The 71587-nt window shown below is 48.3% G+C and overlaps 1 protein-coding gene and 2 pseudogenes across 1 annotated transcript; 2 read left to right on the top strand and 1 right to left on the bottom strand.

Annotated features, from left to right (window-relative positions):
- The first annotated feature begins 15465 nt into the window (after window positions 1-15465).
- Window positions 15466-46296, top strand: LOC133753686 (synaptosomal-associated protein 29-like; annotated as a pseudogene).
- A 1146-nt stretch (window positions 46297-47442) lies between these two features.
- PNMA6A (PNMA family member 6A) lies at window positions 47443-49761 on the top strand. Its single transcript, XM_062184369.1, is given in 5 exon segments — window positions 47443-47564; window positions 47566-47683; window positions 47685-48111; window positions 48114-48493; window positions 49576-49761. Coding segments are annotated over 5 exon segments (1233 nt in total).
- Window positions 49762-49822: 61 nt separating this feature from the next.
- LOC133753682 (synaptosomal-associated protein 29-like) lies at window positions 49823-57738 on the bottom strand (annotated as a pseudogene).
- Between the last annotated feature and the right edge of the window lie 13849 nt (window positions 57739-71587).

The following is a 71587-nucleotide window of genomic DNA, read 5'->3' as shown; positions in this document are numbered from 1 at the left end:
CCAGAAGGTCCCGACACTGGCGAGCCCAAGAAAGAGAAAGGCAAGAGAAAGGCCAAAGAGCAAGAGGGGAAAGGCAGGCACCTCGGCAGTAGCATGCCTGACCCCCACGGTCATGGAGGAGGGTGCTGGTGCCACCCAGGACCATGGGGTTCTATCTCAGCCCCTTGGGCTACCCTGCGCTGAGCCCAGCGCTGTGTATAGAGAGGCACAGGACAGCTGCCCAACGACCCAGGCAACGTCCTCAGAGTGCTCCGTGTCCACTAAACGTACAGAGGACTCTGGAGAAGATACCTCAGAGGCAGTCTCACAAGCGGCTAGGGTGCCCTTCAAAGACCGTCTCCCAAAGCTGCGAATTGTCTTCCGTACACCAAAACGAAAAAAGAAGCTCCGGAGAGCAGCCCGTGACAAGGGGCCTCCCAAGAGCCGTGGGAAGACTGGCAAGAAAGGGGGAAAGGGACGAGTCACAGGATTCCTGACTCCCGGGGAGAAGTGCTCCAACAAAAAGCAAAAGCTGCTTGACAAAGGACCACCCAAGGTCCCTAGAAAGGCTGGCAGGAAGGAGAAAGAGGGACCAGCCACAAGCGACATGGCTCTCCAGGAGACGCGTCCCACCAAAAAGCGAAGGCTGGATGACAAAACACGTCCCGAGATCCGTGGGACATACAAGAAAGGGGAAGAGGAGCCGTCCACCAGCTCTGCAGCTCCCCGGGGGACACCCCGCATCAAGAAAGGAGGGCCGCCCCACAAACGACCACGAAAGATCCCTGGCAAGGAGGGCAGGAATGAGGAAGATGAACTAGCCACTATGTTCATGGCTCTCCACATGTCGCCCCCCACCGAAACGCAGCAGCTGGTTAACAAACCACTCTCCAAGGTCCCACGGAAGGGTGGCAGGAGAGCAGAGGAGGGAGCACCCACCACCCTCGTGACTCTCCAAGATACACAGCCCACTGAAAAGCCAAGGCTGGAAGACACAGAACCACCCAAGATCTCTGGGGAGCCCTACGGGAAAGAAGGCCCACATGCCAGCATCGTGACTCACCAGGAGTCGCCCCCCACCGAAAAGCTAAGGCTGGCTGACGAAGGACTGCCCAAGGTCCACGAGAAGTCTGACAGGAAAGGGGAGGAGGGAGCACCCAGCAGCTTCGTGGCTCCCCAGGAGATGGACTCCATTGAAAAGGCAAGGCTGGTTGACGAAGAACCGACCAGTATCCATTGCAAAACTGACAGTAAAGGGGAAGAGGAGCCATCCACAAGCTTTGCAGCTTCCCAGGAGACACCCCCCATCGAAACGGGAAGGCTCGATGACAAAAAAATGTCCATGGTCCCTCAGAAGGGTTACAGGGAAGAGGAAGAGCGACCAGACATTCGCATCATGACTCTTCAGTATACACAGTCCACTGAAAATGGAAGGCTGTTTGACAAAGGACCAACCAAGGTGCCTGAGAAACCTGACAAGAAACAGGAAGAGGGACCAGCCACAAGTACCATGGCTATCCAAGTGACACTTCCCACCCAAAAGCAAAGGTTGGAGGACAGAGTACTTCCCAAGATCCACTGGACTTGCAAGAAACGGGTAGAGGAGCCATCCACCAGCTTTCCAGCTCCCCAGGAAATGCCCCTACTTGAAACAGGAAGGCTGGAGGACAAACAACTTTGCAAGATCCCTGGCAAGGCTGGCCAGAATGAGGACGACAAACTATCCACTATGCTCATGACTCTCCACCTCTCGCCCCCCACCGAAATGCAACGGCTGCTTGACAAACCACTGTCCAATGTCCCCCAGAAGCGTGGCAGGAAAGAAGGAGAGGGACAAGCCACTATCTTCATGACTCCTCAGGAGTTGCCCCCCACAGAAAAACAAAGGTGGGTTGACAAAGGAGTTTCCAAGACCTACGGTACCTACAAGAAATGGGAAGAGGAACCATCCACCAGCTGTGCATCTCCTCAGGAGAAGCCCCTTATTGAAACAGAAATGCTGGACGACAAACGACAGAAGGGAAGGCTGGTTGACCAAGGACAGCCCAAGATCCATTCTAAGACTGACAGTAAAGGGGACGAGGGATCTTCCACGTGCTTTTTGGCTCCCCAGGAGAAGCCCCTCATCAAAACAGGAAAGGTGGTTGACAAAGGACCACCCGGGATCCCTGGAAAGGCTGCCAAGAATGAAAATGAGGGACCAGCCACTTCGAAACTCTTCAGAACTCTCCAGGATTTGCCTCCCACCAAAAAGCAAATGCCGGTTGACAAACCACTGTCTGAGATCCCTCAGAAGGGTGGCAGCAAAGGGGAAGGGGGACCAGCCACTAGCATCGTGACTCTCCAAGATACATGCCCCACTGAAAAGCAAAAGCTGGAGGACAAAGGACCACCCAAAATCCCTCAGAAACCTGGCAAGACACAAGAAGATGGAGCAGCCACAAATGTCATGGCTCTCCAAGAGACATGCCCCACCGAAAAGCATAGGCTGGTTGACAAAGGACTTCCCAAGATCCATTGGACTTACAAGAAACGGGAAGAGGGACCACCCACCAGCTTTGCAGCTCCCCAGGAGAAGCCCCTCATGGAAACAGAAAGGCTGGGCAAAAAAGGACCACCCAGTATTCCTGGGGAGACTGGCAGGAAAGACGAAGAGGGACCAGCCACCATCATTGTGACTGCCCAGGATCTGCTCTCCACCAAAAAGCAATGGCTGGTTAACAGACCACTGCCTAATATCCCTCATAAGGGTGCCAGGAAAGAGGAAGAGGGACTAGGCACTAGCATCACGGCTCTCCAAGATACACAGCCCACCCAGAAGCAAAGGCTGGTTGACAAAGGACTCCGCAAGAAACCTCAGAAGGCTGTGAAGAAAAAGGAAGAAGGACCAGCTACTAGCACGGTGACTCTCCAGGAGTCATACGTTGCTGAGAAGCCAAGGGTGGTGGAAAAATTATTTCCAAAGATCTGCTGGAAGTCCAGTGAGGAAGCAGGAGAGGGACCATCCACCAGCCTTGCGGCTCCCCAGCAGTCGCCCCTCACCGAAACTGGAGGGCTGATTGATAAAGGACCACCCAAGGTCCCTGGGATGAGTGACAGGAAAGAGGAAGAAGGACCAGCCACTGGCATCATGACTCTCCAAGAGTCACCCCGCACTGAGAACCTGAGACTGGATGTTAAAGTACTGCCCAAGATCCACTGGGCTTACAGCAAAGAAGAAGAGGAAGAATCTACCAGCCTTGCAGCTCCCCAGCAGTCGCCCCTCACCGAAACTGGAGGGCTGATTGATAAAGGACCACCCAAGGTCCCTGGGATGAGTGACAGGAAAGAGGAAGAAGGACCAGCCACTGGCATCATGACTCTCCAAGAGTCACCCCGCACTGAGAACCTGAGACTGGATGTTAAAGTACTGCCCAAGATCCACTGGGCTTACAGCAAAGAAGAAGAGGAAGAATCTACCAGCCTTGCAGCTCCCCAGCAGTCGCCCCTCACCGAAACTGGAGGGCTGATTGATAAAGGACCACCCAAGGTCCCTGGGATGAGTGACAGGAAAGAGGAAGAGGGACCAACCACTAGCACTGTGACTCTCCAGGAGTCACACATCGCTGAAAAGCAAAGGTTGGTTGAAAAATTATTTCCCAATCTCTACTGGAAGTCCGACGGGGAGGCGGGAGAGGGGCCATCCACCAGCTTTGCGGCTCCCCAGGATGTGTCCCCTGCCAAAAAGAAAAGGCTGGTTAAGAAAGGACTGTCCAAGAAGTCTGGCAGGAATGGGGGAGAGGGACCATCCACCAGCTTTGCAGCTCTCCGGGATTCGTCCCCCGCCAACAAGCAAAGGCTGGTGGACAAAGAATCGCCCAAGACCCCTAAGAAGGCTGTCAGGAAGGGAGAAAAGGGACCAGCCACAAGCACTGTGGCTGTTCAGGAGACGAGCCCCATCGAAAAGGGAGCGCTGGTGTGGTTTAAATTTCAGGAGCACCCGTACTGGCCGGCGGTGGTCAAGAGTGTCAGTGCGACAGACAAGACGGCCAGGGTGCTCCTGATTGAGGCCAGTCTGTGCCCAGAAAAGCGCGGCATTCGAGTTCCTCTTGCAAGACTGAAGCACCTGGACTGTGCAGGGAAGGACAAGTTCCTGAAGACAGCCCGGAAGGCGTACCCAGAAGGTGTGAACTGGGTCTTCTCCCTGATCACCCATTACCGAGAGCAACTCGGCCGGGGCTCTTTCGTGGGCTCTTTCCTGAGCTATTACGCCGCCGACGTCAGCTACCCTATCAGGAGAGTCATCCAAGACAGCGCACTGCACATTACCTTCCCCAAAGTGGACTACACCCTACTGGAAGCCCTGGAAGATTCTGAGGAGGAGACCGCCCTGCAGGGGATGCCATCCCACAAGAAAATTCTCCCCGACCGCATGAAGGCCGCGTGGGACCGAGACAACCAGAAGCTGGTGGATTTCATCGTGAAGAAGAAGGGGGCCGACAGCCACCTCCTGGCCATCCTGAAGGGCAAGAGGCAGTCCAGGTGGCTAAGGTCATTTCTGAATTCCCACCAGTACGTGGTGTGCGTCGAGACATACCTGGAGGACGAGGACCAGTTGGAACTCGTGACGAAACATCTACAACAAGTCTACGAGCATATAGACCAGAGGTTGCAGGCTCTGGTCAGAGACAAAGTCAAATTCGTGCTGGAAGTCCTCCTGCCAGAAGCAATCATTTGTTCCATTGCTGCCCTCGATGGCCTAGAGTACAAGGACGCAGAAAAGAAATACCTGCAAGGGCCGCCCGTACATTACCGCGAGAAGGAACTGTTTGACAAGAACACCTTAAAGAGAGTGAGAAGGAGGCTAGCCTCCACGTGTGCTGCGAGCAGTTCTCTGGGCGCGCCTGGCCCTCAGCACACAGCCTCCTCGTCATCTCAGTAATCAGGTGGAGCGCCACGTGGGCCCCTGCTCTACCGCAGGTGGACAACATGCGCAGCTGCTTTTGGATCCACTTCTAGCACTTGTGGGGCGCCACACTCATCCACCTTTGTCCTCCACACGCCCTTCACAAGCCCCTCTGCACGCGTTTGCCTTGCCGTCCACGCTCGCATGGGCAGACTCATCCAGACATTTTCCAAAGAAAAGGCCACGATTGTTCCCAGCATGTCTCTCTGACTGCAAGCAGCATTTCCAGAGAGGGTACATACTCTGATTTACACCGCAAAGCACTGAAACCGTCTGGGACACAACCACCATCTTTCAAACCCTCGTGCACCTTCTCACAGAAACATCACCTGTGTTTCTCTTGGCGTTAGGCCTAACGCCGAAATGAACGAGTGGATTCCTTCCCAAGGTAATTCCCGAGGTTTCCCTGCCATGCCTCTTTGTGCTTTGCTGTTTCTTTGATTTTTAGAAAATAGCCCTAAGCGTTGAAACTAATGACAGAAATGCCTTCCCACATCTCAGCCCCGCCCTCTGCTACCTTCTCCCGAGGCAATGCCGAGTGGCAGACATAAAGCCTATGGGGCACCGGCACGCTGTCCACGTGTGAGGGAGTAAAATCTCGGCAGGCAGGAAGCACTCCACCGCCTCACGCAGGATGGCTCACTGGGCTTACCCGAAATCCTGCCCGTGTGGTAACTCTTCTTCCACAGCTGAAGCGTGTCCCGAGCCACACAGGTTCTCGGCTGACCTCGCGACTGGTGGCAGCTAGACCCTCTTCCTACAGCTGCCTGCCCCGGAGGACGCCGGCCCCAAACCTCCCGGTCCCAGGCCCGCTACTCCGCACCTTTCAGTAGCGCCTGGCTGCCCAGGCGTGCTCCTACTCTGCTGGAAACTGCAGGAATCCCAGCACCTTGATCCGGATCCCGGATCCCCACCCTGGAATCCTCTGCCTGCCACCAACCCAGCTTTATCTCCCAGCTGACTCATTTAGCCAGCCCTGACAGCTTGCCACGGTACAAAGGCAGACCACCGAGTCATACCAGGCTGCTCGAGCAGGGGACGGCTGTGGCTTTTCGCCTAAATGCCACCCTTGTCGGGACGTCATGAAGCATGCACAATTGAAAGGGACGTTCCACGCCCCGTGGGTTCTTAGACTCACTTAAGCCAAGGCGTTTTTGACAGCAAATGTCAGAAAAGCTGGTTTGTTTTGAAAACTTGGTGCAGAAACCAACATGAAGGACTTAAGTTGAACTTTACTGTGTTTGCTGTGTGTAGTTCTTACAGGGAGCCAGCTGTTCTCGTGAAGACTGGTATCCATTCACGTGACGGTGTGGTATTGTCAGATTTGCAGAGTGTCTGTTTGCAACCACAATGAAATCCTTTTGTGTCTTAACCTAGTATATGCTCCCTTGTGCTTTAGATTGTACAACATAGATGGAGTGTCTACGAAAAAATTCACTGGCACACACACCCAAAGAAAGTATAGTTTGGGAACTAGAATGGTTGCTGTTGTCATGTTTGACTGCCTGTTCGGAATTTTCTCCTCATTCTAAATCAATTTTCTTTCATGCTTCGTTTTGGAAGAGCTCCTTCTAAGTTGTATCAGGCCGGGCTAGGGCATGTGCAGTGTGGCAGACAAAATCATATCCACTGCCACAAGTCCTGGTATCCATCTTTGGAATCTGTGCACGTTACCTCACAGAGCTGTGGGGATCTTCCAGATGTATTTCAAGACCTTGAGATGGAGCGGTTACCTTCGGTTATCCAAGTGGACCCAAAGTAGTCTCGAAGATCCTTACATAGGAAGGTATAGCTCAGAGTAATAGAAGCTGTGCTGATGAAAGCAGAGTCAGAGACTTGAAGATGCTTATACTACTGACTTAGTCATAAAGACACAAAAATGGTCCGCAGGCCAAAAAGTGCACGTAGACTGTGGAAGTTGCAAAAAACAAGGGAATGTTTGTTTTTTTTTTTTTTTCCTAGAGCCTCCAGAAAGAACATGACTCTGTTGACACTTGGATTTTAATGAGAACTTTCTTAGACTCTGACCCCTGGAACGGTTGGAGAAACAGTTTGTATTAGTAGTACACTACATTTGTGGTAATTTGTTATGGCAGCCTTAAGAAGCTAATACAACTGAAAAATGTACAGTCTCATTGCTAGGGATAGCTAATTTATGGAAGCTTGGGTGCTGATAACGGAGTTCTAATGCCAGGATGTTGTAGGAGAACTCACAGGGCACTGAGAAAGAAAGAGTCTGGCGCTGGCGTGGGCCAGGATAGGGTGTGAACCAGCTTCCCAAGAACAAAGCAAGAGTCCACAGACTAGGCTTGTTTTTTCAAATATGTATTTATTTTTTTGAAAGGCTGAGTTACAGAGAGAGAGAGAGAGAGAGAGAGAGAGAGAGAGAGAGGCAGAGGCAGAGAGAGATCTTCCATGCACTAGTTCACTCCGCTAAATGGCCGCAGTGGCTGGAACTGGGCCGATCAGGAGCAAGGAGCCTCTTCCAGGTCTCCCAAGTGGGTGCGGGGACCCATGTACTTGGGCCACCTTCTGCTTCCTTCCCAGGGGCACCAGTAGAGCGCTGGATCAGAAGTGGAGCATCTGGGACTCAAACTGCACCCACTTGGGGTGTCAGCACCGCATGCGGTGTGCTTATCCACTACTCCACCTCACTGACCCCAACTGGGTTATTTCTGAACCAAGTGCAAATCCAAGCTCCACCACTTAGTATCCATTTGACCTGGGCAAGTTGTGACACCTCTCTGAATACCGCTTTCCTTCTCTATAAAGTGGGGATGTTGGTACCTTCTAAGGTGGTCATTAGGATGAATAAAATCAAAATAATCACATATCCTTGGCTTAGTGCCTAGCACATAAAACTGACAGAAGAGCAAATATACTGATTGTTATCCCCCTGGAATTGAGATGAGGAGCCCCAGGCTGAATAGGCCCCCTCTCCTTCCCCAGATCAGATGCAGAATGAGGTCTGAGTACATGCCTTGGTGGGTGTAGGCAGGAAATATGTTTGGAGTAAGTGCCTGCAGCTTGGGGACAGCAGACCTGGCGGGAGGGCAGTTGTTGTCCATCAGTCATGTCCTTCACAGCCCTGCAAATGGAGGGGAGCATCAGACTGAGACTTCATGTTAGCGCAGGGCACCCATCTCTCTCCTAAACATCGCCGTTTATGCAGGTATTTGGTGAGGAAGCTCCTCTGCCATGTTGAGATGAGAGTGGATTTAGAGATTTCTGGAGCAGCCACAGCAAGTCCAGGGAATAGGTGTTCCCTTCTCTGTCTGAGCCAAGAGTCCAGGGAGGCCTGCACAAACGTGCAGCTCTTCTCACAGGAACTTGAAGCACAGTCTCAGTTGCTGGGGCATGGCTATAAACTCTGTTGGTCTAATGCAATCCAGATTGAAATGCGAAATTGCAGTACTAGATGATTAGATGGGTTCAGAGTCTGTTAACTCACATCACCACAGGTCCTGGGATTGTCAGTACTATGCCCCTTCAAGGTCGTTAGTGGACAGATTCCTCTCATTCTTCTGCTACCTAACTCAGTGAGTCCCCTGTGTCCTTGCTTCCTTCATGATGACAAGATGACTACTGTAGTCCTTTTGACACATGTGTGTGACAATGTCCGTATGATGAAGGAGGAACAAGAACCCTTCCACCAACACATGCCCCCATGTCTCACATTCCAGGCCTTTTATGGAGGCCAAAAAGAACATGCACATAATATATAAGACCATATTGGCCCTGAAAAATTTCAACTGCTTTTTTTTATAGGTAACTTATCTAAAGTCAGACGGCTAATGAAGTCCTTTTTATTCTGAAGATGTATTTATTTGAAAGGCAGAGTCAGAGAGAGAGAGGGAGAGAGGGAGAAGGAGAGAGAGAGAGAGAGAGAGAGAGAGAGAGAGAGAGAGAGAATGAATGATATATTCCATCTGAATGGCTACAATGGCTGGGACTGGTCCACCCTGAAGCCAGGATCCCAGAGCTTCTGGGTCACCCACATGGGTGGCAGGGTCCCAAGTACTCAGGCCATCCCCCACTGCTTTTCCAGCCACATTATCAGGGAGCTGGATCAGAAGTGTAACAGCTTGGATGCGAAGTGGCACTCATAGGATGCCAGTGTCACAAGTGGTGGCTTATCCCACTGCACCAGAACACTGGACCCCCTATTGTACTTTCTATAAAGGTTCAAACCAGTTAGTGTTGTGGTACAGCAGGTTAACCACTGCTTGCAATGCCTGCATCCCCATATGAGTGCCAATTTGAACCCTGGTTGCTCTGATTCCAACCCAGCTCTCTGATAATATACCTGGGAAAGCAGCAGTTGATGGCCCAGGTGCTTGGGCCCCTGCCACCATATGGGAGACCAGGATGGAGTTTCAGGGTCCTGGCTTCAGCCTGGGCCAGGCCCAGCTGTTGTGACCGTTTGAGTAGTGAAGCAGCAGATGAAAGATCTCTCTCTCTCTTTCTCTCTCTCTCTCTCTCTCCCCTCCCCCCCTCCCTCCCTCCCTCCCTTCCTCCTTAGTGTGAATATCTATTGATGCTAAATCTGGCTTGAAGATTAAGTGGAGGAATTATAACATTCACAGGACTTTTCTCTAGTGTGTGTCTTCTGACGCTGCATCAGGGACGTATTCTGGCTGAAGCCTTTCTCATATTTCCTACATTGATGGGATTTCTCCCCGGTGTGTGTTCTCAGACGTTCGTTCAGGTGTGAGCTGTGGCTGAAGGCTTTTCCGCATTCTTTACGTCCGTGAGGTTTCTCTCCAGTGTGAATTTCCTGATGTTCAAGAAGATGTGTACTTCAGCTAAAGGCCTTCCCACACACTTTGCATGCATTCATTTGGCTTTTCCCCCCGTGTGTGTTCCCTGATGCTGAATAAGCCCCGAGGGACCACTACAGACTTTCCCGCACTCGCCTCACTTACGTGGTTTCTCTCCTTTGTGAACAAAAAGATATCTGGAAAGGGATGAGATATCGGCGAAGGCCTTCCCACAATCGTCGCTTCAATAGGGCCTCTCTCCAGTGTGGATCCTGCAATGCTGGCTCAGGTGTGTGCTGTGGCGGAAGGCCTTCCCGCACACGAGGCACTCATAGGGCGTCCCCCCAGAGTGGACGGCATGTGCTGGGTCAGGTGCATGGTGTGGCGAAGTCACTTCTTCCCTGCATGGGTCTTCAGGGGCTGGCTAAGGGACAAGCTCTGGCTGAAGGCCTTCCCACAGGGACTGCTCTCATAGGGCTTCTCTGCAGTGTGGATCTGCTGGTGCTCAATGAGATGAGCTCTAAGTAAATGCTTTCCCACACCCATTGCACTCATACAGCTTCTTGCCCGTGTGAATGCACAGGTGCTCAAGCAAGCGTATGGCCCGGCTGACAGCTCTTCCACACTCATTGCTTCAGAAGAATTTCTCTCTGGTATGAGTGGCCTGATAGTCAATGAGCAGTGAGCTCTGGCTGAAGACCTTCTCACCCTCACTACATTTAAAGGGCTTCGCTCCTATATGAAATCTCGGCTGTCTGATCAAGGATGAGTTCTGGCTGAAGGCCTTCCCACACTCGTGGCACACATTGGGTTTCTCTCCAGTATGAGTTCTGTTGTGCTACACAAGCCCCGAAGGACCATGGCAGCCTCTCCCCCAGTCGGACATGTAGAGGATTTCTCTCCTCTGTGGATATGTGACGAGTGAGTGAGGAAGCATCTTTGAAGGCCCTCGCACACTCTTGGTGCTCGTAGGGCTTCTCGCCAGTGTGGGTCCTGCGATGCAGGCTCAGGGGTGTGTGTGGTGGAAGGCCTTCCCGCACTCGAGGCACTCGTAATGCTTCTCCCCAGCGTGGATATGCGTGTGCTGGGTCAGGTGCGTGCTCTTCGTGAAGGCCTTCCCACACTCACTGCACTCGTAAGGCAATCTGTGTGGATTCTCTGGTGCTCAATGAGCAATGAGCTCTGACTGAAGGCTTTCTCACACTCATTGTATTTAAAGGGCTTCTCTCCTGTATGAGACTTCTGATGCTTTCTAAGTGACAGCCCTGGTTGAAGGCCTTCTTACAGTCCTTGCATGTAAAAGGCTTTTCTCTAGTGTAAATCCTCTGATGCCTAACGAATGTGCAGTTGTTAGGAGAGGGCTTCCTGTGGTCATACACTGCCAAGGTGTCTTTTCCACACACAAACCCTGCTGAGTAATCCTTCAGCTCTAAACGTGGGGTCAGGCCTCCTACGTGACTGCCACAGGTAAGAAGACTCTCTCCTGTAGGAATTAACTGCTGTGAAACCAGGGTTGACTGCAGACTGAAGCTTCCCTCAAAAGCACTGCATTCATCTGGGCACAGTGTCTCTTGTGCGATACTGCTGCTTGTTCCCCATGTCTCTCTAAGTGGCCCTCACATCCCCAAGTCTCATGCAACATGGAGATCCAGTGACCATTCCCAGCCATTCTTTCTGTGGTTGATCCTTGGTATGAGCCTTCTTCAGAAACTTCCTGCTGGGAAACTGACTCCTTAGTCTCACGTCTGGCGGCCCAATCTGAAAGCAAATACAAAGGTGAGAGTGGGGCCAGGACAGTGCAATGGGAAGCATTGACTCCAGAGCATTCATGCTGGCAACAGGCAGGCAGATGGTGAGCAGGTGTCACAAGTAGTGAACGCCAAGGAGTGTCTGGCCAGGTCACAGGGCAGCTGGGAAATACAGGGACAGGCAAGGCTACAGAGAAGGGCGGAAGATGACAGGGCACAATAGAAGATGATCCCAGGCCAGCTAAAAAAATTAGATTTTGAATGGGCTGAAGAAGAAAATAGCACTGGCCAATCAAATACTATGCTAATTGGACTGTATATAGGGCAGAAAAATACTGCCCAGTTATTTTCTACTAACAAGATGAGAGGACTAGTTCAAGACCCATCCTTAGCCTTCATCTGCCTACATACCAATACATAAAGTAACGGGGACAAGACAGTTGCACTAAAACTGCTTACGTGAACAGTGTTTAGCATCAGCTGAGATTTCCACAGAGCCATACAGAAATACATTAGGGCAACAGAAGGCGCCCTAGGAATGTGTGAGTAATGGCACCATCAGAACTTACCTTGGAATTGGTAATAGTGGGGAAAGAAGACAAAGGTGATTTTATACAGTTCAAGCCATCCTACCTCCCTCTGCTCCTATCACCAGCTTCTTAGACCTTCCCTGATCCTGCCCCTACTGCCTCCTATTGCAAGGAATCTCTGTCTCTTATGAACTCCCAAACCCCTTTGTAACTCCCCCATGAAATCCTTCACTGCCTACCTCGCATTGTTTTATCCTGGAGAGTAGGAGCTGTGTTAGAGTCCCACATTACTCCACAGTACCTAGCATGTAAAGGTGCTTTTGAAATCTTTGAATGAATAAAAAAGTCTGAGGAAATGGTTGTGATCCCATAGTCAACCGATCTAAAAGCAAATCTGTCAGGAGGAATGGAAGAGTCTGCACTACAGAACCCTGACTCTGAAGATTCCAGTGAAAAGGGAGAGGGTGTGCACTTAGGGAGTAATTTTGGCTGCACTGGGGCATTCGTAAGACATGTGCAATGGAAGAAGAGAATAGCACAGGACTACTATTACATGTGGCATGTGGCTAGCTTTCTTCCTTGGCCACCACGATAGCATTCACTCCAGGAGCTCATCCCACCTCCTTGTCAGCTCCATATCACTGCCCTGCGCTGGTTTCCCTTCCTATCTCCGAGACTCAGTCCTTAGATCCTCTTGCACGAGGAGTGATCGTGCTCTATGTCATGGCATACACACACACTGACTCCTCCCAAATTTCTCCACCTTGTCTCTGAGAACTGACTCGTGTGTCCAACTGCATGTTTGACATTTCCACTTGAATGTCCAATAGACATTGTAAACTTCACATACTCAAAACCAAATTCCTATTCCTCCCACAGATTCCCTATCTCAGTTATGTGAACTTCATCCTCCCAGTTGCTCAAAGTCACTCTTGATTCTCACATGCCCCAAATCTTATCTACCAACAGATATGTCCCCTCCATTTTCAGAATACCTCTAGAATCTGGCCACCACGGACCCCCTCCATAGCTGTCCTCCTTTTCCAAGTCACCATCTCGTCTCTTCTGGATTACTGCAATAGCACTCAAACCGGTGGCCCTGCTTCTGTTGCATTGCCACCTTCTCGCTCACCACACACATACACGCACACACCAATCCTCACAGCAATCCAGATATTTTAAAATATCATGGCTGATCAGTCACTGGTCGGCTCATAACATCCCCCCCCCCCCCGGCTCGGAGAGAAAGCCCTGGCCTTTCCATTGATGCCAAAGACTTGGAACATCAGGGTACCCCGGTGGGGTCTTAAGTTCATCTCCTTCCATGTCAGCTGCACAGCCTCAGATTCACTCCTACTGGCCTCACTGCTTTGCTCTAGTGTATCAGATGCCCTCCTTCCTTAGCATATACTTACAATTCCCTATAATATGGGATTTTTTTGTTTGTTTTATTTTTCTATTTTTTATTTTTTGACAGGCAGAGTGGACAGTGAGAGAGAGAGAGAGAGACAGAGAGAAAGGTCTTCCTTTTCCGTTGGTTCACCCTCCAATGGCCGCTGCAGCTGGCGCGCTGCGGCCGGCGCACCGTGCTGATCTGAAGCCAGGAGCCAGGTGCTTATCCTGGTCTCCCATGTGGGTGCAGGGCCCAAGCACTTGGGCCATCCTCCACTGCCTTCCCAGGCCAAAGCAGAGAGCTGGGCTGGAAGAGGAGCAAGCAGGACAGAATCCGGCGCCCCGACCGGGACTAGAACCCGGTGTGCTGGCATCGCAGGCGAAGGATTAGCCTATTGAGCCACGGCACTGGCCTGTTTGTTTCATTTATTTAAAAAAATAAGATTTATTTAGTCAAAAGGCAGAATTACACACACACACACACACACAGAGGGAGAGAGAGAGAGAGAGAGAGAGAGAGAGAGAGAGAGAATCTTCTATCAGCTGGTTCAGTCCCCAATTAGCCACACTAGCTGTGGCTGTGGCTGTGGCTGTGCCAGGCTGAAGCCAGGAGCCAAGAAATCGATCCTGGTCACCCACATGGGTGACATTGGCCCAAGCACCCAAGCACTTGGGTCATATTCACTGACCCGGTGATGTTTTGGGGGCTGTGTGAGGCTCCACGGGGACTGTGCTCTGATGTTGTCCTCCTGAGTTAGTTGTGACTCAGTTTCCCAGCCTGATGTGACATTCCCTGCAGTGTTTCCAGTGTCCCTTAACTTCCCGTGTGGGCCATGGGCAGGGCCATGCCCGGCTGGTCAGGGGTTTCCTGCAGTGACTGCGTCTTGTCCTGGCGAGGGGCAGATCCTGGGGCCCTCAGGAGGGGAGAACAAGACGGGAGGACCCTGGCGTGCAGGGCAAATGAGGAACCCTGGAGGAGGGAGGCCCGGGACCCATGGCCTCCAGTGGCCGTCAGGAGTTACCCTCTGTGTCATCGTCCCTTCTCTTCAGTGGTTGTAGTGTTTCTGTTCAATAAAGCTTATTTAATGTTCCAGCTGTCTCCCCTCTGCTGTGGGCGCCTCAGGGGACCATGGGCTGTGGTGAGTGGGCAACAGTGGCCGTGTTAGCACTGGTGCACGTGCTGGGCAGCACCTGTGCCTCAGGGGCTGTGGGGTCCTCTGAGCTGGATGCAGCCAGGTGACTGCATGCTAGTGAGCATGGGTACAGGCTGGTTCCATTCCAGGTGCCCTCAGGGTGCCCCAAGGAATCACTGGGTTAGATGTTCAAAGGTGGACTGGGTACATCTGGTGGGACCCCGGATTTGACCAAGGCTTGTAGGCCTTGGAGGCTGCTGGTATGCCTCTCATGACCTGCTACCCACCACCCCTCTCCAGCACCCCCCCCCCTTTGTCTCTTATATCCCAAGGCTGTGTTTTAGAGAAGCTAGTAGCCATTCCTGGCAGCCCTGTGAAGGGCTCAGGCAGCCAGCCACACAAGTCAGTAAGGCCATGTTTGCAAATCTAGGCTGGCAGATACAGTCAGAGATGTGCCCTAAAATGGCCCAGGCCTGAGTTCAGGTGCCCTTGCCAGGCACTGCGTGTGGGACTTTTCTGGGTGGTAGTGTTTGCCCACTCACACAGTTCAGCCCACTCCTGCTGGTAGACAGCTGTCCAGCCCCAGACAATCTACTAAGCAATATTTGTGGATAGCAGGGTGTATGGTGCTGTGGGATTAATGGCAGGCCAGGCATCATTCCTCACCTACCCCCTACACATGATCATGCCTTGAGTGGAAGTGGGGGGAGGGAACACTGCAGTCACCAGCTCAGGCATCCCTTGATGGAACTACTGTTGCTCTCTCAGAGATGCCAAATGGTTATACACCTTGAAAGCCTCAAAGCCCAACAACTTTCTCAGTGTCTGGTGAAGACACAGTTCAGAGACTGCATAGCAAGAGACACAGCAGGAGGGTGCTCCAGAGCAGCAGCCCTCCCTGCAACCACAGTAGCAGCCGGCTCACCAAGATTCACCTGGGCCATCAACTAAGTCTTGTCAGCCTAGGAGGCCGAAGGCATGGCCATCATGACCCACCACCCCTCTCCAACATCCCCCTTTGCCTGTATGGTAATACGAAAATCAGTGACATAGTTGTTTATTATCATAATGAAGTATTCTGTATTATAAAAATTTGTGTATGCTATACTTTTATAGATTTGGAAGTGCAATAGGTTTGTTTAGACCAGCATCACCACAAACATGAGTGTCACATTATGTTATGATCTTAATGGCCATGACATCACTAGGCTATTTGAATTTTTCGGCTCCATCGTAATCTTGTGAGGCCACCATCATATATTTGGTCCATCCTTGGCTAAAACATACTTGTAAATGATTTATTTATTTGAAATGCAGAGTTACAGAGTGACAGAGGGAAAGAGAGAGAGAGAGAGAGAGAGAGAGAGAGAGAGAGAGAGAGAGAGGTCTTCCATCCACTGGTTCACTCCCCAGATGACCGCAATGGCCAGAGCTGGGCTGATCCAAAGCCAGGAGCCAGGACCCTTTTCTGGATCTCCCACACGGATGCAGGGGCCCAAGGACTTGGACTATCTTCTACTGCTTTCCCAGGCCATAGCAGAGAGCTGGATTGGAAGTGGAGCAGCTGGGACTTGAACTAGTGCCCAAATGGGAATTCAGCACTGCAGGCAGGGGTTTTGCCCACTATGCCACAGCGCCAGCACTGATGTTGTATAATTCTAATATCTGTGTTAGAGACCTTTCTGGTTCTTGTGATTGGTAATTTTCAATTGAAATCTAGACCTCTTCTGTATCATATGAGATCCTGTATCTTCTTGAAATCTTGTGTTGAAGAGAGGTGTGCTGTGCAGTGCTGTTCCTCCTGCTTGTTACCAGGTCAGCAGAGATGCCAGGACCGTGTTGGCGTACGTCTTCTGCGATGACGGCGCAGGAGACGAGGGTGTTTGGCCGGCCCCATGGAGGGATGGGCATGACCTCCCCAATGGGCCCGACATGCCCATGATCGGCAGCAGTACCTGCGGCAAGAGGTGTTGAACAGGGCCAAGGCCATGGCCACCAGCACCACTAGGTTCCTGTCCCTTATTTATGAGTCCTAAAAAGTCAGGATCACCTCCTCCAAAGAACTCATCCATCAGCAAGGAGTCTTAGAATGCACAGAGGATAGTGGACAAGATGGACCAAGATTTGAAGACCAGCCAGAAGCACATCAACAGCATTAAGAATGTGTCTCAGGGCCTTGTCAATTACTTCAAATCCAAGCCAGCAGAGACACCCCCTGAACAGAATGGCACCATCACCACCCAGCCCAACAGTAGATTGAAAGAGGCCATAAATACAAGTAAAGAGCAGGAGGTGGAGTACCAGGCCAGCCACCCAAACCCCAGGAAGCTGGAGGATGTCGACTCTATCCCTGGAGGGGCTGTCTCTGCTGTGAGTACTGACACTTACCCCAAGAATGCAGACCTCCAAGCCTATCACCAGAAGATCGACAGCAACCTAGATGAGCTGTCCTTAGGACGGGGCCATCTGAAGGACATAGCCCTGGGGATGCAGATGGAAACTGAGGAGCAAGACAACATTCTTGATCAGCTGACAACCAAAGTGGACAAGTTAGACATCAACATAAACAGCACAGAAAAAAAGTCTGACAACTCTGAAAGTCAAAAGAATTTCCACTCCATGGTGAGGAAGAGTGTTCCACCAATCTTCTTTTTAAACGCCCAAGAAATTTCAGTTCTTATTTTAGTATGTAATTTAATGTGTATTTGCAAATGTTATGATAGTGTGATGCCTGAGAGATTCTTGTTGCTGTGAGGAGTCGTGTGCCCTGCGTTTTCTTAGGGCTGACACCTAAGTTCTTTCAGCCAACATAAAGTGAGTATCTTGAGCCTTTGAAGACCTTGTTGGAATGAGAAGAAAAACTTGTATTTCTCATTTTCCTCAGGACGTGGAAAGATGTGGGCAGGACCTCAATCTCGTCTCACCAAGTCCTGCTTTCTTCTTTGATAGATTACTCATTCCTAGGCCTTACATGAGTCAGAATGTTCAGGGACCCTGGGAGCCAGTTTATGTTGGGGAGGGTCCTTCCCACAGTTTTATACAGGAATCATTGTGATGAGCAGGCACATACTATCTCTCTCCCACACGCACACAGGGCAAATCACTGGTGATTCTCTTAGCTCCCTGGAAAGTGGTTAGTGTTGGGTCTGTCGATTGAGTGTGTCACAGCCCTTGCTCTTGTGTTGACACAAGAGTGTGCCGTGCCCTTGGCATGCATTTTCGTAGGGAGGATTCAGATAGATCAGCACTGGTCAACCACAACACTCGGAAATAAGCAGGCAATTGGACAAGCCCCTCTTCCTCCACCTACTTCTCCTCTCCTCTCCAACCTTCCATCCCAGTTGGAAACAGATGACCCAGATGTGGATCCTGGTCTAGTTTGTGGGAATGCAGTGTCAGACAGATGTGGCTACGCACACTGGTCTTTCTCCTCCAAGCCCTCTCTCCGCATTGGCCAAGGCTCAGTGTGGCAGAATATGTATTCGGTTCCTGGGGTCTCATGACCTGCTCAGGACTGCCACCCGTTCTTCTGCACTTCTTGGTCTGCAGGGTCTTAGTTCACCCATACAAGATGGACTGGGCCCAAGGAAAGGTAATTGCACCACTTGCCCGTTTCCCAGCCTCCCGATCCCAGAAACAATCAGACGCAGCGGGGAGCCAAGTCAAGCAGGGGCTCATTTATTGCACGCAAAACAAAGCCTTTCATAGCACAAAACTGCAGGGCCATTGGGGCAGGGCATAAGGGCTAACCAGTCACTTAAAGGGTCACTTTACAGGACGATTTCTTATAGGACTAGTCGTATGTCTATACACTTGCTGTCAGTTGTTGTCCCTTCCCTTGATGTTACGCAGCCAATCAGCTTTGGTGGTAAACAACTTTGAGTTCCACCCACCTTACTTCCTCTCGGCACCATCTTTGAATCGCCTCATGTAACTAATTTCCCCACATTGGTCTTCTTGCGAGATAACTTAAATCATTACCTGGTTCCTGGCAACCAAGTTTTGAAACTGTCGCTCCACAAATGATGCTGACTTCATGTAGAAGGATTTGGCTAAAGAAAAACAAAGCCCAGACGTTATTTTAAGCAGCCTAGCTTATTCTCTCACTTTACAAAAGGAATCGTTTAGAAGCATTAATTAAAATTGATTTCTACAGTAAAATTGATTGGTCTTCAGTGAAATCATTGAAGACACCAACCCTTGTCTTTTTTTCAAAAACAAATGATTTAGAACATTTTGAAGATGGTATAGGTCAGAAACTTTCAAGTACAGTGCCTTTCACCTTAAACCGTGGCACCCACCTGTGGGACCCACACCATCTAGTGATGCTTTCCTTTGAGAGTCTGCAGCCTATAAAAAGCTGTCTGTCAGAGCAAAGGAAACCTCGGGGTGGGGGGGTTCCAGCAGTGCAGGAGTTCCCATCCCATAATACATGACGTTCCTAAAACCACTGATAGCCTCCATGGGCAAACACAGCTTCCTCTGAACAGTGATCACGCCCCCGCCTCCTCAGGGATTCCGTATCAGATGCACATGGCTTTGGCTTCCGGAGTGTGAGAACTTGATTCAAGTCCCAACTGACATTCACCGGAGGAGCTCAGCACTCCTATGCTCTTGACAACTCGTGAAAGAAAAAAAACGTTAAACACATTTCCCATCCCAGGCAGAACGAATGCACAGGGCTTTGGGAGAAAAGGCTGCTCAACAGCACGAAACCCAGAGCGCAGGGCAACCCACATGCATGATTCCACCTGCCCCAGCACCCTCTTCGGGTACATCATAAGAACTTTCTCTTTGTCATCATCAGGCACAGACTTGTGGGAATTCGTGTGATACTTCAGGGCCAAGCTTCTCTGTTCATTGCTTCTAACAGCCACTATGGACCATTCTCATCAGCCAACCGCCTCCCATCTGCAAACAGAGTTAGTGAATCCACTGACTTGAAGCCAAGTGAAATATTTTATGTAACTTGCCTGTCTTTTGCTGGCTTGATGAAGTCAATCCCCCTTCCCCACCCCTCCCACCCCCGACTTCCCTGTTTTGTTTTTTTATCCTAAGTACACAAAAAGAGAGTGTCCTCACTTTGCTAGAATTGTCTCCCTGGGTCCTCTTTTGGAGGCCTTCCAGTGCCTCATTGCTTTTTTTTGTACACTTGCTTGACTCAGTTTTGAGGCTCTGGCTAGAGGCAGGGAGACCCCCCTTCTTGAGCAGCTTGGTAAGTTCACAGTCCTACTGCTTTCGTTATAAAGGTCTCACACTCTGGAGCGCTATGTACCTGTCCTGATTGTCCTGGGCCCAGGTATCAGAAAACTGGGAGCAGCAATCTGGATCCCATGAAATTATTCAAAGTAGCCAATCCAAGGGGTCCCACATAAGCTGGCTACCCTCACCATTCTTGCCATTGGCCATGCATAAGCTGCCTCTACAGCTCCAGTTCAGTTACCTTTGCCCTAGGTGCAGTCCCTTGGGTGGCCCCATGTGGCAGCCCCCTCTCATTTGGAGCTGGAAACAACAGAGTTCTGCCCTTCATGCATGCCAGTGCCCTGCCATCAAGAGAATCTTTAAGTCTTATAAAATACTATTTTTTCTGAGAAAAGTTTCAATTCCTTTCTCTCTTAACCCCTTTGGCAGTTTCTTGCTAATACTTTCTGTGGCCGCAGCCCCAGATCTAGCACTTCATTTTCCCTCTCTGCTTGATTTTTCATGATCCTTTGTCAGGCCTGTCAGTGCAATGTGTTCTTGTCTGCTCCTGTTGGGATATTGTCATGGTGAACACAGAGGGTTTTACACTATAGCAGGTGTTCCACAAATACTTGTTGAATAAATGAGTGAATGTGTGCATGAATGGATAGGTAAATGGAAACTGGAAAAACAGCAACTGAGCTATGACATGCCAAGCTTAAAACAAAAACAAAACCACTAAAAACAAGTGTGAAAATTGTCAACAATGCAAAGCCCCAGGGACGTTTTAAGCTGTGTGTGAAACAAGTTGTCCAAACCCTACTTCAATTCAGAAAGTAGTGATAGCCACACATTTTATTTTCTCCTCTACATTTCCCTCCCCTGCACTCCCCTAACCCTGACCCTGACCCTGACCCTGTGCATGTAGGAGGGTCCACGTGATTAATTCTGGTTAGTGAGCCATTGCTGGAAATGCTGTGTGCTGTTTCATGTCCAAAGCATTTAACAGCTGATATGCTTGTTTCTTGAATCTGTGGAGGCCGTGCTTCAGAGGACCCAGATACAAGGAGTGGAGCCTTCATCAGTCTGGGTCCCTGAAGGACTCTGTGGAGCAGAGACCCCTGTTGACCTGTGGCAAACATGCAGCATGGGCAAAATGTAAGCTTTTGTGATACTAAGGTACTGGCATTGGAAGCCATCAGGTTTGCCACACCGCTGTCCTACCCTGACCAATTCCTATAGTCTGTATCATGGGGCATGTGTCACATGAAGCTGCTAATGTCTATGTTTGTAGCTTCATATAGCTATAGATAACATTGCTTATGTGGTTAGTAGAAACCATAATGGAGACTATATTTGAGTTCAGGGTGGCTTCCTTTTATTTCCTTTCTGAGGCCTTAGACAATGGTCGTTAAGAGCCCAGGCTCTGGTGTCGGGCTGCCTGCACCTCTGTTCTATCTTCTGCACTGATACTTTCCCTCTTTAGGCCTCCTTACTGTGTCTGTATGTTGAGAATGATTCTGGGGTCTAGGTTCAGTGGCTGGAGAATCAAAACATGTACCTTGGACACCTGGAGAAAGATAGGAGGCAAAGGCCCTCCTGGGTTTGGTACTCATTATTCCTTGAAGTTCTCCTCCCTTCCTTTCTACAAATACCAGCCTATGAATATCTTGCCCATCTTTCCTTGTTGAAGCCATTCTCATCTACTTTCTCCTCTCTACACTAAGTCACTGAGGATTTTGGTTTCCAATCTCTGGCAAACATTTTGTAAAATACAATAAATAGATTGCAGCAGTGACAGATTGACATAAAAGTCTCTAAATGCTTGCTTTCTGTTTCTTCCATATTCTCTCTAAACTCTCCAAGAATTTCATCCTGGCTTTAACCATGAGCTCTAGTGATGATTTCCGAATCTCAACCTCTACCTTATACCTGTCTCCTAAGCTTTAGAACCAAATGTCTAGGACAGCAGAATTTCCATGGGCACCCTCTTTTCAATATTCTAAAAGCAAGCATTATTTCCTTTATTACCCTTGAAATCCCCTCTAAAAAGTAAGCACCCCAACTCTACTTTTCTTCTGCATATTTTGCAAATGAGTATCTTCACTGCTGGTATCCCTTCAAGTTTAATTTAAGGCAACAGAATACATAACAGGTGTCACACTACATCCAATCGTCTCTCAAACATATACAGGTTGCCGCTTATAAAACTGATTCAGAATAAACAAAGACAAAAATTGAATGGCTCAGAGCTGGTGCTGTGGTGTAGTAGGTTAGGCTCAGCCCGGGGTGCCAGCATCCCATATGGACACTGGTTCGCATTCAGGCTGCTCCACTTCTGATCCAGCTACCTGCTAATGGCCTGGGAAATCAGTGGAATGTGGCCCAAGTCCTTGGGTCCCTGTACCCACGTGGGAGACCCAGAAGAAGCTCCAGGCTCCTGACTTAGGATCAGCCCAGCTCTGGCCATTGCAGCCATTGGGGAGTGAACCAGTGGATGGAAGTCGCCTTTCTCTCTGTCTTTCCCTCTTTGTATCTGTAACTCTGCCTCTCAAATAAAATAAATAAATCTTTTTTAAAAAATAAAAGAAATGGCTCCAACACATCACTGCATCTTTGTGTATGTGTGTGTGTTTGTGTGTGTGTGTTTATCAAATTGGGGGGAGCTCTATAGTCAAGTGACTAGTACAGTGCTGAGTCATGTACTCTGGAAAGTCTCAGTGGTGAGGTCTACAAGAGCAGAGAGAGCTGTGGATCAGAGAAAGTGTCATACAAGAATTAACATTTGAATTACTCCTGCAAGGATAATAAAAGTATGTATAAATGTGTGTGTGAATGAGTGTGTGGCACAAATATGCATGGCACGTGAGAAAATGAAGGTATGAGAAATAAATTGCTTGAGTGTTTAAGATAATTGAGTGTGAGTGTATGAGAGAATATTACAAGTATGGGGGTGTGTACACATTTATATGCATTGAGCAACACATGAGGGCATATGTGTGTGAACGTGTGGATGTATGCAGGGTATGGGTATGTACAGATGTATGTATGAAAATAAGAGTATGTATGTGTGAGAAGAAACGTGAGAATGTATGGTATGTGCAAGTGTCTGAGTGTACATATGAGGGCATTGTGTGCATGACATTGGATAAGTGTATATAGGCAGTGTATGGATGGGTATAAATGAAACTAAGTGTGGGTGTGAGCATGTATGTGTGAGACACAATGTGTGTGAGAGTGAGTGTGAATGTGTGTATGCATGCTGGTGGCTTGGGGTAATAGGGCAATTACCGGCAAGCAGAAGAGCCTGAGCTGGGCATGACAAAGCACAGGGAGTTACTGATGGCTGTCTTGGACTCTTTCTTCTCTTCATTTGCTGCCACCAGCTGCACAATGGTTTTTGTCCCAGGCCTCCCTCTGTGGTCCAGAGCTGAAAGTAAGGCCTGGCTCATTTTTCAGTATTGGACAATGGGCTGGTCAACTGGCTTCCCTAATGTACTCTCCCCTCTCTACACCAAGCCACAAAGGATTTTGATTTCCAGTCTTGTGAACTTTTTGGAAAATACAGTAAGGGTGTTGCAGCAGTGGCAGATTGACATAAACATCTTTAAATGCTTGCTCTGTTTCCAAATTCATCTCACCAGTCTGAAGGACACTCTAGTATTCCTTGAGGCTGCAGAACTCAGCAAAAGCTGATTTGCTCTGAGATAGAATAAAGAAGGACAAGGAAATTGCTACTAAAGAAGTGTGAGCACATATGGTATTTAGTCTTTTGACTATGTATCAGCCAACAGGGAAGAGAAAATATCTACTCAGCAGAAAGAATAGAACAAACTGGGAGGTGTGGGTATTTGATGACAGAGCATACTCTCTCTGTTTTGAAGATTTGTCCTGGGGCCGGCGCTGTGGCTCACTTGGTTAATCCTCTGCCTGCGGCACTGGCATCCCATATGGGCACCAGGTTCTAGTCCTGGTTGCTCCTCTTCCAATCCAGCTCTCTGCTGTGGCCCAGGAGGGCAGTGGAGGATGGCCCAAGTGCTTAGGCCCCTGTACCTGCATGGGAGACCAGGAGGAAGCCTCTGGCTCCTGGCTTCGGATCGGTGCAGTTCCGGCCATAGCGTCCATTTGGAGAGTGAACCAACGGAAGGAAGACCTTTATCTCTGTCTCTCTCTCTCTCTCTCTCTCTCTCTCTCACTGTCTATAACTCTACCTGTCAAATGAATAAATAAATAAAAGATTTGTCCTAGCCTTTGTTGCGTTTGGAATTATACAGCTTATTTAAAGCTAAAAGTGAATGAGTAGGGGAGAAGCAGAGTGAAGAATATAGAGTAATTCTGTATTAATTTTGCAACAGTTCTGTAAATCTGTTCTTTATCAAAACAAAAATGTTTTGCAAAAGGTAGAGAAGCTACTTTACTTTTGCTGATAGAAATATATTTATGTAATTAGTGAAATGATGTATCCTTAGCATTCCTCGGTTTTCATGCTCAATGTTAAATCTAAAATCCTTTTACCTATGTTCCACTTAGGAAATGAGGTGTGAGTATATTGGTCTTGCAGGATTGTTGGCTTAAGAGAAGTCACACATACAGTTATTTGGTGGTCAGCATACCTCATATTATTACTTGTAGGACACAAACACAATTAGAACATTTCTCCTACTCCAAACAACAGAACCCAGGCACAAGTACAGGAGCCTTAGGGGCAGAAAAGCTCCCTAGCATCCCCATGGCAGAACTTTCCTTGTGAATGGAGGACTTGCTTGTCCAGACCCACCACCCTTTCATTGCCTCTGAAAAAGCCACTGGGCACTTTTCTCCCAAAGGCCCTAACTATTTCATAGCAACAGTCTTTGGATTAGAAATGAGATTTCTCAGGGGCAGCATTGTGGCGTAACAGGTTAAGCTGCCACCTGCAAAACCGGCATCAATCCAGCTCCAAGCTAATGTGCCAGGGAAAGCAGAGGAAGATTGTCCAAGTGCTTGGGTTCCTGCATCTATCTGGGAGACCCGGAAGAAGCTCCTGGCTCCTGGCTCTGATCTGGCCCTTCATGGCCATTGCAGCTAGCTGGGAAGTGAACCAGCCTCAATAGCAGGGAGCTGAGTTGAAAGCGTAGCAGCTGGGACACGAACTGGCAATCATATGGGATGATGACATCACAACCTGCTATGTCACAATGCTGATCCCTTCCAATTTATTTTTACTGTCTTTCTTTAATGGAGAACATCTAATTTGAAGTGGAGAAGAAAGTAAATGTCCATCAAAAGAGACGAAGGGAGCAGTGATGGGAGCTGATCAGCCTCTCTCCATGCCATAGCCACATTTAGCCTAGCACTTCACTAGGCTCCCAGCTAGCTACCCTTCCTGTACACCCACGCTCTACATGGTAGTCCGAGTACCACTCTAGAATGCCCATCAGCTCAAAACCTTTCAGTGGTCCCCAGATCCCTCTCTGTGAACCATGAGGCTCCTGCCTCATCCTCTCCACACAGACTCCAGTTGCCCCCCTCTTCCTGGTTCTACTCCAGGTTCTTGGAAGGACTGTCTCCACTATCACACCTTTGTCACTCCACTCACATGCCAGGACTTGCTTTCTCCTGGTCTTCACTAGCCTGAAACACCTCTCATCCTACTCTCACTTTCTGAAAGCAGCCTTTTTAACCAGCACCCACAACACTTACTTTTCATCTTTTATTTTTTTAACGTTTATTTAATGAATATAAATATCCAAAGTACAGCTTATGGATTACAATGGCTTCCCCCCACATAACTTCCCTCCCACCTGCAACCCTCCCCTCTCCCGCTCCCTCTCCCCTTCCATTCACATCAAGATTCATTTTCAATTCTCTTTATATACAGAAGATCAGTTTAGTATATATTGAGCAAAGATTTCAACAGTTTGCCCCCATATAGCAACACAAAGTGAAAAAAAATACTGTTGGAGTATTACTTATAGCATTAAATAAGAGTGTACAGCACATTAAAGACAGAGATCCTACATGATATTTTTTTAAAAATTCGATTAATTTTCTATGCAACTTCCAATTTAACACCAGGTTTTTTTTTCATTTTCAATTATCTTTATATAGAGAAGATCAATTCAGTATATACTAAGTAAAGATTTCATCAGTTTGCACCGACACAGAAACGAAACACAAAGTGTAAAAATACTGTTTCAGTACTGGTTATAGCATCAATTCACATTAGACAACACATTAACGACAGATCCCACATGAGATGTAAGTACACAGTGACTCCTATTGTTGACTTAACAATATGACACTCTTGTTTATGGCGTCAGTAATCTCCCTAGGCTCTAGTTATGAGTTGCCAAGGCTATGGAAGCCTTTAGGGTTCGCCAACTTTGATCTTATTCCGATAGGGTCATAGTCAAAGTGGAAGTTCTCTCCTCCCTTCGGAGAAAGGTACCTCCTTCTTTGATGGCCCCGTTCTTTCCACTGGGATCTCACTCACAGAGATCTTTCATTTAGGTCTTCTTCTTTTTTTTTTTTCCTTTTCCATGGTATCTTGGCTTTCCATGCCTACAATACTCTTATGGGCTCTTCAGCCAGATCCGAATGCCTTAAGGGCTGATTCTGAGGCTAGAGTGTTGTTTAGGACATCTGCCATTCTATGAGTCTGCTGTGTATCCCACAATGTTGGATCGTTCTCTTCCTTTTTTATTCTATCAGTTAGTATTAGCAGAAACTAGTCTTATTTGTGTGATCCCTTTGACTCTTAGACCTATCAGAGTCATCAATTGTGAACTGAGATTGATCACTTGGACTAGTGAGATGGCATTGGTACATGCCACCTTGACGGGATTGTATTGGAATCCCCTGGCACATTTCTAACTCCACCATTTGGGGCAAGTCCGATTGAGCATGTCCCAAATTGTACATCTTCTCCCTCTCTTTTTCCCACTCTTATATTTAACAGGGATCACTTTTCAGTTAAAATTTAAACACCTAAGAATAATCGTGTGTTAATTACAGAGTTCAACCACTAGTACTAGAACAACAACAACAACAACAAATACTAAAAAGGATAAAGTATTACATTGTACATCAACAGTCAGGACAAGAGCTGATCAAGTCACTGTTTCTTATAGTGTCCATTTCACTTAACAGGTTTCCCCTTTGGTGCTCAGTTGTCACCGATCAGGGAAAACAAATGATATTTGTCTCTTTGGGACTGGCTTAATTCACTCAGCATGACGTGTTCCAGATTCCTCCATCTTGTTGCAAATGACCGGGTTTCATTGTTTCTTACTGCTGTATAGTATTCTATGGAGTACATGTCCCATAATTTCTTTATCCAGTCTACTGTTGATGGGCATTTCGGTTGGTTCCAGGTCTTAGCTATTGTGAATTGAGCTGCAATAAACATTAAGGTGCAGACTGCTTTTTTGTTTGCCAATTTAATTTCCTTTGGGTAAATTCCAAGGAGTGGCATAGCTGGGTTGTATGGTAGGGTTATGTTCAGGTTTCTGAGGAATCTCCAGACTCACTTCCATAGCGGCTTAACCAGTTTGCATTCCCACCAACAGTGGGTTAGTGTCCCTTTCTCCCCACATGCTCTCCAGCATCTATTGTTGGTAGATTTCTGAATGTGAGCCATTCTCACCGGGGTGAGGTGAAACCTCATTGTGGTTTTGATTTACATTTCTCTGATTGCTAGTGATCTTGAACATTTTTTCATGTGTCTGTTGTTCATTTGGATTTCTTCTTTCGAAAAATGTCTATTGAGGTCCTTGGCCCATCTCTTAAGTGGGTTGTTTGTGCTGTTGTTGTGGATTTTCTTGATTTCTTTGTAGATTCTGGTTATCAACCCTTTATCTGTAGTATAGTTTGCAAATATTTTTTCCCATTCTGTCAGTTGCCTCTTCACTTTCCTGACTGTTACTTTTGAAGTACAGAAACTTCTCAATTGGATGCAATCCCAAATGTTAATTTTGGTTTTGACTGCCTGTGCTCCTGGGGTCTTTTCCAAGAAGTCTTTGCCTGTACCTATATCTTGCAGGGTTTCTCCAATGCTCTCTAATAATTTGATGGTTTTGGGTCGTAGATTTAAGTCTTTAATCCATGTTGAGTGAATTTTTGTGTAAGGTGAAAGGTAGGGATCTTGCTTCATGCTTCTGCATGTGGAAATCCAATTTTCCCAGCACCCTTTATTGAATAGACTGCCCTTATTCCAGGGATTGGTTTTGGATCTTTGATCAAATATGAGTTGGCTGTAGATGTTTGGGTTGATTTCTGGTGTTTCTATTCTGTTTCATTGGTCTATCCATCTGTTTCTGTACCAGTACCATGCTGTTTTGATAACTACTGCCCTGTAGTATGCCCTGAAATCTGGTATTGTGATGCATCCAGCTTTGTTTTTGTTGTACAAGATTGCTTTGGCTACTCGAGGTCTCCTATGTCTCCATATGAATTTCAGCATCATTTTTTCCAGATCAGAGAAGAATGTCTTCGGTATCTTGGTTGGTATTGCATTGAATGTATAAATTGCTTTTGGGAGAATAGACATTTTGATGATATTGTGCCGCGGACCGGCTCTCGCGGAGACACAGACCAAGGGTGAAGGCTCGAGGAGAATCAGGAATCGGCGGGGAAATGACAGACAGACACACACGTTATGAGTATGCTGCTGCGATTTATTATAGTAAGGCTTGGGTTTATATAGTAAAGGACAATGCTACAGGCAAATGTTAAACTTTTATCACAAAGGAGACAATTTACTGGGAATGAGAATTGACCTTTGGGTTAATGGGTAATTTTGTTTCATGAACTGTTTAGGGGAATTACTGCCCAAAGTTTTGCTTGCCCAAAGTTTTGCTTGCCCTTTAGATACTTGGAGATAAACCCCGAGCAATCTTAACATTTCGCTGTCACTATAATGGGAACCTAATGATATGTTTTGACTTGCATTCCTGGCTTCCTCGTAAATAGCTTTAGTAAACGGAGGGGTAAAGATTGTTTGAATTTCTCCATAATCTTATGGGAAACGTTAACTTCTTTTTCTTGATTTTCTTGTTTCTGATAATTGTGAGAGTAAGCAGTAAAGTGTAAACACAGCAGGTAGATAATGCATAATGAAATCATTAACAGAGCAAGGACACAGCGTCCTCAGAGCCAGCAAGGGCATGTCTTCGGCTTCCATTATGTGAGCCGGGGGTCATTACAACCGCTGACTGCACAGGAACCGCCTGAGGCCACACTCCACAGAGCTCAAACCTCAACCCTGCAGCCTTAGACCCCCAACGCAGCAACATCTTGCTACACGGGTATCACAGCCGTGGGCGTAGCAATATTGATTCTTCCAATCCATGAGCATAAAAGATTTTTCCATTTTTTGGTATCCTCTTCTATTTCTTTCTTTAAGGTTTTGTATTTTCATCGTAGAGCTCTTTAACGTCCTTGGTTAAGTTTATTCCAATGTATTTGATTGTTTTTGTAGCTATTGTGAATGGGATTGATCTTAGAAGTTCTTCCTCAGCTGTGGCATTGCCTGTGTATACAAAGGCTGTTGATTTTTGTGCATTGATTTTATATCCTGCTACTTTGCCAAACTCTTGGATGAGTTCCAATAGTCTTTTAGTAGAGTTCTTTGGGTCCCCTAAATAAAGAATCATATCATGTGCAAAGAGGGATATTTTGAGTTCTTCCTTCCCAATTTGTATCCCTTTAATTTCTTTTTCTTGCCTAATAGCTCTGGCTAAAACTTCCAGTACTACATTGAATAGCAGTGGTGAGAGTGGGCATCTGTGTCTGGTACCAGATCTCAGCGGAAATGCTTCCAACTTTTCCCCATTCAATAGGATGTTGGCCGTGGGTTTTTCATAGATTGCTTTGATTGTATTGAGGAATGTTCCTTCCATACCCAGTTGCTTAGAGTTTTCATCATGAAAGGGTGTTGTATTTTATTAAATGCTTTCTCTGCGTCTATTGAGAGAATCATATGGTTTTTCTTCTGCAGTCTGTTAAGGTGGTGTATCACATTGATTGTGTTACAAACATTGAGCCATCCCTGCATACCAGGGATAAAGCACACTTGGTCTGGGTCGATGATCTTTCTGATGTGTTGTTGCATTCTATTGGCCAGAAATTTATTGAGGATTTTTGCATCTATGTTCATCAGGGATATTGGTCTGTAATTCTCTTTCAATGCTGCATCTTTTTCTGGCTTAGTAATTAAGGTATTGCTGGCTTTATAGAAAGAATTTGGGAGGATTCCCTCTTTTTTGATTGTTTTGAATAGTTTGAGAAGAATTGGAGTTAGTTCTTCTTTAAATGTCTGGTAGAATTCAGCGGTGAATCCATCTGGTCCTGAGCTTTTGTTTGTTGGGAGGGCCTTTATTAGTGTATCAATTTCTGTCTCAGTTATGGGTCTGTCTAGGTTTTCTATGTCTTCCTGGCTCAATTTAGGTAGGTTATATGTGTCCAAGAATCTGACCATTTCTTTTAGAGTTCCCTGTTTGTTGGCATACAAGTCCTTGTAGTAATTTCTGATGATTCTTTTTATTTCTGTGGTGTCTGTTGTTATGTTTCCTTTTTCATCTCTGATTTTATTGATGTGGGTCTTTTCTTTTTTTAGTTAGTTTGGCCAATGTGGTGTCAATTTTGTTTACTTTTTCAAAAAACCAGCTCCTCATTTGGCTGATTTTTTGTCATTTTTTTTATTCAATCCTGTTTATTTTTCTTTGATTTTAATTATTTTTCTTCTCTTACTGGATTTGGGTTTGGTTTGCTGCAGATTTTCTAGATCCTTGAGATGCATTGGAAGCTCATTTATTTCGTTCCTTTCCAATTTCTTGATGTAGGCACCTATTGATATAAACTTTCCTCTTAACACTGCTTTTGTTGTATCCCAGAGGTTTCGGTATGTTGTGCTGTTATCTTCGTTTACTTCCAGAAAATTTTTGATTTCTCTTTTAATTTCTTCTATGACCCATTGTTCATTCAGGAGCATGTTGTTCAATCTCCATGTGTTTGCACGAGCTCTAGGGATTCCCGAGTTGCTAATTTCCAATTTCATTCCTTTGTGGTCTGAGAAGCTGCATGGTATGATTCTAATTCTTTTGAATTTGCTGAGATTTGCTTTATGGCCTAGTATGTGGTCAGTCCTATAGAAGGTTCCATGTACTGCTGAGAAGAATGTAAAGTCTTTCAATGTAGGATGAAAAGTTCTGTAGATATCTGTTAGATCCATTTGGGCTATAGTGTCTTTTAAATCTACTGTCTCCTTGTTCATCTTCTGTCCTGTTGATCTATCTATTGCTGAAAGTGGAGTATTGAAGTCTCCCAGTACTATTTTATTCGGGTCTAAGTCTCCCCTGTAAGTCCCTTAACAAGTCTTTTAAATAAACCGGTGCTCTGTAATTAGGTGCATATACATTGATAATCGTTATATCTTCCTGTTGAATGGATCCCTTAATCATTATATAGTGCCCCTCTTTGTCTCTTCTAACAGTTTTTGTGGTAAAGTTTATGTTGTCCGATATTAAGATGGCTACGCCCGCTCTTTTTTCATTTCTGTTGGCATGGTATATATTTTTCCAGCCTCTCACTTTCAGTCTGCATGCATCATTGTTGGAAAGATGTGTTTCTTGTAAGTAGCAAAAAGATGGGTTTTGTTCCTTAACCCAATCAGCCAATCGGTGTCTTTTAACTGGACAGTTCAGGCCATTAACATTCAATGTGACTATTGAGAAGGAGTAACTTTGCCCTGTCATTTGCCAAAGATATTTTCTAATATATGGTTTGAGACTCCTGTGATCTTTTGCTGTGAGGTTTCCCTCCTTTACCTTCTTTCATATTGGTGACCGTGTTTCTGTGTTTCTGTATGTAACACATCTTTAAGCATCTTTTGCTGGGCTGGACGAGTGGCGACAAATTCTTTCAATTTCTGTTTGCTGTGAAAGGTCTTTATTTCACCTTCATTCACAAATGAGAGCTTTGCAGGATATAATATTCTGGGCTGGCAGTTTTTCTCTCTTAGTACCTGGGCTATATCTTGCCATTCTCTCCTAGCTTGTAGGGTTTCTGGTGAGAAGTTTGCTGTGAGTCTAATTGGAGATCCTCTGAGAGTGATCTGACGTTTCTCTCTTGCACATTTTAAGATCTTTTCTTTATGTTTCACTGTGGTGCATTTAATACGACGTGTCGTGGTGAGGATCTTTTTTGGTCATGTTTATTAGGGGTTCTATGAGCTTCCTGTACTAGGATGTCTCTGTCCTTCTCCAAACCTGGGAAATTTTCTGCTAGTATCTCACTAAAAAGGCCTTCTAATCCTTTCTCCCTCTCCATGCCTTCAGGAACTCCTAGAACCCGAATGTTGGGTTTTTTAAGAGTATCCTGAAGATTCCTGACAGTATTTTTTAGATTTCTGATTTCCTCTTCTTTTCTTTGGTTTGACTGTGTCCTTTCCTGTTCTCTGTCTTCTAAGTCCGATATTCTCTCTTCTGCTTTACCCATTCTGTTTTTAAGGCTCTCTAATGTGTTTGTCATTTGATCTATTGAGTTCTTCATTTCATTATGGTTTTTTGTCACTATTACAGTTTCATGTTCTACTAGTTGTTTCATTTCATTTTGATTCCTCCTTAATGTTTCATTTTTGCACGACAGATTTTCTATCCTGTCCATTAAGGATTTCTGTAGTTCAAGAATTTGTTTTTGAGAACTTCTTAATGTTCTTATCAATTTTTTGAGATCCACTTCTTGCATTTCCTCTATCTCTTCATCTTCATAATCTTGAATTGGGGTGTCTTGTTCATTTGGGGTCATCATAGTGGCTTCCTTACTCTTGTTACCTTGGTTTCTGCGTTTGTTATTTGGCATATTGTAGATAATTTACGGTTTTTTTTTTGCTGTGATTTTTTTTCTCGTTATATTATGCCTCTAGTTTAAGTGGCCTGTCTGCTTTGATGGATCCTTAGAGGCTGTGATGGGTGTGGCCAGAGAGCTCTGTTTGATTCTTCAGGTTTAAGGGTGTGCCAAAGGTGACTCACCCAGATTGTTCTCTCCCTTGCTTGCTCACTCTTTTTTTTCCTTTCTTTTTTTTGTTTTTTTGACTCAGTTGGGAAGTAATTCCGCACAGCTGAGTGGAATTGAGGGTATTTGAAATCTAGCCTCTGTGGGTATTCGTTTGATCTACCCCTGGGACCACACAAAGAGTTTATGCAGCCCTCAATGTGTTCTCAAATTTCTCCACAGTCCCAAGGTTATAGAGTTTGTGTACTTGGTGAACTCCCTCACCCCCCCTCGGATTTTCACAGTTCCAGATCGTTAGCTCCACCTACTTTCACTAGATTCTAACCTCCTGTTATTTCTCCCGACCAGAGTCAAGTTTTTCTGCTTGGCTACTCACGGTTGCCGCTTTACATTTGTAAAATGGCACCTGTTCTTTGTCTTGCTTGGCTTTTTAAGGTGAGTGGAGAGAGAGGCTAGTGTCCGTGCTGGTTCTCCTTATTAATTCGTTTTTTTTTCTCCCCTCCAGTCAGCCTGGTGAACTTTCCCCAGTGGGGTCCCAGGCCTCTGCCTTTCCCCGTCAATGTCTTGGAATTCTGAGGTTTTCGTCTTACCTCCCGTTCCCGCGCTGGCGAGATTCTGCGTCTTGGCTCCCGCGGCTGGGCTTCCATGCGGTGGGGTCCCTGTAGGTCCTCTGTGTCACATCCACTAGATCCGGAAGCGTTTCCTCTGCAGTTTTTTTCTTGAGCCTTTTCCTGAGGCTACAGTAACTCCACTTTTATTAAACTATCTTTTCCTGGACTATTGGTGCGCGCCCTCAATATCCGCCATCTTGGCTCCTCATCTTTTATTTTTAACACTTTTCATGGCATGTAATTGTATCAGTTTCCCCTCCCCCAAGTTACTGTTTGTTCCCCCCATAGGCTGTAAGGACCTCTGGAACAGGCTTTTCTATGACATTTACTGCTCAATGTCTAGCATCTAATGTGAGGCTGGGTCCAGAAGAGGCTTTCCAGAAAGAGCACTGAATGAAAGGAAAGGGTGACATCAGTGATAGGTGGGAAGTGCTTGCTGCCATGTCTGTGAGTGTGAGTGTGAGTGTGGGGGGTAGCAGGGATTGTGACAGCAGGTTTCAGCAAAAATGAAATCTAGGTGCTTCCCTGCCCCAGTGCCATATCCTCTCCATTATTCAAGAGTGTGTCTCCTCTCCTAGCTCCACTACTAGTCCTGAATCACCTGCCTGTTGACTGTAGCAAAGGCAGAGGATATAGAGGAAGGAGGTAGCTTGGAGCAGCCATGCTATAGGTGAGGAAGTTGCCCCCTACTGGGGGCCATCAGCCGACAAGCTTTACGGCCTCCAACAACAGGTGTTGTGCATGTCTCTGGGTCAAGGAAACACTATCCTGGAACATCAAGTGCAGCCCTGGTGGACAGGTGCTCCTGGTTCTAAGCCCTGTGGCTGCTGCCCACTAATGGAGGTAGGCAGGAATTTCAAAGCTGTACAGACAGCCTGCTGCCTGAGCCTGAAATGCACCTGGGGGCAGTGATTGTGCCACCTGTTTGGGGCCTTTGCTGGGTTTGCCCTGAAGGACTACATCTTCCCTAGGTTGGAGGTCTTCAAGCTGCCTCTTCAAGTGCAAGACTAATGATGCCCCTCCCACCTTCCTCCTTGTACTTTACCAGGCAATTAGACTCACAAGAGGGGGGGAAAGTCTTCCCTGACACAGCCCCTCTCCTTGAGTTACAGCCCTCTCCCATGGATCTTGTGGTTCTGATGGACTGAGAACAGCCACAGCACTAGATATCAGGCCCAGGGAGGGCAGGGCGTACAAGGTCAGGCACAGCTGGGACTACAGCCCATGTCTCCAGAATCTGGAGAGCTTTAAAGAGCAAGGGCAGGTTCAGCTCCATTCTGCTTTAACCCCCTCAGCAGGAACTGGCCATCTTACTTGTTATCAGGTGTTGCCAGAGACACAACGTGTGAAATGAGCTCTGTTAGCTAACAGAGCTGGACAGTGAGCGCAGAAAAATGACACCAGCAGGTTAGCGACAGGGTCTGACTTCCCAAGAGACACATGAGAGACACTTCAACCTGGCCTGGCACAGGGCTCGCTCCCTAGCCCAGTACACAGCCTGCCAAGAGCAGAGAAGAGCTGAGAACAGGCCCTGGCCCTGTTGGCCCAGAAGCTTGGGATACTACAGGCACTCCAGGAGATAAAAGTGGGGAGCACATAGCCACTGTGTCCCCTAGTGGATGCAGGCAGTCACCACGAACATGTAGCAGGTGTTCTTTCAATCTGCTTCTTGGAAGCTTTAAAAAGACACTAATACTGATTTTTTTCCCCCGATTACAGAAGCAACATACGTTCCCCACTGAAACAGTGCTGGTCTCCATTAACCACATACTGCCTGTTCTCTGGCTGTGTTTCCAGGAACTGCCATTCTTTAATCACATATTGCGTATCTCTCAGCTCTATTTCCAGCTGCTGTCACCATTAGCATGCCTGAGGGTTCTTTGTTTCCAGGGACAGAGCCATCCATGGGACCTGCCAACCTGGGCTGGAATTCCCACGCCTCCACTAAGGATTTGTCTGACTCTCAGTAAGTCCCTGAACTCTTCCGGGCCCAGTGTCCTCACTGGAGAGGCAGGGTCATGACATTAACCATCTACATTCCCAAGGGCTCCTCTGAGAACTCGAGGAGACAGTGCAGGCCTAGTTGTTCAACCCAGTGCCTGGCTTGTAAGAATCATAATTTTGTTTAGCTATTTTTTTCATAGCTTGTTTTCACTCACATTATTTTTTACTTTCTCTTTTACAAATGGCAGGTTGTTCTTTCTTTGTATTTCTTTGGTGACTAACTCCAGGAGGACTTAATACTGACTATTTGTACTTTCTCTGTAGTAAATTGTCTGTACCTATCAATTATCCACTTAGCTGCTGGAGACTTTCTATGTGTAGACATTTTAGGAGTGATTCATAGATTGACCTTTTGTCCATTATATTTCTTACAGTGATTTGCTCTACTTGCCACTTACTGCCTTTCAGATGCTTGATGTAAAGTTCTTTAAAAAATTTTTTGTGCTGTTGAATGTATTAAGATTTTTACTCTGTAATTTATTTCATTACTTTTATTTATTTACTTATAAAGTGTTTTTTTTAATCTGAAAGGCAGAGTTACAGAGAGAAAGAGAGAGAAAGAAGGAGATCTTCTATCCACTGGGTCACACCCTAGTTGGCTGCCATGGCCTAGCTGGGCCAGACGGAAGCCAGGAGCCAGGAACTCCATCTGGGTCTCCCATATAAGTTCAGGGGCCCAAGAATGTGGGCCATCCTCTGCTGCCTTCCCAGATACACCAGCAGGGAGCTGGATCAGAAGTGGAGCAGCCAGGACTTGAACTGGCATCCATACAGTTTGCTGGTGCCACAGGTGGTCACCTACACTCTATGACACAGTGTCAGCCCCATTCTACTGCTTTTAAACTCAGAAAATTATTCCCTACCCAGGGACAATAAAAATACTTTCTGGTATTTCACTCTAATATTTTTCTTCACATTTAGCCTGCAATCCTCTTGACATATGTTTTGGAGTATGGCAGGTGTTAAGGATCTGCACTGGTTTTTCTTCTACATAGCTGCATGTCCTGGTGCCATTTTAAAATAATCTTTCCATGCTGGTGATTGTCATTTACCTGTTTATATACGTGTGTATGTATACCCCACAAATATTCTGTTTCTGACCCACTGATTTGTTTATTACTTTGTGGAGATGATTACTATGATGTGAAAGTGACTCCTGAAGTCATGTGTTGGGAACTTAATCCCGAGTGCAATGGTGCTGAAAGGTGTTTACATCATGCAGGCTTTGCTGTCGTGCTTGGATTAAAGCCACTATCAAAGGACATTAGGTTCACTGCCTTCCTCTTCTCTGCCATATGGCATATTTTCCTCCCACCTTTTGCCATGTGAATGAACAGAAAAAAGGCCCTCAACAGATATTGGAGCCTTGATCTTGGACTTTGCAGCCTCTGGAACTGTGAGAACTAAATTTCTGTTCTCCATAAATCACCTAGTCTCAGATATTCTGTTATAGCAGTACAAGCAGAAAATGTGTACAGTTTTCCTGTTATCAACTTCTAGTTTGCTTTAATAGAGTTCAGTTTTGTCCCACATTGTGGCAAGGAAACTTAACCAGGACAAGGAGATGGACATTCTCTCTACCCATCCTCCAGTCTAAGAAGCATCTCTTATACAACTCTGAGGCCCACAGCTCAATACTAAGCTGCCCTACTGATGACAACATTTGGTTATTATGCAATTGTTAATTAAGTAATTTGTAATTAATTAAGTAATTTAGTTAATAATTAAGTAAACTGAATGAGTTGGGGTGGGCACTGTGGCATAGTGGGTAAGGCTGCTGTCTGTGATACTAGCATCCCAAATGGGCTCCACTTCTGATCCAGCGCCTTGGTAGTGACCTGGGAAAGCACAGGAAGACGGCTCAAGGGCTTAGGCCACTGCACCCATGAGGGAGACCCAAAAGAAGCTCCAGGGTCCTGGCTTTGGATCCTCCAAGTTCCAGCCATTGCGGCCATTTGGGGAGTGAACCAGCAGATGGAAGATCTCAATCACTCTCTGTCTCTCCCTCCCTCCTTCTCTCTCTGTAGCTCTGCCTTTCAAATAAATAAATAAATCTTTTAAAAAATTGAATGAGTGGCAAGTGTGTAGCAGGCTCAACTAGGGGAGGACAGAGAACCGAGGAGCATTTGGGGGAAGCTAGGAAGCAGGAAGGTGGAATGGGATTGACACACATCAGGGAGATCAAGGATTCTCAAGAAAGCCTGCAATGTTTGGCATGGCAGAAGGATCCCAGAGAACAAGGGGCAGGGCCGACTGATCGAGACCTCCTGAGTACACAGTTGAAGAATTTGCCAGCTCAAGGAAACACACCTCACATTAGTAAGAAGAAGAAACTGGTTGAAACGTGAAGTCCTGATTCCAATGGAAGCAAAGCAGGCCTGACTTCAGGGGGAAGAGATGCAGTTTTATGAAGTAGAAGACAGAGTAATTGTGGGGCAAGAGGCTGAAGAGAAATGAAGTATGGACTCCTGCTATGGAGTGTTTATGGCCCCACCTCAAATCCCTGTGTTTAAATCTCATCCCCTATTGGGTTAGTATTAGGAGGTGGAGCCATTGGCAGGTAATTACATCATGGGGCTGGGCCTCGGGAGTGGAGTTAGTGTCCTCAAAGCAGAGACAGGGAAGAGCTCTCTCTGCTGCTCTGCCTTGTGAGAACAACCAAGCAGATGGCTGTGTGCAGACATGGGATCTGCTAGCATCTTGATCTTGGACTTCCCAGCCTCCAGAATAGCAAGAAATAAATCATTGTTGCTTAAGCCACCATGCCTATAGTCATTTGTCCTAGTAACCCGAGCTAACTAAGATAGCTCCACACTGCAAATCGAAGGCCATGCTTCAGAGAGCAAAGTAGCAGGAGAGTTGAAATGCTCAGATTAAAAGACTATGGTCCTCCATGGTCCCTGTCTCTAAAGGGGGACCCTAACATAAAAAAAGGGAAAAAAATAAAGACCAATAAATATTTTAAGGATGTTTTCTTCAACTTTTTAGAAATAAAAGTTGAAAACAATTTTTTCCTTTTCAAATTGGGAGACATGATTTAAAATAAAACAATTGTACATACTGGGAGGGTATACAGAGACATATTCTAATACACTGCTGTAAGATTTTAAACTAGAAAAACTTGAAAAAATATGTTCTAGCCCTTATTCCAGAGGGATGAAACAGAGTTCTTCATAGAGGTTTAAGTACAGGAATGTATAATAGATGCAGTGCTGTGGCTTAGTGGGTAAATCCAGCGCCGCTTACAGTGCCAGCATCCCATATGGGCACCAGTTCAACTCCCAGTTGCTTCACTTCCAATCCAGCTCTCTGCTATATCCTGGGAAAGCAGTAGAAGATGGCCCAAGTCCTCTTGAACCCACGTGGGAGACCCGGAAGAAACTCCTGGGTTTGGATTGGCGCAGCTCCCTTGGGGCCAACTGGGGAGTGAACCAGCAGATGGAAGACCTCTCTCTCTCTCTCTCTCTCTCTCTCTCTCTCTCTCTCTCTTTCTCTCTCCCTGCCTCCCCTTCTCTGTGTAACTCTGACTTTCAAAATAAATAAATATTTTAAAAAAGAATGTATAACAGTATGAGCAACCACTGTGAAGAAGAGAAAATTAAAATTCCAACAATCAAGACATGATTAAATTATCCATTTAGATGATTAAATGCTCCACAGGCATTACGGATCACGATTTTAAAATGACGTGTGAAGAGTTATACAAAATTATATACAAATATATAGCATAATATGAATTTTATAGCTCCATAACTATGCTATAATGAAATACAGAAAAACAATAGTTGCTTTCTCTAACAAATGACATTACTCCTTTCTTTATAGTTCTCTGCCATGAGCACATGATACTTTTTTCTGATTAAGTAAAACCCCACCAACAAGAAACATTCCTCCCAAATCAGGAGGGGGGAATCTCAATTTTCTCCAGCCCAATGTTTAGGACTGCTCAGAAGACTGCAGCTCCAGTACAAAACCACCCACTGTCTCCAACAGGGAAACTGGTGTGCTCTTTGTTTCCAGGATGAGCAGAATGATCTAAACCTTGAAGCTTAAGGAGAAGCAAGAAATGTAGAGACAAGAACCACATGTCAGCCCTTGAGGAGGGGATCACACACAAGAGGAGCAACGTGTTCTACCAAATGAACACAGGGAACCACCCACATATAAATTCCTTGACTGAGATGGTGGGGGAAGAGAGGATGCCCTGGACATCCATTTGCAAAAGTGGATGTGCTAAAGCACAGAACATCTGTGCAGGTGGCTTGTAGGGACTGGCAAGGGAGGCACACTGACTGAGATGGATCTGGTAGCTTCTGGAGCCAAGCTGCATGAGTTACTGGCCCATGCACTTACTTGCACAATGAACTTGGACAAACTTCTTAGTCTCTCAGGGCTTCAGTTTATTTATGAAGAAGATGATAAGATCTACTCCCTAGGGCATTTTCAAAGATAAACTCAGTTATATTTGTAAAACACATATAACTCTGCATGCCTGGCATACCAAATGCAATACAGGTGTGTGCTGTCTTATTATTTATTTCCAATACCCAGCATATTGATGTGGGACAACCCAAAATACAGAGTGAATGCTCTGGGGCTCAGGACTGAAACAGAGGAAAACTTCCAGCTTCCAGGGAAGCCCTAGAGAAGCAGGAACAATAAATAAAAGACTCAGATGAAGACAAGTAGATTAAAGATAATACCCATCTCCATATCATACATTTTCCTCATAAGCCTGGGGAATTTTTAACAAAGTACCATTAGTTCATTTTTAAGACCAACTCAGATTTATTTGACATCTAGTACAAATGATGCAAGAGTTGTGAACAAAAAAAGAACTATATATTTTAGATTTCTTGCCTTGCACCATTTGCCCTGTCAATAACACTCTTAAGTATTGATCCTGAAGATAGTCTCACTAGTTTGAAAGCTGTGATTTTTCATATTTTAGGTATGGCTCACAATAACGAAGACCTAGAAACATCCTAAATAGCTATCAGCAGATTATCATAAATTGACACAGTGGAATAGTCCAGCAGCCACTAAAGAGGATGAATATCTGTGTACATATGTATGTTAACTGACATGGAAAGCTGCCCACAACACATAAATCACAGAAAAATGGCAGGTGAACGATTACAGCATATGCATCAAAGTGTCCACATCTGTACATGTAACCATGCAGAGGCATGCTTGGGAGAACACTTATGCAAAGGTTGATATTGACTGTCTCTGGGTGGTGCAGTTCCAGGACTTCTGTGTTTTCTTCATGTGTGCATTTTTAACACTTTTAACTAGAAGGAGCAAATGTTATTTTTTTAAAGGTTTATTTATTTGAAAGTCAGAGTTACACACACACACACACAGAGAGAGAGAGAGAGAGAGAAGTCTTCCATCTGCTGGTTCAGTTCCCAGTAGGCCGCAATGGTCAGAGCTGTGCCCATCTGAAGCCAGGAGCTTCTCCCAGGTCTCCCATGTAGGTCACCCACGTGGATGCAGGGGCCCAAGAAGTTGGGCCATCTTCCACTGCCTTTCCAGGCCATAGCAGAGAGCTAGATCAGAAGTGGTGCAGCCAGGACTCAAACCGGCATCCATATGGGATACCGGCACTGCAGGCGGCGACTTTACCAACTATGACACAGCGCCGGCCCTGCAAATGTTATTTTTGTAAAACAAATGTGATTGGGTAAAAAAATATAATAAATGCATGGGTGAATATCTTTTAAAAACAAAATAAATGTTTTCCTTTGTCACTCTCTTCCCAGTGCTTCATTTGTGGTTCAGCTGCCATCACTAAACATACTACATTTTTAGTAGAAATGTAGATAGCCTCTGACCTAGAATGCAATTGGAAACATCTCATATGTAGTGAAGAACGCTAAAATGTGGGCAGGTATGACAGGCCAATGAAAGGCCCAGTCAACGTTCAGAATCCTTAAAATGTTCATTTTTCTCCTCAGAGCTGGAATTGCAAACCAGTTCAATTCAGGCCCTGCAAATGATCAGTTCCCACTCTTTCTATGAATGGATCAGCTACAGATGTCTCCCATGACATAAAAACAAACAGAAAATCGCTCTCGCTAGCAGCATGTGCAACAGGCCATGCACTCCTTCAGTGAATGAAAGGCTGTTAACTTACCAAGCTTTCGCTCACTCACCTAGACAGGAATGTCGCAGAACTTCTCTTTCCTGTAGCCACAGTTCTTCTCTTGGATCCAACCGGGAGATTGACCATGTCTGGTTTAGAAACTGGAACCCCTTGTTTTTGGAAAAGAAACTGGACTTAGTTTATTTCGGTTGGGACACAATGGTTTCCCAGAGTTGTATTCCAATTACTTTGTATTCAGGGGGAAAAGGACAGTCTAGGAGAACCTACAGAGTGGTACCAAGACAGACTCCCCAGGGCTGAACATGATTTCCAAAATTGGCTGGTAGAAGGGGAGGGTATGCACAAGGCTGCAGAGGTGGGAAGCTGTAAGCTGCAAGGAATAACTGCCTTTGCCCTCCTAGAAAGAATGAGAATCTTTGATCATCTCCAATAGAGCTGTATAGAAAACATCCTAGGACAAAGAGGCCAAAACCTCTGAAGCAGCTTAAGTAAGTTTATCAATAACTGTATGGCACTGGGCATTCAACTGGAGAATTACAAATGATCTGGTTTTGGTTGCCAAGGAAATGGAAATCTGACCCCTGGCTCTCCAACCCAGCTCAGAGGGTCCATGGAAAAAAACGCTATCCTTACCCAGAGAGAACAAGGATCTATACTTCACCAGTATCCCATCCTTACTTGCGTCCTGTTGAGCTGTGACCAGATACAATCCCCTCCTCCTGATCTAGCTCCCTTCAGATGCACTTGGGAAAGCAGCAGAAGGTGGCCAAAGTCCTTGGATGCCTGCCATGTTTTCTTTATTAATCTGTTGATGGACACTTAAGTCATTCCTGTATCTTGTCTATTGTGAATAACACTGCAGTGGACACAGGAGCCCAGATATCTCTTCAGGTGCTTATTTTACTTCCTTAGGTATACATCCAACAGAGGGGAATGCCTAGTCCTTATGGTAGCTCTATTTTTAAATTTTTGAAAAAGTTTCCTGTTTTCAATAATGGCTACCCCAGGTTATATGCCCACCAACATTACACAAGGATTCCCTTTCTTCACACCCTCACCAGTACTTGCTATCTGTTGTGGATTTTTTTTAAGAATAATCATCCTAAGAGGTGTGAAATGATATCTGACTGGTTTCAATTTGCATTTCCCTGATAGTGATGTTGAGGAACTTTCCCCATTGTTATTGGTCACTTGTATGCCTTCTTTGGAGAAATGTCTGTTGAGGTGTTTTGCCCATTGGGCTAGCTGGGGCTTTGTTTACATATTTATCTTACCATTGAATTGTGTGAAATTCATTTCATTTTGGGTCTTAGCATCTTATGAGATATGTTTTGCAAATCTTTTCTTCCAACCTCAAGGCTGCCTTTTCATCACGTTTGTTGTTTCTTTTGCTTTTCCAAAGCTTTTGAGTTTGATGAAATCCCATTGGTCTTTTTTTGCCTTTGTTGCCTTACCTTTTGGTGTGATATATGTACTAGTCCATTTTGATTGCCATAATTAAGTATCTGAGGCAGGCTACTTTATAAAGAAAGAAGGTTTACACTGGTTAAGAATGTTATATTACTGTAGTTTTAATGATCTGTGATTACTTTGAAATTTACTGTGTGTGGATGAAATGATCATCTTTCCATTTAATTATTGTTTATAACCCTTACCTATATTTCTGCTAAACTAAGGGGGTTTTGCTTTATACATGTTCAACATTTTATTTGGTGGAGCATAAAGCCCTTGACTGAAGTGTGAATTAAAAACATGCTATTTTGAAAAAAGAGAGAGGAAGGGAGGGTGGGAAGGAGATGGGGGAGGGAAGAAGGGAATATTATTATATTCTTATAATTTAACAATAAAATTTAAAAATAAATTATTTTAAAATTAAAAGACAGGATGCTTATTTTGGCCCATGGTTCTGGAATCTCAAAGTCTAGGGGCCTCATCTAGTTATGGCCTTCTTGGTGGCAAGAGTCCTGAGGTGGTACAAAACATTAAATGCAAAGACAAGCAGCACACATGCGTATGTACCTCTGGCTGTGTGTTTATAAAACCAGCTGGATTCGATCATGGGAGCTCCACCCTAAGCAACATAATCATATCAAACTTCCACCCTCTTAATACCATTGACATGTGACTTCTGAAATTAAACCCCTGCATGAGGTCAAGGGGGCAAATCATAGTAACATCAAAAAATACTATGCCATGGTCAGTGCTATGTTTATTTCTTGTTCTGTTGTTCCAGGTCTTACATATTAAGTCCTTTTTTAAAAAATATTTATTTATTTGAAAGGCAAAGTTATAGAGAGGGGGAGAAGCGGGGAGAGAGAGAGAGAGAGAGAGAGAGAGAGAGAGAGAGAGAGAGGCTTCCATCCACTGGTTCACTCCCCAAATGGCTGCAATGAATGGAGATGAGCAGATTTGAAGCCAGGAGCCAGGTCTGTGTTTCCCACATGGCTGCAGGGGCCCAAGGACTTGGACCATCTTCTACTGCTTTTCCAGGCTACAGCACAGAGCTGGATCAGAAGTAGAGCAGCCAGGACTCCAACTGGTGTCCATATCGGGTGCCAGCACTGCAGGCGTTGGCTTTACCCACTACACCACGGTGCTGGCCCCACATATTAAGTTTTTAATTCACTTTGAATTTATGGTGTCTGATAAAGATCCAATTCCATTCCTTTGGATGTGGATATCCAGTTTTCCCAACAAGACTCATGTCTACTGAATTAACTATCCTTTCCCCACTGTCTTTTCTTGGTGGCCCTGTTAAAATTTAGTTGACCATAAATGCATGGGTTCATTTAATGGTTCTTGTTTCTTCTTCATTGCTTTATATGTCTGTGTATGGGTTGGAATCACACTGTTTTGATCACTACATCTTTGTAATATAATTTAAAATTAGGAACTATGACGCCTCCAGTTTTGTTTTTTCTCTATCGAGAGTGTTTTGGCTATTTGTGGTCTTTTGTGGTGCCATAATAATTTTAGAATTATTTTTTTCTATTTCTGTGAAAATATCATTGGAATTTTGTGAGGACACTTTTCTGTTTTAAGCACCTGTCTGAGAGGTATTTGGAGTGATTTCAGAGTAGGAATGTAATTATGAATAAAGCTAGTGGAAGCATCCTATGGGATTCTTTTTGCACATATTTGCTTTTCATTCTCCTATAAATAAATAGCACTGCGAAGGCTGAACCAAAAGGTGGGCATATGTTTAAGTTTATTTTTTTCTTAAGACTGACTCATATATCCAAAGGTCGACGACCCTCAAAGCTTAACATGAACTCCAAAATTGCCAAGAAAAAAGTGTCTGCAGTTTTGCCTCCTGCAGGCTCTGAAGGAGAATCTTCTACCCTGCTTTTATCCGAATTACTGGTGGCCACAGATACCCCCTGAGCATATGGCAGGGTACCCATGTTTATGCAGCATTCTCCCTGTGGACCTGTGAGTCTCAGTGTCTGACATTCCCATGGCTCAAGAAAGTCATTCGATTGTATTAGAGCCTATTCTAAGGGCTTCCTTTACATTTAGCAATGCTAAATACTGAACTTACAAATAAGGTGCCAGGCTGAGGTACTGCATGCAAGGAACTTAACATATCTATTTGGGAACACATATCAAAGAGTGCAATCTATTGGACCACCAGACCGCTCTCATATGTTCCCAAAGGAGCACCATCTCTGAGGAAAGACCCCAGCAAAATCACAATCAGAAACAAAGAAAAACACAAGAATGTGCTACAAGCTACAGTGAGTCAAATGCCAAGGCTAAAGAGACACAAGTCCTCCAAGCAGAGGGGGGCATTTGCCCCAGGGGTGAAGACACCACTTTGAAACCTGCTTTCCATAAAGAATGGTTGAGTGTGAGACCCAGCTCTGCTGCCAATTCCAGCTTCCTGCTAACACACACCCTGGGAGGCTGGAAATGACTCAAACACTTGAGTCCCTGCCGGCCACACATTCTCGACTCCCGGAATCAGCCTGGCAGAGTCCGGTCATTGTGGGTGTTTGAGGAGTGTACCAAGGGTGATAGATATTCATTCTCTCATTCTCTCTCTCTCTCTCTCTCTCTCTCTCTCTCTCTTCTCTCTCTCATTTCTCAAATAACTGAAGGAAATTATTGTTAAAAAAAATTATAGGAAAATGATGCCTCAAAATCAGCAAGGAGAGCAGCCATTTTCTTGCATTAGAACAATCTCGGCCCTAACACATGGAGGCTTGGGGCCAGTACCAAGCTTGAGCAGAAAAAGCCAATGGTGAAAGACAACAGAAGGCATGGCAGGAAACAAACCCATGATGTGATCTTGATGGGAACCTGCTTGCCATTGCATGCTGCAGAGCCTGTCCAGTGAGCCTGTCCACCAACAGGTCAGCGGCAGGGCGGGTGGAAGCAGGGACAGTAGGCCTGCTTGCACTGCCCTCATGCAGTGTTCAGCCCCAGGCAACAAAGAAGCGGGTAGGTGTGGAAGCCCTCACTGCCTCCCGGCCAGCAGAGCAATGCCCCATAGCCCATCAAGTTGGCAAAGGCACAGGGCACAGGGGGCACCCTGAGCACACCACTGCCAGCACACTGCCCCTCAGAACACACACTGAGATAGACTCCAAAGAGACTCCCTCCTAGCGCTGTCCCTGAGAGGAGGCGGCCAGGGTAGGACGCAGGCCTAAGGCTCCACCTGACACCAGACCCCGCAGTGATATACCGACCCTAGCGGGTGGGCTCTAAGGCCATTTTCGCATTAGGCAAAGCGGGAAAGGCCAGGCGCTGGTGACCCTCCTGGGCTCGGGGCACAGCAGCTGCACAGTGCCAGACATGGGAAACAGGTGCACGGCAGGCGGCCAAGGCTTGTGGCCCGTCCAAGGGGACTCGCAGAGCCGACGTCGCAGTCCCACTGTGGTGCGACGTGGCACCAGTGGCGTGGCGTAAGCGCACCCTAGCGCACGTGGCACCGACGCCAAAGACACACACCCACTGGAGGTGCTCTTCGCCTGGCTTGGCCTCTGAATTAGTCCTCCGGGGTGGGGCGGGGGAAGGGCAGAGCAGGCCAAGCCCCAGAGCGCAGCCCCCTCTCGCGCCCGTGCCCAGCCGCCCCCTGCCGCCTGCCGAACACAGCCTGATGGGCAGCCACAGCTGCTGCCCCTTGCTCGCCTGTGCCCCAAGGGCAGGCGCATCTCACAGCAGTGGGGCACAGGGCTGGGTACGGGCCAGGGGAGCGCAGGGGGGAGCCAAAGGCGTGCGGACTCGTGGCCACCAAAGCTCGGACCCCTTGTGCCCCAGGGCCCCACCTGTCGGGGCGGAGGGCAGTGGGGAGAGAAGAGCAGGTGACATCAAGCGACATCAAGGGTCGGCCTCGGTCCCCGAGCGGCCATAGCCCGGAGGACGGCCGGGCAGCATGAGCTGCTTGCGCCAATGGCCCGGCCGCCTCCTCCGGGGCGACGCGGAGGGTCCGCGCTCTGCCGCCAGCACGCCCCCGCCCCGCGTCCGCGCTGCAGAGAGCCCAGGCCAGAGGGCGCCCGCGCAACTGGCCCACGTGCTGCGCCGACAGACAGAGAGCCAGAGGCAGCGCCAGCCAGCAAGGGAGCCGGGGCCGTCTGCCACCACCGCGCAGCCCCCGGCCCCCAGCTGGGACCCGGACCCGGAAGGACCTCGCCCCAGGAGAAGGTGCCCGAGGCCCAGAGGGTGGGGGAGGCGTGGTCCGTCCGGGGAGACCCCACGGCCCTGGGCCCGCCCTGCGGCAGGGCTCGGGGGCGGGGGTGCGGGGCCGAGGTTGCGGCCCGCGGGGGCGAGAGGGGGTCGAGGCGGGGACCGCGGCGGGGGTCGGGGTCGGGGTCGGGGTCGGGCCTGGCTGGAGAGGCGCCTACAGGCGGGAGGGTCGCGGCGGGGTGGGTCTTAAACCGCGCAGTCGCCCCTTTCGCCTTCACAGGAGGCGGAGACCCTGGCCGTTCTCCCCCAGCCCTAGGCTCCTGCCCCAGTTCTCCCCCACCCCCAGCCGCGGTGCCACCCTGGTCTGCGCTTGGCGCCGTTGGCTGCTCCCGGTATCAGCCTGGGCCGGCTGCAATGCAAGCAACGGTGATGGCGGTGCTGCAGGACTGGTGCAGGTGGCTGGGCGTCAGCGCTCACAGAGGCCTGCTCATCCTGGGCATCCTGGAGGACTGTGAGGAGGCCGAACTCCAAGAGTGTCTGGAACCCTCCCGTGGCCTATGAGCACTTCACCATACTGGGCAGAACGTTTCGAGAGGAAGACAGCGCCACTGTGGCCCTGGTTAAGCTTGACTGGAAAATCGACTATGCACTGGTCCCCAGGGAAATCCCGGGGAACAGGGGGCCCCTGGAAGCTGTTATTCGTGCCCCCTTGCCCAGGTGAGGAGTTTCTCCGCAGCACGTTCCACTTCCTGGAGCAACAGAGGCAGACAGTGGAGAGTGTGGCCGGTGCCCTGTGTTTGGGTCTCCACAGGGTATGCTGGCTCCGGGCCCTCAGCCAGGCAGTGCAGCCCTGGGTGGAGACCCTGAGATAGCAGCACCTGGGTGTGTTTTCCAGAAGGAACCATCCAGCCCCAGGGGAGGAGTCTTTCGAGGCCTGGTTGGACCACACCACTGACATGCTGCAGGTGTGGCAGGGGGCCTCAGTGAGGGAGAGGAGGAGGAGGCTGATGGAAGGCCTTTGCGGGACTGCCCTGCAGCTGGCGCTAGGGCTCCTGGCTGAGAACCCAGCCAGGATGGTCCAGGACTGCCTGGCCACCCTGATCCGGTATTTGGAGAAAAAGAGTCCCAGGCCAGCATCCGGGTGAAGTGTCTGGCCGCTCAGCAGCAGTCAGGCAAACAGCTGTCGGCTTTCGTGTTGCAACTGGAAGACCTGCTGCAGAAAGCCGTAGAGAAGGGGGCCCTAGACAGAGCCTCCGCTGACCAGGTGCACCTGAGTCAGGTGCCCGCCAAGACCAACCTCATTGAGCCTCTGGATGAAGCACTGAGGAGGCTCAGAGTGGTTGGGAGGCCACTGAGCTTCCTGCAGATGCTGGGGCTCATTCGAGAGTCCGAGGCATGGGAGGACAGTCTAGCCAGGAGCGTGAGAGTCCAGGTGCCAGAAGGAGCTGGTGCCCGGGTTCACGCCCAGGCCGAGGCCTGGGCTATGCCAGAGTCAACGCTAAGGCAGACGATGAGAAGGCAGAGAGGGAGTTGGAGGTGGTGCTGGAGGCAGAGGCGGACACAGGGGAGGAGGAGCTGCAGGAGGAGGACCACAAAGACGACTCTCATGCTTCTAACCCTGTGGGCCTGGATCATGCAGGAGCCTCTGAGGCCCCTGGGGGCCCCACCCCAGCCCACATGGGCAGTGCTTCTGGGGCAGGCTCATGTGGTCCCAGCTGGGGGCCAGAGACCAGGAGGCCTAGGGCCTCCCCAGGAGGGGTTCATGCTCCCCATGGAGGAATTGGGAAAGGAAGACAGTGCTGGGCGATGAGCCCCCCCCCCCCAAGTCCTCACCACGCAAGTAGGCTCAGAAGGCCGCAGAGCCCTGAGAGCAGTACAGGATGGCCCTCTCACCCCACGTGGGGAGCAGGGTCAAGGCAAGGCCCACCCCATCCTTCCCAATCCAAGTTTCCAGAACCCCGATTCCCCCGAGGGGGGGCAGTCACCCCAGGTGTCCTTCCAGGTGACCCAGATGCGATGGCTTGCCGCCACGTGGGGCTGGGAGTGGCACCCCTGCCCTTGGTAGCTCCAGCTCCAGCCCAGCCCCAGTCCCAGTCCCACGCCTGGCAACTCAGGAGGCCAGTTTGTAAATGCCCCTGAGGGCCTAGGGCCTAGCACCTGAAGACCTCGGTCACCCTCCCGGGCCTGGGAGACACGGGGTGGGGGGGGAGAGACCATCTCAGGGTGCCAGCTGCCTGGGGCTCCCCAGGGGGCCCCCAACCCATTCACCACCCCCTGGGCAGGCTGCTCCCTGTCCTGGGGAGCCCACCCTTACCTGTGTAGGCCCCGTAGTGATCCACGTGTCAAGCCAGCATCCCCTGCCGCACTGACCACCATTCTGTGCAGGCCAGGAGGTGTGTGTGCGCCCAGGCTGGAGGTCCTGGCCCGTGCGGCCTGTGCCAAGGCTCTGCCCGTCCCCATCGCGTGGTGAGCCCCGCCTCTCACTGCAGACGTAGGCCACTGCCACTGTCCTTGCGGAGTGTGTGTGTGTGTGTGTGTGTGTGAGCACACTTACCTGAGCAGCTCCTCCCCAGAGACCCCGAGCCCAGTCCCAGGAGGCAGCAGGAAAGACAGCCGAGGGCGCAGCTGACCAATGCTCCCTCTGTGATGGTGACCGCGATGGTGGCAGAGGAGGAAGAACTGAACCGGCGATGGACTGGGGGCTGCGTGAGGTTCCACGGGGACTGTGCTCTGATGTTGTCCCCCTGAGTTAGTTGTGACTCAGTTTCCCAGCCTGATGTGACATTCCCTGCAGTGTTTCCAGTGTCCCTTAACTTCCCGTGTGGGCCATGGGCAGGGCCATGCCCGGCTGGTCAGGGGTTTCCTGCAGTGACTGCGTCTTGTCCTGGCGAGGGGCAGATCCTGGGGCCCTCAGGAGGGGAGAACAAGACGGGAGGACCCTGGCGTGCAGGGCAAATGAGGAACCCTGGAGGAGGGAGGCCCGGGACCCATGGCCTCCAGTGGCCGTCAGGAGTTACCCTCTGTGTCATCGTCCCTTCTCTTCAGTGGTTGTAGTGTTTCTGTTCAATAAAGCTTATTTAATGTTCCAGCTGTCTCCCCTCTGCTGTGGGCGCCTCAGGGGACCATGGGCTGTAGTGAGTGGGCAACAGTGGCCACGTTAGCACTGGTGTACATGCTGGGCAGTGGGTGGGGTCTTCTGGGTTGGATGCAACCTGGTGAAGTGGGCAGCGGTCTTGGGTACAGGCTTTTTCCATCCCAAGTGCCCTCAGTAAATCCCCAAGAATCAGTGCATTAGATGTTCAAAGTTGAGCAGGTTATAGCTGGTGGGACCCCAGATTTTTTTTTAACTTTTATTCAATGAATATAAATTTCCAAAGTACAGCTTATGGGTTACAATGGCTTCCCCCCTCCCATAACTTCCCTCCCACCCACAACCCTCCCCTTTCCCACTCCCTCTCCCCTTCCATTCACATCAAGATTCATTTTCAATTCTCTTTATATACATAAGATCAGTTTAGTATATATTAAGTAAAGATTTCAACAGTTTGCACCCACATAGAAACACAAAGTGAAAAATACTGTTTGAGTACTAGTTATAGCATTAAATCACAATGTACAGCACATTAAGGGCAGAGATCCTACATGATATTTTTAAAAAATTGATTAATTTTCTATGCAATTTCCAATTTAAAACCAAGTTTTTTTTTCATTTTCAATTATCTTTATATACAGAAGATCGATTCAGTATATACTAAGTAAGGATTTCATCAGTTTGCACCCACACAGAACATAAAATGTAAAATACTGTTTCAGTACTAGTTATAGCATCAATTCACATTAGACAACACACTAAGGACAGATCCCACATGAGATGTAAGTACACAGTGACTCCTATTGTTGACTTAACAATTTGATACTCTTGTTTATGGCATCAGTAATCTCCCTAGGCTCTACTCATGAGTTGCCAAGGCTAGTGACCAGGACCCCAGATTTGACCAAGGCTTGTAGGCCTTGGAGGATCATGGCATGCCTCTCGTGAGTTGCTACCCACCACCCCTCTGCAGCATCCCCCTTTGCCTGTGTATGCCCAGTGTCTCCTAGTACTCCTCCATCCCTGCAGCCCTGCTGTCTGTAGCGCCTATCGGTTGGACGGGCCACCCAGGTGCTGGGGGGCAGGGGAGCACTGCAGGCTGCTCAGGCAGAGGCAAGTACCTGGCCCTGGCTCTTCACCTGCTTTGCAGACTGGTTGTGCCATCTGTACCATGGGAGTGGTCAGAGGCTCTGTTCCTGAAAATGTCTGGAGGATGCCTGTGGGCCCAGAGGGAGCCCTGAAGGCCATTCCACTTTCAGGTCAACGAATGTGTCATCTCCGCAGTTATCAGAGAAGGGCCCTGTTACTGGTCTCTGTTTTCCCAGGCTGTCTGGATTAGTTAATCTACTCTTTAGATACTCAACCCCCAAGAAATAGATTCAAGTACTGGGGTCCCTGCCACTCACGTGGGAGACATGGACCTTTTTATGGGCTCTGGCCTTCAGCCTGGACTATGCCTGACCATTGTGGGCATTTAGGGGATGAACCTGTGGATGGGAGCTCTGCATTTTTCTGTGCATGGTGTGTGTTTCTATCACTCCCCATCCCTCATCTAAATATTTACAAGTTTAAACATGAGAAACATCTATAGTCTGTAGAGAAGAGAATACACTAGTTGAGGTCTTTAGACACATGAAAAACACGACTGCAGATTTTCTGGGTTTATTTTTGCCTCATATAGCCCAAGGCTGTGTGCTAGAGAAGCCAGCAGCCTGAAACTGCATGTGAACAGCCCAGAAACAACACCGCAAAAACCTGCTCTTCCCTGCCAGAGAAAAAGGAAAGTGGCACCTAACTAGCCTACTCCAGTGAAATTCCACAGAATAAACCATGGTTTGACCCACCCCCCCCCCCAGCAAAGGGTTCAGGGACTGGGGTTTTTATTTTCTTTGGTTGGTAGTGGATTCTCTCATTCATGGCAAACCTGAACTTCTACCCAACACCCAGAAGTAACATGGTAACCCCCAACTCTCCTGCCACCAAGGAGATTTAGAACTTTCAGTATCGGGGCCGGCACTGTGGCTCATTTGGTTAATCCTCCACCTGCGGCGCCAGCATCCCATATGGGCGCCAGTTCTAGTCCCAGTTGCTCCTCTTCCAGTCCAGCTCTCTGCTGTGGCCTGGGAGGGCAGTGGAGGATGGCCCAAGTGCTTGGGCCGCTGTACCCACTTGGGAGAGCAGGAAGAAGCACCTGGCTCCTAGCTTTGCATCAGCAAAGCGCCAGCCGTGGCGGCCATTTGGAGAGTGAACCAACGGAAGGAAGACCTTTCTCTCTCTCTCTCTCTGTCTATATCTCTACCTGTCAAATAAATAATTTTAAAAAAAACTGTCAGTATCACCTTCAGGTCACATGGTGTAAGGTTGCCTGGTTCTTCCAGCTAGGGTAGTGACAACAAACGTTTAGTGGAAAGCCTGAATCTCTCCCCTCTGTCCAGCAGTTACAAGAGGTAACTTTTTTGGCTGAGATCCTAGAATGGCAACCTTATCTGGTTGCAATAAGTGCATTCCCTCCATCACACACTGAATCAGTTTCAGAAGAAGCTTGCCCAACACAAGATTTTTTTTTTCCTGGTTATAAAATAACTTCACATTTTATTGTATGGATTATGGTAATTGTTGAATGAAGGCATGGCGGATGCAAGATGTTCTGATTCAGACTCTGAGCAAAGAGCTGCCCCACCTTCCCACCCCTGTCGCCACATCACAAACACTTTTAATGACTGGTTCAGCACTGCGTACACGAGACATTTTACTCACCAGGGGGAGAATGCTTCATATCATTGGTAACTTTTAAAATTCTGCAGGAAATGCCTACATAGGCAAGGTGTGAAGATTTTAAGTCAATTGGTATAGTGTACACTTAAAACTACATGCTCACAAGAGGCAGTTAAAGACATTAAAATGCTGATTTTTTTTCCCCTTGCAACCCGAGTTAAATTCAGATCTCCTTGCCCATAGAATGCAAAAAAAGAAGAAAAAATCACAAAGCAACTCCACTGCTGTTAGGTGACAAGTTCATGTTGGAGAGTTTCCTTCCAAGGAGAATGCAGTTGTTTTTAAAGTTAGTAGCACATGTTAACATATCCCAACCTAAAGTTAGAAAAGCCGTTTTCTTCTTTGTGTTGCTTGTAAAAGGCACCATTTGTTTCCAGTGCAACTGTGGAAATTGAAATCTTTCTCACAGAGCCCATCTGGCAAGGAGGAGTTCACTATCTCACCTGTGGTATCAAGGTCCATGGCAAATGGGCCTGGCACCTCGGTGTGTGTCCATGACATGCGGCTTCTATGGAGGGCAGGATGTCTTCTCTCTCATGATAGTCATCAGTTCTTCCTTCATTCTCAGTTGAAGCACAAGCAGCTTTACTCTATAAAGTGGCATCAGCAGGCAGTTTGTGGTGGGGGAGGGAGCAGGGGCAGACCCAGCAGGAAGCAGCAGCAGGCCAGCGTGCAGCTTAGGTACAGTCCCTCAGCCCAGTCTTTAGGACGAGGCACTGGAAGGCCTCCAAAAGAGGACCCAGGGAGACACTTCTAGCAAAGTGAGGACACTCTCTTTTTGTGTACTTAGGATAAAAAAACAAAACAGGGAAGTCGGGGGTGGGAGGGGTGGGGAAGGGGGATTGACTTCATCAAGCCAGCAAAAGACAGGCAAGTTACATAAAATATTTCACTTGGCTTCAAGTCAGTGGATTCACTAACTCTGTTTGCAGATGGGAGGCGGTTGGCTGATGAGAATGGTCCATAGTGGCTGTTAGAAGCAATGAACAGAGAAGCTTGGCCCTGAAGTATCACACGAATTCCCACAAGTCTGTGCCTGATGATGACAAAGAGAAAGTTCTTATGATGTACCCGAAGAGGGTGCTGGGGCAGGTGGAATCATGCATGTGGGTTGCCCTGCGCTCTGGGTTTCGTGCTGTTGAGCAGCCTTTTCTCCCAAAGCCCTGTGCATTCGTTCTGCCTGGGATGGGAAATGTGTTTAACGTTTTTTTTCTTTCACGAGTTGTCAAGAGCATAGGAGTGCTGAGCTCCTCCGGTGAATGTCAGTTGGGACTTGAATCAAGTTCTCACACTCCGGAAGCCAAAGCCATGTGCATCTGATACGGAATCCCTGAGGAGGCGGGGGCGTGATCACTGTTCAGAGGAAGCTGTGTTTGCCCATGGAGGCTATCAGTGGTTTTAGGAACGTCATGTATTATGGGATGGGAACTCCTGCACTGCTGGAACCCCCCCACCCCGAGGTTTCCTTTGCTCTGACAGACAGCTTTTTATAGGCTGCAGACTCTCAAAGGAAAGCATCACTAGATGGTGTGGGTCCCACAGGTGGGTGCCACGGTTTAAGGTGAAAGGCACTGTACTTGAAAGTTTCTGACCTATACCATCTTCAAAATGTTCTAAATCATTTGTTTTTGAAAAAAAGACAAGGGTTGGTGTCTTCAATGATTTCACTGAAGACCAATCAATTTTACTGTAGAAATCAATTTTAATTAATGCTTCTAAACGATTCCTTTTGTAAAGTGAGAGAATAAGCTAGGCTGCTTAAAATAACGTCTGGGCTTTGTTTTTCTTTAGCCAAATCCTTCTACATGAAGTCAGCATCATTTGTGGAGCGACAGTTTCAAAACTTGGTTGCCAGGAACCAGGTAATGATTTAAGTTATCTCGCAAGAAGACCAATGTGGGGAAATTAGTTACATGAGGCGATTCAAAGATGGTGCCGAGAGGAAGTAAGGTGGGTGGAACTCAAAGTTGTTTACCACCAAAGCTGATTGGCTGCGTAACATCAAGGGAAGGGACAACAACTGACAGCAAGTGTATAGACATACGACTAGTCCTATAAGAAATCGTCCTGTAAAGTGACCCTTTAAGTGACTGGTTAGCCCTTATGCCCTGCCCCAATGGCCCTGCAGTTTTGTGCTATGAAAGGCTTTGTTTTGCGTGCAATAAATGAGCCCCTGCTTGACTTGGCTCCCCGCTGCGTCTGATTGTTTCTGGGATCGGGAGGCTGGGAAACGGGCAAGTGGTGCAATTACCTTTCCTTGGGCCCAGTCCATCTTGTATGGGTGAACTAAGACCCTGCAGACCAAGAAGTGCAGAAGAACGGGTGGCAGTCCTGAGCAGGTCATGAGACCCCAGGAACCGAATACATATTCTGCCACACTGAGCCTTGGCCAATGCGGAGAGAGGGCTTGGAGGAGAAAGACCAGTGTGCGTAGCCACATCTGTCTGACACTGCATTCCCACAAACTAGACCAGGATCCACATCTGGGTCATCTGTTTCCAACTGGGATGGAAGGTTGGAGAGGAGAGGAGAAGTAGGTGGAGGAAGAGGGGCTTGTCCAATTGCCTGCTTATTTCCGAGTGTTGTGGTTGACCAGTGCTGATCTATCTGAATCCTCCCTACGAAAATGCATGCCAAGGGCACGGCACACTCTTGTGTCAACACAAGAGCAAGGGCTGTGACACACTCAATCGACAGACCCAACACTAACCACTTTCCAGGGAGCTAAGAGAATCACCAGTGATTTGCCCTGTGTGCGTGTGGGAGAGAGATAGTATGTGCCTGCTCATCACAATGATTCCTGTATAAAACTGTGGGAAGGACCCTCCCCAACATAAACTGGCTCCCAGGGTCCCTGAACATTCTGACTCATGTAAGGCCTAGGAATGAGTAATCTATCAAAGAAGAAAGCAGGACTTGGTGAGACGAGATTGAGGTCCTGCCCACATCTTTCCACGTCCTGAGGAAAATGAGAAATACAAGTTTTTCTTCTCATTCCAACAAGGTCTTCAAAGGCTCAAGATACTCACTTTATGTTGGCTGAAAGAACTTAGGTGTCAGCCCTAAGAAAACGCAGGGCACACGACTCCTCACAGCAACAAGAATCTCTCAGGCATCACACTATCATAACATTTGCAAATACACATTAAATTACATACTAAAATAAGAACTGAAATTTCTTGGGCGTTTAAAAAGAAGATTGGTGGAACACTCTTCCTCACCATGGAGTGGAAATTCTTTTGACTTTCAGAGTTGTCAGACTTTTTTTCTGTGCTGTTTATGTTGATGTCTAACTTGTCCACTTTGGTTGTCAGCTGATCAAGAATGTTGTCTTGCTCCTCAGTTTCCATCTGCATCCCCAGGGCTATGTCCTTCAGATGGCCCCGTCCTAAGGACAGCTCATCTAGGTTGCTGTCGATCTTCTGGTGATAGGCTTGGAGGTCTGCATTCTTGGGGTAAGTGTCAGTACTCACAGCAGAGACAGCCCCTCCAGGGATAGAGTCGACATCCTCCAGCTTCCTGGGGTTTGGGTGGCTGGCCTGGTACTCCACCTCCTGCTCTTTACTTGTATTTATGGCCTCTTTCAATCTACTGTTGGGCTGGGTGGTGATGGTGCCATTCTGTTCAGGGGGTGTCTCTGCTGGCTTGGATTTGAAGTAATTGACAAGGCCCTGAGACACATTCTTAATGCTGTTGATGTGCTTCTGGCTGGTCTTCAAATCTTGGTCCATCTTGTCCACTATCCTCTGTGCATTCTAAGACTCCTTGCTGATGGATGAGTTCTTTGGAGGAGGTGATCCTGACTTTTTAGGACTCATAAATAAGGGACAGGAACCTAGTGGTGCTGGTGGCCATGGCCTTGGCCCTGTTCAACACCTCTTGCCGCAGGTACTGCTGCCGATCATGGGCATGTCGGGCCCATTGGGGAGGTCATGCCCATCCCTCCATGGGGCCGGCCAAACACCCTCGTCTCCTGCGCCGTCATCGCAGAAGACGTACGCCAACACGGTCCTGGCATCTCTGCTGACCTGGTAACAAGCAGGAGGAACAGCACTGCACAGCACACCTCTCTTCAACACAAGATTTCAAGAAGATACAGGATCTCATATGATACAGAAGAGGTCTAGATTTCAATTGAAAATTACCAATCACAAGAACCAGAAAGGTCTCTAACACAGATATTAGAATTATACAACATCAGTGCTGGCGCTGTGGCATAGTGGGCAAAACCCCTGCCTGCAGTGCTGAATTCCCATTTGGGCACTAGTTCAAGTCCCAGCTGCTCCACTTCCAATCCAGCTCTCTGCTATGGCCTGGGAAAGCAGTAGAAGATAGTCCAAGTCCTTGGGCCCCTGCATCCGTGTGGGAGATCCAGAAAAGGGTCCTGGCTCCTGGCTTTGGATCAGCCCAGCTCTGGCCATTGCGGTCATCTGGGGAGTGAACCAGTGGATGGAAGACCTCTCTCTCTCTCTCTCTCTCTCTCTCTCTCTCTCTCTCTTTCCCTCTGTCACTCTGTAACTCTGCATTTCAAATAAATAAATCATTTACAAGTATGTTTTAGCCAAGGATGGACCAAATATATGATGGTGGCCTCACAAGATTACGATGGAGCCGAAAAATTCAAATAGCCTAGTGATGTCATGGCCATTAAGATCATAACATAATGTGACACTCATGTTTGTGGTGATGCTGGTCTAAACAAACCTATTGCACTTCCAAATCTATAAAAGTATAGCATACACAAATTTTTATAATACAGAATACTTCATTATGATAATAAACAACTATGTCACTGATTTTCGTATTACCATACAGGCAAAGGGGGATGTTGGAGAGGGGTGGTGGGTCATGATGGCCATGCCTTCGGCCTCCTAGGCTGACAAGACTTAGTTGATGGCCCAGGTGAATCTTGGTGAGCCGGCTGCTACTGTGGTTGCAGGGAGGGCTGCTGCTCTGGAGCACCCTCCTGCTGTGTCTCTTGCTATGCAGTCTCTGAACTGTGTCTTCACCAGACACTGAGAAAGTTGTTGGGCTTTGAGGCTTTCAAGGTGTATAACCATTTGGCATCTCTGAGAGAGCAACAGTAGTTCCATCAAGGGATGCCTGAGCTGGTGACTGCAGTGTTCCCTCCCCCCACTTCCACTCAAGGCATGATCATGTGTAGGGGGTAGGTGAGGAATGATGCCTGGCCTGCCATTAATCCCACAGCACCATACACCCTGCTATCCACAAATATTGCTTAGTAGATTGTCTGGGGCTGGACAGCTGTCTACCAGCAGGAGTGGGCTGAACTGTGTGAGTGGGCAAACACTACCACCCAGAAAAGTCCCACACGCAGTGCCTGGCAAGGGCACCTGAACTCAGGCCTGGGCCATTTTAGGGCACATCTCTGACTGTATCTGCCAGCCTAGATTTGCAAACATGGCCTTACTGACTTGTGTGGCTGGCTGCCTGAGCCCTTCACAGGGCTGCCAGGAATGGCTACTAGCTTCTCTAAAACACAGCCTTGGGATATAAGAGACAAAGGGGGGGGGGTGCTGGAGAGGGGTGGTGGGTAGCAGGTCATGAGAGGCATACCAGCAGCCTCCAAGGCCTACAAGCCTTGGTCAAATCCGGGGTCCCACCAGATGTACCCAGTCCACCTTTGAACATCTAACCCAGTGATTCCTTGGGGCACCCTGAGGGCACCTGGAATGGAACCAGCCTGTACCCATGCTCACTAGCATGCAGTCACCTGGCTGCATCCAGCTCAGAGGACCCCACAGCCCCTGAGGCACAGGTGCTGCCCAGCACGTGCACCAGTGCTAACACGGCCACTGTTGCCCACTCACCACAGCCCATGGTCCCCTGAGGCGCCCACAGCAGAGGGGAGACAGCTGGAACATTAAATAAGCTTTATTGAACAGAAACACTACAACCACTGAAGAGAAGGGACGATGACACAGAGGGTAACTCCTGACGGCCACTGGAGGCCATGGGTCCCGGGCCTCCCTCCTCCAGGGTTCCTCATTTGCCCTGCACGCCAGGGTCCTCCCGTCTTGTTCTCCCCTCCTGAGGGCCCCAGGATCTGCCCCTCGCCAGGACAAGACGCAGTCACTGCAGGAAACCCCTGACCAGCCGGGCATGGCCCTGCCCATGGCCCACACGGGAAGTTAAGGGACACTGGAAACACTGCAGGGAATGTCACATCAGGCTGGGAAACTGAGTCACAACTAACTCAGGAGGACAACATCAGAGCACAGTCCCCGTGGAGCCTCACACAGCCCCCAAAACATCACCGGGTCAGTGAATATGACCCAAGTGCTTGGGTGCTTGGGCCAATGTCACCCATGTGGGTGACCAGGATCGATTTCTTGGCTCCTGGCTTCAGCCTGGCACAGCCACAGCCACAGCCACAGCTAGTGTGGCTAATTGGGGACTGAACCAGCTGATAGAAGATTCTCTCTCTCTCTCTCTCTCTCTCTCTCTCTCTCTCTCCCTCTGTGTGTGTGTGTGTGTGTGTAATTCTGCCTTTTGACTAAATAAATCTTATTTTTTTAAATAAATGAAACAAACAGGCCAGTGCCGTGGCTCAATAGGCTAATCCTTCGCCTGCGATGCCAGCACACCGGGTTCTAGTCCCGGTCGGGGCGCCGGATTCTGTCCTGCTTGCTCCTCTTCCAGCCCAGCTCTCTGCTTTGGCCTGGGAAGGCAGTGGAGGATGGCCCAAGTGCTTGGGCCCTGCACCCACATGGGAGACCAGGATAAGCACCTGGCTCCTGGCTTCAGATCAGCACGGTGCGCCGGCCGCAGCGCGCCAGCTGCAGCGGCCATTGGAGGGTGAACCAACGGAAAAGGAAGACCTTTCTCTCTGTCTCTCTCTCTCTCTCTCACTGTCCACTCTGCCTGTCAAAAAATAAAAAATAGAAAAATAAAACAAACAAAAAAATCCCATATTATAGGGAATTGTAAGTATATGCTAAGGAAGGAGGGCATCTGATACACTAGAGCAAAGCAGTGAGGCCAGTAGGAGTGAATCTGAGGCTGTGCAGCTGACATGGAAGGAGATGAACTTAAGACCCCACCGGGGTACCCTGATGTTCCAAGTCTTTGGCATCAATGGAAAGGCCAGGGCTTTCTCTCCGAGCCGGGGGGGGGGGGGATGTTATGAGCCGACCAGTGACTGATCAGCCATGATATTTTAAAATATCTGGATTGCTGTGAGGATTGGTGTGTGCGTGTATGTGTGTGGTGAGCGAGAAGGTGGCAATGCAACAGAAGCAGGGCCACCGGTTTGAGTGCTATTGCAGTAATCCAGAAGAGACGAGATGGTGACTTGGAAAAGGAGGACAGCTATGGAGGGGGTCCGTGGTGGCCAGATTCTAGAGGTATTCTGAAAATGGAGGGGACATATCTGTTGGTAGATAAGATTTGGGGCATGTGAGAATCAAGAGTGACTTTGAGCAACTGGGAGGATGAAGTTCACATAACTGAGATAGGGAATCTGTGGGAGGAATAGGAATTTGGTTTTGAGTATGTGAAGTTTACAATGTCTATTGGACATTCAAGTGGAAATGTCAAACATGCAGTTGGACACACGAGTCAGTTCTCAGAGACAAGGTGGAGAAATTTGGGAGGAGTCAGTGTGTGTGTATGCCATGACATAGAGCACGATCACTCCTCGTGCAAGAGGATCTAAGGACTGAGTCTCGGAGATAGGAAGGGAAACCAGCGCAGGGCAGTGATATGGAGCTGACAAGGAGGTGGGATGAGCTCCTGGAGTGAATGCTATCGTGGTGGCCAAGGAAGAAAGCTAGCCACATGCCACATGTAATAGTAGTCCTGTGCTATTCTCTTCTTCCATTGCACATGTCTTACGAATGCCCCAGTGCAGCCAAAATTACTCCCTAAGTGCACACCCTCTCCCTTTTCACTGGAATCTTCAGAGTCAGGGTTCTGTAGTGCAGACTCTTCCATTCCTCCTGACAGATTTGCTTTTAGATCGGTTGACTATGGGATCACAACCATTTCCTCAGACTTTTTTATTCATTCAAAGATTTCAAAAGCACCTTTACATGCTAGGTACTGTGGAGTAATGTGGGACTCTAACACAGCTCCTACTCTCCAGGATAAAACAATGCGAGGTAGGCAGTGAAGGATTTCATGGGGGAGTTACAAAGGGGTTTGGGAGTTCATAAGAGACAGAGATTCCTTGCAATAGGAGGCAGTAGGGGCAGGATCAGGGAAGGTCTAAGAAGCTGGTGATAGGAGCAGAGGGAGGTAGGATGGCTTGAACTGTATAAAATCACCTTTGTCTTCTTTCCCCACTATTACCAATTCCAAGGTAAGTTCTGATGGTGCCATTACTCACACATTCCTAGGGCGCCTTCTGTTGCCCTAATGTATTTCTGTATGGCTCTGTGGAAATCTCAGCTGATGCTAAACACTGTTCACGTAAGCAGTTTTAGTGCAACTGTCTTGTCCCCGTTACTTTATGTATTGGTATGTAGGCAGATGAAGGCTAAGGATGGGTCTTGAACTAGTCCTCTCATCTTGTTAGTAGAAAATAACTGGGCAGTATTTTTCTGCCCTATATACAGTCCAATTAGCATAGTATTTGATTGGCCAGTGCTATTTTCTTCTTCAGCCCATTCAAAATCTAATTTTTTTAGCTGGCCTGGGATCATCTTCTATTGTGCCCTGTCATCTTCCGCCCTTCTCTGTAGCCTTGCCTGTCCCTGTATTTCCCAGCTGCCCTGTGACCTGGCCAGACACTCCTTGGCGTTCACTACTTGTGACACCTGCTCACCATCTGCCTGCCTGTTGCCAGCATGAATGCTCTGGAGTCAATGCTTCCCATTGCACTGTCCTGGCCCCACTCTCACCTTTGTATTTGCTTTCAGATTGGGCCGCCAGACGTGAGACTAAGGAGTCAGTTTCCCAGCAGGAAGTTTCTGAAGAAGGCTCATACCAAGGATCAACCACAGAAAGAATGGCTGGGAATGGTCACTGGATCTCCATGTTGCATGAGACTTGGGGATGTGAGGGCCACTTAGAGAGACATGGGGAACAAGCAGCAGTATCGCACAAGAGACACTGTGCCCAGATGAATGCAGTGCTTTTGAGGGAAGCTTCAGTCTGCAGTCAACCCTGGTTTCACAGCAGTTAATTCCTACAGGAGAGAGTCTTCTTACCTGTGGCAGTCACGTAGGAGGCCTGACCCCACGTTTAGAGCTGAAGGATTACTCAGCAGGGTTTGTGTGTGGAAAAGACACCTTGGCAGTGTATGACCACAGGAAGCCCTCTCCTAACAACTGCACATTCATTAGGCATCAGAGGATTTACACTAGAGAAAAGCCTTTTACATGCAAGGACTGTAAGAAGGCCTTCAACCAGGGCTGTCACTTAGAAAGCATCAGAAGTCTCATACAGGAGAGAAGCCCTTTAAATACAATGAGTGTGAGAAAGCCTTCAGTCAGAGCTCATTGCTCATTGAGCACCAGAGAATCCACACAGATTGCCTTACGAGTGCAGTGAGTGTGGGAAGGCCTTCACGAAGAGCACGCACCTGACCCAGCACACGCATATCCACGCTGGGGAGAAGCATTACGAGTGCCTCGAGTGCGGGAAGGCCTTCCACCACACACACCCCTGAGCCTGCATCGCAGGACCCACACTGGCGAGAAGCCCTACGAGCACCAAGAGTGTGCGAGGGCCTTCAAAGATGCTTCCTCACTCACTCGTCACATATCCACAGAGGAGAGAAATCCTCTACATGTCCGACTGGGGGAGAGGCTGCCATGGTCCTTCGGGGCTTGTGTAGCACAACAGAACTCATACTGGAGAGAAACCCAATGTGTGCCACGAGTGTGGGAAGGCCTTCAGCCAGAACTCATCCTTGATCAGACAGCCGAGATTTCATATAGGAGCGAAGCCCTTTAAATGTAGTGAGGGTGAGAAGGTCTTCAGCCAGAGCTCACTGCTCATTGACTATCAGGCCACTCATACCAGAGAGAAATTCTTCTGAAGCAATGAGTGTGGAAGAGCTGTCAGCCGGGCCATACGCTTGCTTGAGCACCTGTGCATTCACACGGGCAAGAAGCTGTATGAGTGCAATGGGTGTGGGAAAGCATTTACTTAGAGCTCATCTCATTGAGCACCAGCAGATCCACACTGCAGAGAAGCCCTATGAGAGCAGTCCCTGTGGGAAGGCCTTCAGCCAGAGCTTGTCCCTTAGCCAGCCCCTGAAGACCCATGCAGGGAAGAAGTGACTTCGCCACACCATGCACCTGACCCAGCACATGCCGTCCACTCTGGGGGGACGCCCTATGAGTGCCTCGTGTGCGGGAAGGCCTTCCGCCACAGCACACACCTGAGCCAGCATTGCAGGATCCACACTGGAGAGAGGCCCTATTGAAGCGACGATTGTGGGAAGGCCTTCGCCGATATCTCATCCCTTTCCAGATATCTTTTTGTTCACAAAGGAGAGAAACCACGTAAGTGAGGCGAGTGCGGGAAAGTCTGTAGTGGTCCCTCGGGGCTTATTCAGCATCAGGGAACACACACGGGGGGAAAAGCCAAATGAATGCATGCAAAGTGTGTGGGAAGGCCTTTAGCTGAAGTACACATCTTCTTGAACATCAGGAAATTCACACTGGAGAGAAACCTCACGGACGTAAAGAATGCGGAAAAGCCTTCAGCCACAGCTCACACCTGAACGAACGTCTGAGAACACACACCGGGGAGAAATCCCATCAATGTAGGAAATATGAGAAAGGCTTCAGCCAGAATACGTCCCTGATGCAGCGTCAGAAGACACACACTAGAGAAAAGTCCTGTGAATGTTATAATTCCTCCACTTAATCTTCAAGCCAGATTTAGCATCAATAGATATTCACACTAAGGAGGAAGGGAGGGAGGGAGGGAGGGGGGGAGGGGAGAGAGAGAGAGAGAGAGAAAGAGAGAGAGAGATCTTTCATCTGCTGCTTCACTACTCAAACGGTCACAACAGCTGGGCCTGGCCCAGGCTGAAGCCAGGACCCTGAAACTCCATCCTGGTCTCCCATATGGTGGCAGGGGCCCAAGCACCTGGGCCATCAACTGCTGCTTTCCCAGGTATATTATCAGAGAGCTGGGTTGGAATCAGAGCAACCAGGGTTCAAATTGGCACTCATATGGGGATGCAGGCATTGCAAGCAGTGGTTAACCTGCTGTACCACAACACTAACTGGTTTGAACCTTTATAGAAAGTACAATAGGGGGTCCAGTGTTCTGGTGCAGTGGGATAAGCCACCACTTGTGACACTGGCATCCTATGAGTGCCACTTCGCATCCAAGCTGTTACACTTCTGATCCAGCTCCCTGATAATGTGGCTGGAAAAGCAGTGGGGGATGGCCTGAGTACTTGGGACCCTGCCACCCATGTGGGTGACCCAGAAGCTCTGGGATCCTGGCTTCAGGGTGGACCAGTCCCAGCCATTGTAGCCATTCAGATGGAATATATCATTCATTCTCTCTCTCTCTCTCTCTCTCTCTCTCTCTCTCTCTCTCTCTTCTCCCTCTCTCCCTCTCTCTCTCTGACTCTGCCTTTCAAATAAATACATCTTCAGAATAAAAAGGACTTCATTAGCCGTCTGACTTTAGATAAGTTACCTATAAAAAAAAGCAGTTGAAATTTTTCAGGGCCAATATGGTCTTATATATTATGTGCATGTTCTTTTTGGCCTCCATAAAAGGCCTGGAATGTGAGACATGGGGGCATGTGTTGGTGGAAGGGTTCTTGTTCCTCCTTCATCATACGGACATTGTCACACACATGTGTCAAAAGGACTACAGTAGTCATCTTGTCATCATGAAGGAAGCAAGGACACAGGGGACTCACTGAGTTAGGTAGCAGAAGAATGAGAGGAATCTGTCCACTAACGACCTTGAAGGGGCATAGTACTGACAATCCCAGGACCTGTGGTGATGTGAGTTAACAGACTCTGAACCCATCTAATCATCTAGTACTGCAATTTCGCATTTCAATCTGGATTGCATTAGACCAACAGAGTTTATAGCCATGCCCCAGCAACTGAGACTGTGCTTCAAGTTCCTGTGAGAAGAGCTGCACGTTTGTGCAGGCCTCCCTGGACTCTTGGCTCAGACAGAGAAGGGAACACCTATTCCCTGGACTTGCTGTGGCTGCTCCAGAAATCTCTAAATCCACTCTCATCTCAACATGGCAGAGGAGCTTCCTCACCAAATACCTGCATAAATGGCGATGTTTAGGAGAGAGATGGGTGCCCTGCGCTAACATGAAGTCTCAGTCTGATGCTCCCCTCCATTTGCAGGGCTGTGAAGGACATGACTGATGGACAACAACTGCCCTCCCGCCAGGTCTGCTGTCCCCAAGCTGCAGGCACTTACTCCAAACATATTTCCTGCCTACACCCACCAAGGCATGTACTCAGACCTCATTCTGCATCTGATCTGGGGAAGGAGAGGGGGCCTATTCAGCCTGGGGCTCCTCATCTCAATTCCAGGGGGATAACAATCAGTATATTTGCTCTTCTGTCAGTTTTATGTGCTAGGCACTAAGCCAAGGATATGTGATTATTTTGATTTTATTCATCCTAATGACCACCTTAGAAGGTACCAACATCCCCACTTTATAGAGAAGGAAAGCGGTATTCAGAGAGGTGTCACAACTTGCCCAGGTCAAATGGATACTAAGTGGTGGAGCTTGGATTTGCACTTGGTTCAGAAATAACCCAGTTGGGGTCAGTGAGGTGGAGTAGTGGATAAGCACACCGCATGCGGTGCTGACACCCCAAGTGGGTGCAGTTTGAGTCCCAGATGCTCCACTTCTGATCCAGCGCTCTACTGGTGCCCCTGGGAAGGAAGCAGAAGGTGGCCCAAGTACATGGGTCCCCGCACCCACTTGGGAGACCTGGAAGAGGCTCCTTGCTCCTGATCGGCCCAGTTCCAGCCACTGCGGCCATTTAGCGGAGTGAACTAGTGCATGGAAGATCTCTCTCTGCCTCTGCCTCTCTCTCTCTCTCTCTCTCTCTCTCTCTCTCTGTAACTCAGCCTTTCAAAAAAATAAATACATATTTGAAAAAACAAGCCTAGTCTGTGGACTCTTGCTTTGTTCTTGGGAAGCTGGTTCACACCCTATCCTGGCCCACGCCAGCGCCAGACTCTTTCTTTCTCAGTGCCCTGTGAGTTCTCCTACAACATCCTGGCATTAGAACTCCGTTATCAGCACCCAAGCTTCCATAAATTAGCTATCCCTAGCAATGAGACTGTACATTTTTCAGTTGTATTAGCTTCTTAAGGCTGCCATAACAAATTACCACAAATGTAGTGTACTACTAATACAAACTGTTTCTCCAACCGTTCCAGGGGTCAGAGTCTAAGAAAGTTCTCATTAAAATCCAAGTGTCAACAGAGTCATGTTCTTTCTGGAGGCTCTAGGAAAAAAAAAAAAACAAACATTCCCTTGTTTTTTGCAACTTCCACAGTCTACGTGCACTTTTTGGCCTGCGGACCATTTTTGTGTCTTTATGACTAAGTCAGTAGTATAAGCATCTTCAAGTCTCTGACTCTGCTTTCATCAGCACAGCTTCTATTACTCTGAGCTATACCTTCCTATGTAAGGATCTTCGAGACTACTTTGGGTCCACTTGGATAACCGAAGGTAACCGCTCCATCTCAAGGTCTTGAAATACATCTGGAAGATCCCCACAGCTCTGTGAGGTAACGTGCACAGATTCCAAAGATGGATACCAGGACTTGTGGCAGTGGATATGATTTTGTCTGCCACACTGCACATGCCCTAGCCCGGCCTGATACAACTTAGAAGGAGCTCTTCCAAAACGAAGCATGAAAGAAAATTGATTTAGAATGAGGAGAAAATTCCGAACAGGCAGTCAAACATGACAACAGCAACCATTCTAGTTCCCAAACTATACTTTCTTTGGGTGTGTGTGCCAGTGAATTTTTTCGTAGACACTCCATCTATGTTGTACAATCTAAAGCACAAGGGAGCATATACTAGGTTAAGACACAAAAGGATTTCATTGTGGTTGCAAACAGACACTCTGCAAATCTGACAATACCACACCGTCACGTGAATGGATACCAGTCTTCACGAGAACAGCTGGCTCCCTGTAAGAACTACACACAGCAAACACAGTAAAGTTCAACTTAAGTCCTTCATGTTGGTTTCTGCACCAAGTTTTCAAAACAAACCAGCTTTTCTGACATTTGCTGTCAAAAACGCCTTGGCTTAAGTGAGTCTAAGAACCCACGGGGCGTGGAACGTCCCTTTCAATTGTGCATGCTTCATGACGTCCCGACAAGGGTGGCATTTAGGCGAAAAGCCACAGCCGTCCCCTGCTCGAGCAGCCTGGTATGACTCGGTGGTCTGCCTTTGTACCGTGGCAAGCTGTCAGGGCTGGCTAAATGAGTCAGCTGGGAGATAAAGCTGGGTTGGTGGCAGGCAGAGGATTCCAGGGTGGGGATCCGGGATCCGGATCAAGGTGCTGGGATTCCTGCAGTTTCCAGCAGAGTAGGAGCACGCCTGGGCAGCCAGGCGCTACTGAAAGGTGCGGAGTAGCGGGCCTGGGACCGGGAGGTTTGGGGCCGGCGTCCTCCGGGGCAGGCAGCTGTAGGAAGAGGGTCTAGCTGCCACCAGTCGCGAGGTCAGCCGAGAACCTGTGTGGCTCGGGACACGCTTCAGCCGTGGAAGAAGAGTTACCACACGGGCAGGATTTCGGGTAAGCCCAGTGAGCCATCCTGCGTGAGGCGGTGGAGTGCTTCCTGCCTGCCGAGATTTTACTCCCTCACACGTGGACAGCGTGCCGGTGCCCCATGGGCTTTATGTCTGCCACTCGGCATTGCCTCGGGAGAAGGTAGCAGAGGGCGGGGCTGAGATGTGGGAAGGCATTTCTGTCATTAGTTTCAACGCTTAGGGCTATTTTCTAAAAATCAAAGAAACAGCAAAGCACAAAGAGGCATGGCAGGGAAACCTCGGGAATTACCTTGGGAAGGAATCCACTCGTTCATTTCGGCGTTAGGCCTAACGCCAAGAGAAACACAGGTGATGTTTCTGTGAGAAGGTGCACGAGGGTTTGAAAGATGGTGGTTGTGTCCCAGACAGTTTCAGTGCTTTGCGGTGTAAATCAGAGTATGTACCCTCTCTGGAAATGCTGCTTGCAGTCAGAGAGACATGCTGGGAACAATCGTGGCCTTTTCTTTGGAAAATGTCTGGATGAGTCTGCCCATGCGAGCGTGGACGGCAAGGCAAAGGCGTGCAGAGGGGCTTGTGAAGGGCGTGTGGAGGACAAAGATGGATGAGTGTGGCGCCCCACAAGTGCTAGAAGTGGATCCAAAAGCAGCTGCGCATGTTGTCCACCTGCGGTAGAGCAGGGGCCCACGTGGCGCTCCACCTGATTACTGAGATGACGAGGAGGCTGTGTGCTGAGGGCCAGGCGCGCCCAGAGAACTGCTCGCAGCACACGTGGAGGCTAGCCGCCTTCTCACTCTCTTTAAGGTGTTCTTGTCAAACAGTTCCTTCTCGCGGTAATGTACGGGCGGCCCTTGCAGGTATTTCTTTTCTGCGTCCTTGTACTCTAGGCCATCGAGGGCAGCAATGGAACAAATGATTGCTTCTGGCAGGAGGACTTCCAGCACGAATTTGACTTTGTCTCTGACCAGAGCCTGCAACCTCTGGTCTATATGCTCGTAGACTTGTTGTAGATGTTTCGTCACGAGTTCCAACTGGTCCTCGTCCTCCAGGTATGTCTCGACGCACACCACGTACTGGTGGGAATTCAGAAATGACCTTAGCCACCTGGACTGCCTCTTGCCCTTCAGGATGGCCAGGAGGTGGCTGTCGGCCCCCTTCTTCTTCACGATGAAATCCACCAGCTTCTGGTTGTCTCGGTCCCACGCGGCCTTCATGCGGTCGGGGAGAATTTTCTTGTGGGATGGCATCCCCTGCAGGGCGGTCTCCTCCTCAGAATCTTCCAGGGCTTCCAGTAGGGTGTAGTCCACTTTGGGGAAGGTAATGTCCAGTGCGCTGTCTTGGATGACTCTCCTGATAGGGTAGCTGACGTCGGCGGCGTAATAGCTCAGGAAAGAGCCCACGAAAGAGCCCCGGCCGAGTTGCTCTCGGTAATGGGTGATCAGGGAGAAGACCCAGTTCACACCTTCTGGGTACGCCTTCCGGGCTGTCTTCAGGAACTTGTCCTTCCCTGCACAGTCCAGGTGCTTCAGTCTTGCAAGAGGAACTCGAATGCCGCGCTTTTCTGGGCACAGACTGGCCTCAATCAGGAGCACCCTGGCCGTCTTGTCTGTCGCACTGACACTCTTGACCACCGCCGGCCAGTACGGGTGCTCCTGAAATTTAAACCACACCAGCGCTCCCTTTTCGATGGGGCTCGTCTCCTGAACAGCCACAGTGCTTGTGGCTGGTCCCTTTTCTCCCTTCCTGACAGCCTTCTTAGGGGTCTTGGGCGATTCTTTGTCCACCAGCCTTTGCTTGTTGGCGGGGGGCGAATCCCGGAGAGCTGCAAAGCTGGTGGATGGTCCCTCTCCCCCATTCCTGCCAGACTTCTTGGACAGTCCTTTCTTAACCAGCCTTTTCTTTTTGGCAGGGGACACATCCTGGGGAGCCGCAAAGCTGGTGGATGGCCCCTCTCCCGCCTCCCCGTCGGACTTCCAGTAGAGATTGGGAAATAATTTTTCAACCAACCTTTGCTTTTCAGCGATGTGTGACTCCTGGAGAGTCACAGTGCTAGTGGTTGGTCCCTCTTCCTCTTTCCTGTCACTCATCCCAGGGACCTTGGGTGGTCCTTTATCAATCAGCCCTCCAGTTTCGGTGAGGGGCGACTGCTGGGGAGCTGCAAGGCTGGTAGATTCTTCCTCTTCTTCTTTGCTGTAAGCCCAGTGGATCTTGGGCAGTACTTTAACATCCAGTCTCAGGTTCTCAGTGCGGGGTGACTCTTGGAGAGTCATGATGCCAGTGGCTGGTCCTTCTTCCTCTTTCCTGTCACTCATCCCAGGGACCTTGGGTGGTCCTTTATCAATCAGCCCTCCAGTTTCGGTGAGGGGCGACTGCTGGGGAGCCGCAAGGCTGGTGGATGGTCCCTCTCCTGCTTCCTCACTGGACTTCCAGCAGATCTTTGGAAATAATTTTTCCACCACCCTTGGCTTCTCAGCAACGTATGACTCCTGGAGAGTCACCGTGCTAGTAGCTGGTCCTTCTTCCTTTTTCTTCACAGCCTTCTGAGGTTTCTTGCGGAGTCCTTTGTCAACCAGCCTTTGCTTTTGGGTGGGCTGTGTATCTTGGAGAGCCGTGATGCTAGTGCCTAGTCCCTCTTCCTCTTTCCTGGCACCCTTATGAGGGATATTAGGCAGTGGTCTGTCAACCAGCCATTGCTTTTTGGTGGAGAGCAGATCCTGGGCAGTCACAATGATGGTGGCTGGTCCCTCTTCGTCTTTCCTGCCAGTCTCCCCAGGAATACTGGGTGGTCCTTTTTTGCCCAGCCTTTCTGTTTCCATGAGGGGCTTCTCCTGGGGAGCTGCAAAGCTGGTGGGTGGTCCCTCTTCCCGTTTCTTGTAAGTCCAATGGATCTTGGGAAGTCCTTTGTCAACCAGCCTATGCTTTTCGGTGGGGCATGTCTCTTGGAGAGCCATGACATTTGTGGCTGCTCCATCTTCTTGTGTCTTGCCAGGTTTCTGAGGGATTTTGGGTGGTCCTTTGTCCTCCAGCTTTTGCTTTTCAGTGGGGCATGTATCTTGGAGAGTCACGATGCTAGTGGCTGGTCCCCCTTCCCCTTTGCTGCCACCCTTCTGAGGGATCTCAGACAGTGGTTTGTCAACCGGCATTTGCTTTTTGGTGGGAGGCAAATCCTGGAGAGTTCTGAAGAGTTTCGAAGTGGCTGGTCCCTCATTTTCATTCTTGGCAGCCTTTCCAGGGATCCCGGGTGGTCCTTTGTCAACCACCTTTCCTGTTTTGATGAGGGGCTTCTCCTGGGGAGCCAAAAAGCACGTGGAAGATCCCTCGTCCCCTTTACTGTCAGTCTTAGAATGGATCTTGGGCTGTCCTTGGTCAACCAGCCTTCCCTTCTGTCGTTTGTCGTCCAGCATTTCTGTTTCAATAAGGGGCTTCTCCTGAGGAGATGCACAGCTGGTGGATGGTTCCTCTTCCCATTTCTTGTAGGTACCGTAGGTCTTGGAAACTCCTTTGTCAACCCACCTTTGCTTTTCTGTGGGGGGCAACTCCTGAGGAGTCATGAAGATAGTGGCTTGTCCCTCTCCTTCTTTCCTGCCACGCTTCTGGGGGACATTGGACAGTGGTTTGTCAAGCAGCCGTTGCATTTCGGTGGGGGGCGAGAGGTGGAGAGTCATGAGCATAGTGGATAGTTTGTCGTCCTCATTCTGGCCAGCCTTGCCAGGGATCTTGCAAAGTTGTTTGTCCTCCAGCCTTCCTGTTTCAAGTAGGGGCATTTCCTGGGGAGCTGGAAAGCTGGTGGATGGCTCCTCTACCCGTTTCTTGCAAGTCCAGTGGATCTTGGGAAGTACTCTGTCCTCCAACCTTTGCTTTTGGGTGGGAAGTGTCACTTGGATAGCCATGGTACTTGTGGCTGGTCCCTCTTCCTGTTTCTTGTCAGGTTTCTCAGGCACCTTGGTTGGTCCTTTGTCAAACAGCCTTCCATTTTCAGTGGACTGTGTATCTTG

This window comes from Lepus europaeus, chromosome X, assembly GCF_033115175.1.
Source record: "Lepus europaeus isolate LE1 chromosome X, mLepTim1.pri, whole genome shotgun sequence".
NCBI classification, from domain to species: Eukaryota; Metazoa; Chordata; class Mammalia; order Lagomorpha; family Leporidae; genus Lepus; species Lepus europaeus.
The sequence above is the reverse complement of the archived record's forward strand: the minus strand, read 5'-3'. Positions and strand labels throughout refer to the sequence as shown.